This window comes from Triticum urartu, chromosome 2A (genome assembly GCF_056163025.1).
Source record: "Triticum urartu cultivar PI428250 chromosome 2A, HENAU_Tu73, whole genome shotgun sequence".
Taxonomy (NCBI): domain Eukaryota; kingdom Viridiplantae; phylum Streptophyta; class Magnoliopsida; order Poales; family Poaceae; genus Triticum; species Triticum urartu.
In genome coordinates this window covers 221,306,264-221,378,352 of record NC_141874.1, presented here as the reverse complement: position 1 = coordinate 221,378,352, position 72,089 = coordinate 221,306,264, and positions in this window count along the sequence as shown.

Here is a 72,089-nt window from a genome sequence, read left to right as displayed (position 1 = left end):
GAATTCCCAATAGGTTACTGCTCTTCCTCTATGGCAACCATCACCAACTCATCATCTTGCTTTATCTAAGCAGTGGAAGCACCAATTTTACTCTTGAGAAATTTGCGCATATCTCCGTGTTGTGATTGTACCAATTTATGCACGGCCTTATTTATTTTCCTTTTATCTCTACCCGATGCATATGTCTTGTTTCCTTTACGACAATAACACACAATGCTGGAAAAAAATGTTGCATCAATTGATGAACTTTACCGGCTTACGCATCGAGGAACCGCAATATGATATACTACCTGATGGTTGATTCGGTGATGAGCGTCAGTGCATGTGCCAAGTGCCAACATAATATTGCAGATGGGGGTCCGTGGAATTGAAATCAACAACAAACTAGATTAGACGTATTCCTATACTGCCTATATAGAATTACAGATAGGGGCCATAGGAACTGAAATCAACAGCTAATTAGGAAGGAAATTACCACGAGGGAGGAGAGAGGAGGCGGCAATACCAGTACGAACGTCGTCGGGCGGCGGCGGCTTAGGGCTCGAATATCTGCGACTGCCTAAATTACCTTGATGGAATTGGAAAGGCTCGTGTAGATCGCTCCCTTTTTTCACATGAAGGACTCGCTCCCGGTTGAATCGATCGCTGGGGCTATGCCGAGCGGCCTGCTGTACGCGAAAGACTACAACCCAGCGCCCAGCCCTTTCATTTTTTTCCTGACGTAGGCCCATAACCAATATAGGCTTAGTTGTTGCATACCTGGGTGGGGGCCCCTGGATTTTGGAGGCCCGGGGCGGCCGACCCCTCTGCCCCCCCCTCAGGGCCGGCCCTGGGTACGGTCTACCCATCGTAAGGTGCAAACGCTTCTGAAAGACTATGTCTCGGTCATCCGTTTCTCAAACACCATGTAGTGCGAGAAATCCAACGGAGGAGATCGAGTCTTGTGGGGAAAAGTGCGCAAACCTCTGTATAGTGTATAAACTAATCATGATTAGCCGTGTCCCCGGTTATGGACATCTTGAGTATCTGGTTCTTGGATTATCATATTGATCTCATCATGTTACTTAAATAATTTGTTGGGTTGTTAATGAATACTTTTAATTGGGATTGAGAGGGTGTCTACACTCTCAATGTTTAACAACCACCATGATAGTTAATTAAAATGTATTCCTTTGTAGTAGGGAAAATTGGCTTTTCGCAAAAACATATAACCATAGAGCTTTTGCACCAGCCATATATGCATGTAGTGATAGCCATTGTTCATCATTCTCTATTGTGTGAATTTGCCAGTACATTCAATGTACTGACCCTTGTGGCTGCAACGTCTCATGTTGCAGGTGAAGGAAATATGCCCTGGAGGCAATAATAAAGTTATTATTTATTTCCTTATATCATGATAAATGTTTATTATTCATGCTAGAATTGTATTAACCAGAAACGTAATACTTGTGTGAATACATAGACAAACAAAGTGTCACTAATATGCCTCTACTTGACTAGCTCGTTAATCGAAGATGGTTATGTTTCCTAACCATATACATGAGTTGTCATTTGATTAACGGGATCACATCATTAGGAGAATGATGTGATTGACATGACCCATTCCATTAGCTTAGCACCCGATCGTTTAGTATGTTGCTATTGCTTTCTTCATGACTTATACATGTTCCTATGACTATGAGATTATGCAACTCCCGTTTACCGGAGGAACACTTTGTGTGCTACCAAACATCACAACGTAACTGGGTGATTATAAAGGTGCTCTACAGGTGTCTCCAAAGGTACATGTTGGGTTGGCGTATTTCGAGATTAGGATTTGTCGCTCCGATTGTCGGAGAGGTATCTCTGGGCCCTCTCGGTAATACACATCACTGAAGCCTTGCAAGCAATGCAACTAATAAGTTAGCTGCAAGATGATGTATTACGGAACGAGTAAAGAGACTTGCCGGTAACGAGATTGAACTAGGTATTGAGATACCGACGATCGAATCTCGGGCAAGTAACATACCGATGACAAAGGGAACAACGTATGTTGTTATGCGGTCTGACCGATAAAGATCTTCGTAGAATATTTAGGAGCCAATATGAGCATCCAGGTTTCGCTATTGGTTATTGACCGGAGACATGTCTCGATCATGTCTACATTGTTCTCGAACCCGTAGGGTCCGCACGCTTAACGTTACGATGACAGTTTCATTATGAGTTTATATATTTTGATGTACCGAAGGTTGTTCGGAGTCCCGGATGTGATCACGGACTTGACGAGGAGTCTCGAAATGGTCGAGACATAAAGGTCGATATATTGGACGACTATATTTGGACACCGGAAAGGTTCCGGGTAAGATTGGGACAATACCGGATCACCGAGAGGTTATCGGAACCCCCCGGGAGGTATATGGGCCTTATTGGGCCTTAGTGGAAAGGAGGGGAAAGGAGCAAGGGAGGGGGCGCGCCCCCCAAGCCCAATCCGAATTGGGAAGGGGGCCGGCCCCCCTTTCCTTCCTCCCTCCTTCCTCTTCCTTCCCTCTCCCACTCCTAATAGGAAAAAGGGGAGTCCTACTCCCGGTGGGAGTTGGACTCCCCCCTTGGGCGCGCCACCCTCCTTGGCCGGCCCCCTCCTCCACTCCTTTATATACGGGGGCAGGGGGGCACCCCAGATACACAACAATTGATCATTGATCTCTTAGCCGTGTGCGGTGCTCCCCTCCACCATAATCCTCGATAATATTGTAGCGGTGCTTAGGCGAAGCCCTGCGACGGTAGAACGTCAAGATCGTCACCACGCCGTCGTGCTGTCGGAACTCATCCCCGACACTTTGCTGGATCAGAGTCCGGGGATCGTCATCGAGCTGAACGTGTGCAAAAACTCGGAGGTGCCATAGTTTCGGTGCTTGATCGGTCGGGCCGTGAAGACGTACGACTACATCTATCGTGTTGTTATAACGCTTCCGCTTCCGGTCTACGAGGGTACGTAGACAACACTCTCCCCTCTCGTTGCTGTGCATCTCCATGATCTTGCGTGTGCGTAGGAATTTTTTTGAAATTACTACGTTCCCCAACAGTGGCATCCGAGCCTAGGTTTTATGTGTTGATGTTATATGCACGAGTAGAACACAAGTGAGTTGTGGGCGATATAAGTCATACTGCTTACCAGCATGTCATACTTTGGTTCGGCGGTATTGTTGGATGAAGCAGCCCGGACCGACATTACGCGTACGCTTACGCGAGACTGGTTCTACCGACATGCTTTGCACACAGGTGGCTAGCGGGTGTCAGTTTCTCCAACTTTAGTTGAACCGAGTGTGGCTATGCCCGATCCTTGCGAAGGTTAAAACAGCACCAACTTGACAAACTATCGTTCTGGTTTTTGATGCGTAGGTAAGATTGGTTCTTGCTAAACCCGTAGCAGCCACGTAAAACTTGCAACAAACAAAGTAGAGGACGTCTAACTTGTTTTTGCAGGGCATGTTGTGATGTGATATGGTCAAGGCATGATGCTAAATTTTATTGTATGAGATGATCATGTTTTGTAACCAAGTTATCGGCAACTGGCAGGAGCCATATGGTTGTCGCTTTATTGTATGCAATGCAATCGCCCTGTAATGCTTTACTTTATCACTAAGCGGTAGCGATAGTCGTAGAAGCATAAGATTGGCGAGACGACAACGATGCTACGATGGATATCAAGGTGTCGCGCCGGTGACGATGGTGATCATGACGATGCTTCGGAGATGGAGATCACAAGCACAAGATGATGATGGCCATATCATATCACTTATATTGATTGCATGTGATGTTTATCTTTTATGCATCTTATCTTGCTTTGATTGACGGTAGCATTATAAGATGATCTCTCACTAAATTTCAAGATAAAAGTGTTCTCCCTGAGTATGCACCGTTGCCAAAGTTTGTCGTGCCCAGACACCACGTGATGATCAGGTGTGATAAGCTCTACGTCCATCTACAATGGGTGCAAGCCAGTTTTGCACATGCAGAATACTCAGGTTAAACTTGACGAGCCTAGCATATGCAGATATGGCCTCGGAACACTGAGACCGAAAGGTCGAGCGTGAATCATATAGTAGATATGATCAACATGGTGATGTTCACCATTGAAAACTACTCCATTTCACGTGATGATCGGTTATGGTTTAGTTGATTTGGATCACGTGATCACTTAGAATATTAGAGAGATGTCTTTCTAAGTGGGAGTTCTTAAGTAATATGATTAATTGAACTTAAATTTATCATGAACTTAGTACCTGATAGTATCTTGCTTGTTTATGTTTGATTGTAGATAGATGGCCCGTGCTGTTGTTCCGTTGAATTTTAATGCGTTCCTTGAGAAAGCAAAGTTGAAAGATGATGGTAGCAATTATACGGACTGGGTCCGTAACTTGAGGATTATCCTCATTGCTGCATAGAAGAATTACGTCCTAGAAGCACCGCTAGGTGCCAGGCCTGCTGCTGATGCAACTGACGACGTTAAGAACGTCTGGCAGAGCAAAGCTGATGACTACTCGATAGTTCAATGTGCCATACTTTACGGCTTAGAACCGGGTCTTCAACGACGTTTTGAACGTCATGGAGCATATGAGATGTTCCAGGAGTTGAAGCTAATATTTCAAGAAAATGCCCTGATTGAGAGATATGAAGTCTCCAATAATTTCTATAGCTGCAAGATGGAGGAGAACAATTCTGTCAGTGAGCATATACTCAAAATGTCTGGGTATAATAATCACTTGATTCAACTGGGAGTTAATCTTCCGGATGATTGCGTCATTGACAGAATTCTCCAATCACTTCCACCTAGCTACAAGAGCTTTGTGATGAACTATAATATGCAAGGGATGGATAAGACAATTCCCGAGCTCTTCACAATGCTAAAAGCTGCGGAGGTAGAAATCAAGATGGAGCATCAAGTATTGATGGTCAACAAGACCACTAGTTTCAAGAAAAAGGGCAAGGGGAAGAAGAAGGGGAACTTCAAGAAGAACATCAAGCAAGTTGCTGCTCAGGAGAAGAAACCCAAGTCTGGACCTAAGCCTGAAACTGAGTGCTTCTACTGCAAGCAGACTGGTCACTGGAAGCGGAATTGCCCCAAGTATTTGGCGGATAAGAAGGATGGCAAGGTGAACAAAGGTATATGTGATATACATGTTATTGATGTGTACCTTACTAGAGCTCGCAGTAGCACCTGGGTATTTGATACTGGTTCTATTGCTAATATTTGCAACTCGAAACAGGGACTACGGATTAAGTGAACACTGGCAAAGGACGAGGTGACGATGCGCGTCGGAAATGGTTCCAAAGTCGATGTGATCGCGGTCGGCACACTACCTCTACATCTACCATCGGGATTAGTATTAGACCTAAATAATTGTTATTTGGTGCCAGCGTTGAGCATGAACATTATATCTGGATCTTGTTTGATGCGAGACGATTATTCATTTAAATCAGAGAATAATGGTTGTTCTATTTATACGAGTAATATCTTTTATGGTCATGCACCCTTGAAGAGTGGTCTATTTTTGATGAATCTCGATAGTAGTGATACACATATTCATAATGTTGAAGCCAAAATATGCAGAGTTGATAATGATAGTGCAACTTATTTGTGGCACTGCTGTTTAGGTCATATCGGTGTAAAGCGCATGAAGAAACTCCATACTGATGGACTTTTGGAACCACTTGATTATGAATCACTTGGTACTTGTGAACCGTGCCTCATGGGCAAGATGACTAAAATGCCGTTCTCCGGTACTATGGAGAGAGCAACAGATTTGTTGGAAATCATACATATAGATGTATGTGGTCTAATGAATGTTGAAGCTCGTGGTGGATATCGTTATTTTCTCACCTTTACAGATGATTTAAGCAGATATGGGTATATCTACTTAATGAAACATAAGTCTGAAACATTTGAAAAGTTCAAAGAATTTCAGAGTGAAGTTGAAAATCATCGTAACAAGAACATAAAGTTTCTACGATCTAATCATGGAGGAGAATATTTGAGTTACGAGTTTGGTTTACATTTGAAACAATGCGGAATAGTTTCGCAACTCACACCACCCAGAACACCACATCGTAATGGTGTGTCCGAACGTCGTAATCGTACTTTACTTGATATGGTGCGATCAATGATGTCTCTTACATATTTACCGCTATCGTTTTGGGGTTATGCTTTAGAGACGGCCGCATTCACGTTAAATAGGGCACCATCAAAATCCGTTGAGATGACGCCTTATGAACTATGGTTTGGCAAGAAACCAAAGTTGTTGTTTCTGAAAGTTTGGGGCTGCGATGCTTATGTGAAAAAGCTTCAACCTGATAAGCTCGAACCCAAATCGGAGAAATGTGTCTTCATAGGATACCCGAAGGAGACTGTTGGGTACACCTTCTATCACAAATCCGAAGGCAAGACATTTGTTGCTAAGAATGGATACTTTCTAGAGAAGGTGTTTCTCTTGAAAGAAGTGAGTGGGAGGAAAGTAGAACTTGATGAGGTAACTGTACCTGCTCCCTTATTGGAAAGTAGTACATCACAAAAACCGGTTTCTGTGACACCTACACCAATTAGTGAGGAAGCTAATGATGATGATCATGAAACTTCAGAACAAGTTACTACCGAACCTCATAGATCAACCAGAGTAAGATCCGCACCAGAGTGGTACGGTAATCCTGTTCTGGAAGTCATGCTACTAGATCATGATGAACCTACGAACTATGAAGAAGCAATGGTGAGCGCAGATTCCGCAAAATGGCTTGAAGCCATGAAATCTGAGATGGGATCCATGTATGAGAACAAATTGTGGACTTTGGTTGACTTGCCCAATGATTGGCAAGCAACTGAAAATAAATGGATCTTCAAGAAGAAGACTGACGCTGACGGTAATTTTACTGTCTACAAAGCTCGACTTGTCGCAAAAGGTTTTCGACAAGTTCAAGGAATTGACTACGATGAGACCTTCTCACCCGTAGCGATGCTTAAGTCTGTCCGAATCATGTTAGCAGTTGCCGCATTTTATGATTATGAAATTTGGCAGATGGATGTCAAAACTGCATTCCTGAATGGATTTCTGGAAGAAGAGTTGTATATGATGCAGCCGGAAGGTTTTGTCGATCCAAAAGGAGCTAACAAAGCGTGCAAGCTCCAGCGATCCATTTATGGACTGGTGCAAGCATCTCGGAGTTGGAATAAACGCTTTGATAGTGTGATCAAAGCATTTGGTTTTGTACAGACTTTTGGAGAAGCCTGTATTTACAAGAAAGTGAGTGGGAGCTCTGTAGCATTTCTGATATTATATGTGGATGACATATTGCTAATCATAAATGATATAGAATTTCTGGATAGCATAAAGGGATACTTGAATAAGAGTTTTTCAATGAAAGACCTTGGTGAAGCTGCTTACATATTGGGCATTAAGATCTATAGAGATAGATCAAGACGCTTAATTGGACTTTCACAAAGCACATACCTTGACAAAGTTTTGAAGAAGTTCAAAATGGATCAAGCAAAAAAAGGATTCTTGCCTGTGTTACAAGGTGTGAAGTTGAGTAAGACTCAATGCCCGACCACTGCAGAAGATAGAGAGAAAATGAAAGATGTTCCCTATGCTTCAGCCATAGGCTCTATCATGTATGCAATGCTGTGTACCAGACCTGATGTGTGCCTTGCTATAAGTCTAGCAGGGAGGTACCAAAGTAATCCAGGAGTGGATCACTGGACAGCGGTCAAGAACATCCTGAAATACCTGAAAAGGACTAAGGATATGTTTCTCGTATATGGAGGTGACAAAGAGCTCATCATAAATGGTTACGTTGATGCAAGCTTTGACACTGATCCGGATGATTCTAAATCGCAAACCGGATACGTATTTACATTAAACGGTGGAGCTGTTAGTTGGTGTAGTTCTAAAAAAAGCATCATGGCGGGATCTACATGTGAAGCGGAGTACATAGCTGCTTCGAAAGCAGCAAACGAAGGAGTCTGGATGAAGGAGTTCATATCCGATCTAGGTGTCATACCTAGTGCATTGGGTCCAATGAAAATCTTTTGTGACAATACTGGTGCAATTGCCTTGGCAAAGGAATCCAGATTTCACAAGAGAACCAAGCACATCAAGAGATGCTTCAATTCCATCCAGGATCTAGTCCATGTGGGAGACATAGAGATTTGCAAGATACATATGGATATGAATGTAGCAGACCCATTGACTAAGCCTCTTCCATGAGCAAAACATGATCAAAACCAAGGCTCCATGGGTGTTAGAATCATTACTGTGTAATCTAGATTATTGACTCTAGTGCAAGTGGGAGACTGAAGGAAATATGCCCTAGAGGCAATAATAAAGGTATTATTGATTTCCTTATATCATGATAATTTTTTATTATTCATGCTCGAATTGTATCAACCGGAAACGTAATACTTGTGTGAATACATAGACAAACAAAGTGTCACTAGTATGCCTCTACTTGACTAGCTCGTTAATCGAAGATGGTTATGTTTCCTAACCATAGATGTAACGCCCTCGATGCGGCTATAGCTCCCACGTGTCGAGGCACGACTTAGAGACATAACCGCATTGAAAGCAATGTTGCAAGTTAGGCAATCATTACAACATCCCATGTAATAGATAATAAAAGGGGGAGAACATAGTTGTCTTACACTCGCCACGTCACATCAAAGTACATAAATAACATCCATCATCCAAAACACTCATGGCCCGACTACGGTGCCAAAATAGAAGAGAACCCAACATGTGACACGGTCCCGATCAAACCCCAACTAGGCACCACTACTGATCATCGGGAAAGGAAACATAGTAACGCTGAGAGTCTTCGTGAAACTCCCACTTGAGCTCGTAATCGTCACCTGGAGCGGAATCACCTAGACCTGCATCTGGAGTTATAGTATCTGTGAGCCACAGGGACTCAGCAATCTCGCACCCTCCCGATCAAGACTATTTAAGCTTATAGGAAGGGTAAGGCAAATATATGTGGAGCTGCAGCAAGCGACTAGCATATATGGTGGCTAGCTTATTCGCAAAAGAGAGCGAGAAGAGGAGGCAAAGCTCGAGCGAGAAACTAGGGAGCAACCTGCGCAAACATTACTCCAACACCGTGTCCACTTCCCGGACTCCGCCGAGAAGAGGCCATCACGGCAACACACTCTGTTGATTCATTTTAATTAATTAAGGTTTAAGTTATCTACAACCGGACATTAACAAATTCCCATCTGCCCATAACCGAGGGCACGGCTTTCGAAAGTTCAATCCCTGCAGGGGAGTCCCAACTTAGCCCATGACAAGCTCTCACGGTCACCGAAGGAATAGACCTCCTCCCAAGACGTTCCGATCAGACTCGGTATCTCGGTAACTCAAGACACTTCGACAGGTTAAAACAAGACCAGCAACACCGCCCGAATGTGCCGACAAATCCCGATAGGAGCTGCACATATCTCTTTCTCAGGGCACACTCAGATTGTCTTAGGTACGGGTAGGCCAGCCCAGAGTTGCCCCTGGTGGCCACCGGCAGCTGACAGGTGGACCAACACTCAGAGGAGCACTGGCCCGGGGGGGGGGGGTAAAATAAGATGACCCTTGAGTCTGCAGAACCCAAGGGAAAGAAAAGGCTAGGTGGCAAATGGTAAAACCAAGGTTGGGCATTGCTGGAAAAGCTTTAATCAAGGCGAAATATCAAGGGGTTCCCATTATAACCCAACTGCGTAAGGAACGCAAAAATCCAGGAACATAACACCGATATGACGGAAACTAGGGCGGCAAGAGTGGAACAAAACACTAGGCGAGAGGCCAAGCCTTCCACCCTTTACCAAGTATATAGATGCATTAAGGTAACATGGCAATATAATGATATCCCAACAAGTAAAAAAAATGTTCCAACAAGGAACGGCCTACGATCTTCACCTGCAACTAGCAACGCTATAAGAGGGGCTGAGCAAAGCGGTAACATAGCCAATCAATGGTTTGCTAGGACATGGTGGGTTATAGGTTGACATGGCAATTGGGGGGGGGGCTGACAAGCAAAAGGTAGGCATCGTAGCATTGGCATAGCAAGAGCGAGCAAACTAGCATAGCAAAGATAGTAGTGATTTTGAGGGTATGATCATCTTGCCTGCACAGTTGTCAGAGTTGACTGGATCCTCACAAGCAAACTCAATGGGCTCCTCGGTAGCGAACTCGTCTCCCAGCTCTACCCAACAAGACAAACAAGCAACAAGGATACAATCAACCACGTGCAAGACCAAGCAATATGATGAAATGATGATATGCTATGCGGGATGCGATGCGGGATGCAAAATGCAAGATATGATAGGAAATGCGTGAACCTGGCCTCAACTTGGAATTCCAAGGGTGCCACTGGAAAGCGGGGATGAAATCGCTTGAAAACGATATAAAGATCATTGGAATCGGAGTTACGGTTTGGAAATGGCAAGCGTTTTAAGAATGACACCGGTCTGCGATTTACAGCAAGTAGGCATCTAAATGCAACGAAATGAACATGCTACAGCCACCAAACATGACAACAAAATACATGTCAGGGATGCACACAAGATTCTTAACAAAAGACTAGCACTGAGCCACGGCCAATTCATCCATTATGAGGTTCAAACAAGCATGGCAAAAACGCAAATGCAAAACAGATTCCAGACTTAGTGAAATTAACACTTGTCTGAAATTTCAGATCACGAAGCCCTCTTCGGAGCAGCAAAACAACATGATACATGACCTGATTAAGACAAGTAACAAAATGGCATGGAGCTACTCAACAAGCTTAACAAAAGACCCAAAGTGACCTGGGGCCAAAAGGGTTCACAAAATATACTAACGGGCACACGAACATAGCTAAAACACAATCAGTTTTCAGACTTAGTGAAAACTGAGACATGCTGAAATATAACTCACGAAGGCATGTAAACGAGCTCTTCCAGGAGCTCCTCAGCCCATGCTGGGGGGACAAGGTGCCAGAAGCTAAGCTCTTCTAGGAGCCCCGGGACGGTCCCGCTGGCCATGCTGGAGGCAACGATTATCGGGTACCGCTAATTCCTCAGGAGCAGGCATACGCTAATCATGGATCGTAGGAGGTGCAGGTCGCCACGGCGAGCAGCTTCCCCGCTCCCACAGTCTCCTACCCCTCGGGAGGAGGGCGCAGGGGGCTGCAGGAGAGGGGCCAAGATCCGACATCACCACCACGGCATTCGGAGCAAGGTGTTCTCAGGAGGTAGGCCCTCTGCTGGGGAGGTGCCTCAGGGCCTGCCCCTGGCAGAGGACCCGTGGTCGTCGGGGGAACCGCTGGCGACCGCTCTACCCCATCGGCGGCGTCCTGGTTTCCGGTCGTCGTTGATGGCACTAGAGTGTGGCGCAAGGCGGGGCCCTCGTCTGGCGATATGAAGCAAGGCCGGTACCTGTGAAGAAGGCCCAGTGCCTGTGAAGCTCGCCGCCCTGTGACACTCTCACGTAATAATGAGTGGGGCTGTACACGCCCCGGAGTCTCAGGGGTGCCGGCCTCAGGCCCTGGGGCTCCCTCCCACGCCCAGTGGCAGCACTTAGCTCCGCGCTGGTGAGAAGACGTCCAAGACTAGATTAGGTGTCGGACGCGGCCTTTTGTCTGCTTTCATTGCTTTTCCCTTTGGTTGTCACTTCCCCAGCTGGATTTAAGTTGGATTCGAATTTGAGATTTGCGTGTGTTCGGGGAAGGGGTGCTTAGTCTCATTCGAGCAATTTCTCGCGTTTTGATTACCACTCCGCCTCAGCTGCCTCCCCTCGTGAGCCCCTCGCGAGCCGGGTCAGGCCTAGCTTGCGCGCAGCCCAGACTGCCACCACCGCGTCCACTCAGGAGGTTTTTTTTACTGCAGATCCTATGGATTCGATCAGGGAACACTCGGGACACCACAACCTCCCACAGGCTACCTCAGGGCCCGCACGGAACAAAGGTAAAACTAGCCAACCAGCACGTCGCTTAGCCAACCACTTGGCGCGGGCGCATGGGCAATGTAAACATCTACTAATACAATGAACACAAGTTTTACATGAGGGGCTCCCCCTCCCAAAATGCTCTCACGGCCATCAGGCCAAGACCTGAGTTCTATTCATGCAGGGTAAGGAAACAGGAATGATGCATAATCAGTCGGATAAATCCCCCAATGCGTCCTCAGGAGCGCCTCCCGAACCGTTGCTGGCGTCGCTGGACTCGCCATCGCTGTCTGCGTTGCCGCCAGCGGCGTCAGGGCCATTCACCACGCCGCCCTCGTCGGCGGCCACGATCACGCCGTTGTTGTCCGAAGCGAAGGCCCTGATGAGAGCATCCACATTGTCTTCAACCCAGTGTGCCAGGTCGTCTCGGACGGCCTGGGGGACTGGGGAGATGGCGGCGTCGAAATCGAAGTGGGGATCCATGTTCGGGAGATGGCTGAAGACGCGAGAAAAGGCGCGCCTGAGCAGGGCGCGGCTCCTCTCCTCCACCAACCTGTCGGCCCTGACCGACCGCGCCTCCAGCTGCGTCACCACGTCGGTGAAGAACTGAAGGTTGCCGACGTAGTTGACTGCGTGCGGCTCGCCAACAGCCGCCTCGCAGATGTTGCCCAAGGCTGTGTTGGCTCTCTCCCGGAGCGTGGTGAGCATGGGGCCGTGCTCATGCTCCAGGATCCGCCGCTGGCGTATCTCGTCCGCATTCTGGCGCGCGACGGCCTCAGCCTCCTCCACCCGATGGCGAAGAAGGAGCACCTCGGCCTGGGAGGTGGTTGACTCCCCTTGCGCTACCTCAAGGGCGGCCCGAAAAGCATCGGCCCGCCGCGTCGCTTCCTCCAGCTTGGCCCTCAAGGCAGCAGTCCTACCTTCAGCCTCGGCCCAGATCAACCCCAGCCTCTCCTCGAACTCGCGCTCGAGGTTCAAGCGCGCCATCGCCACCCGACGTCCTACCTCCTTCAGGACACGGGCTTCCCGTGCAGCGACATCATCCTCCGCCTGCGTCACCAAGCGCTCCCTCGTCTCCAGACGCTCGTACTCGCGTGCATGTTCGGCGGCTTCCAGCGTCAGCGCCTCCTCATGCTTCTGGAGCTCCGCTAGGTCGCCAGAGGCCACCTTCATCAACGCGAGGGCTGCCTTGCGCAGCTCCACTTGCTCCTCCAGTGAGTGGCACCAGGCCAGGAGCTCCCGAGCCCGCTCCTTCGCCGCCTCTCGCCGCCGGTCAGCTTCCCGGGCCTCCTCAGCGGCCAGAGATCGGGCCTCCCGAGAGGCCACCAGCGACGCCTTGGCCTCTTCGTCGACAAGATCGCGCTGATGGCGCGCAAGGGCGATGGCACTCTCCAGCTCGCGCCTCTCTGCAGCCAGGCGCAGGCCCTCGGCCTCAAGGCGCGCGTCTTCATCAGCAAGCTCCTCACCGAGCAGGTTCACTGCGTCAGCCGCCCTTCGAAGGAATCCTTGGCGAAGAGCGCGATGCTCCCGGGCGCGCTCGAGCACGTCTTCCACACCATCATCTGCCCCAAGCAAGCACCGGGGGCCACGAATCAGCACGCCCCCTCTGGGCAGGGGGCTGGGGGCTGGCACCCTCGTGACGGCCGGGCACGCCACGCCAGAAGCCCGGCCTGGAGCCAGCCCGTCCCCAGATGAAGAGCGCAGGGAGCGCCTCAGCCAATTGCAGTCCACGACCAGGCGAGAAGCCCACGGCAGGCTGGCTATGCCACGAGAAGGCCCGCGAGGGAGGATCGCGAGGTGCGCAGGGCCTCGATGCGCCTCGGGACGGTTCGCCTCTCCGATCGCCCTCACCACAAGGGCTCTACTGCTCGGAGCGCTTGAGGACGGTAGAGGGGGCGAAGCCAAGGGGGGCGGCACCTCAGCCATCTCCGCGAGCTCGGCTCGAAGGGGCCCGCGGAGTAAGGATCAGTAAAAGCAACAGAAGGATCGGGAGCTGGAAAAGGAGAAGGCTTACTCATCAGTGGTGAAGTACTTCCTACGCTTCAGCAGGTGACAAGGGTAATCATCGCCCAGGGCCTCCCTTCTCTTCCGGAGGGCCTCAAAGTCCACGCGGAAGCGGCCCAAGAGTTGAGCGCAGGGATCAACCTGCGACGAGGACGAAGCGTGAAGGCGATCCGCGTCAGGGGCGCCTACCTGATGCGCACTACCAGTCGCCTCGCCAAGAGAAGCGGCTGGAGCCTCAGGGGCCTCAACCTCTAGCGCTGAGGGCAGCTGCTTGCCGCCCTCAGCCTCAGCGGCACGGGCCCCAAGAGCTGCTCCCTCATGAGCGTTGCCCGGCGCCGTCACCCCGCCGGGAGCCCCCTCAGCCTCTGGCGCCTCATGCCTCCCTGCTCCGCCACTTGAGGAAGAGTCGCCTTGGCCGACTGGAAGGGCAGTCACCGTCACTGGGTTCTCGCGAGGCCCCTGGAGGCCGGCGGGTAGGGCTGGACCAAAAGCTTGTAGCTCGTGAGCTTAATGAGCGCTCGATAGTTCGGCTCGTTAAGCTCATAGCTCGCTTCGTAATGAACAGAGCCAATCATTGATTATAGCTCGTTAAGCTTAACGAGCTTAACGAGTGAGCTAACGAGTTTCACGAGTAGCTCGTTAAGCTCGTTAGCAACAACACAACACATATTTTTATCTTATGTGACAAACTTTTTGTAGCATCTCAGCCCATCTATTTAATCTAATCGACATATGAGGCAACAAACTACTTCATTTCTTTTTGTAGTCACCATATTTCATCTTGAAAACCATACCTACACATTCATCATGTATATCATAACATATTATAATCTGTTAACGAGCGCTCACGAGTTTAACGAGCTTCAAATGAGCCGAGCCGAGCAGGGTTTTTTGCTCGTTAATCTTAACGAGCTTAACGAGCCGAGCCTTAACGAGCATGAGCTTAACGAGTACGAGCTTAACGAACCGAGATGATCATTAGTCCACCCCTACCGGCGGGGCGTGGCCCCCACTCATCAAAGATAGGCATCTGATTCACAAAATCGCCCCAGTTCTGGCAGAGGTACAACAAGGCCCCTCCTTGCTGGACGCTACCAGGGTTGGGGGCCCCAGTCAGGATCAAGAGCATTGTCCTCAGCACTTCAGGCGTCAGGTCCTCTTCCTGGAGCCTCATACGATCATCACGCCCGCTGAAGGCCCACATCCAGCGGGAGTGGCATTGGAGAGGAGCAATGCGGCGTAGCAGGAACTGCTTCACCACCTTGGGTGCTGTCACGCCAAGCGACCTCAAGAACGCGAAGCAGTGCCAGACGAAGACGAGCTGGGGGCTCTCGAGCGTCTCCTAGCCCCAGCCCGAATTGGGGACAGCAGGCGAAGTTGGCTCCAATAGCAGGGGGCTGGGCACCCCTACATCCACATACAGCCACCGCTCACGGAACCCAGCCGCAGGCGGAGGGAGCCTAAAGTCAATCACTGAGGCCGCTGTCTCAGACGCGGCAGCAAAGCTCACGCACGCCGAGCATTGGGTAGGGTCGACAAGGCGCAGAGAGAAGAAGTGGCACAGCAAGGCAACCGAAGGAAGGATGCCCATCATTGCCTCGCAAACAAAGGCGAAGACCAAAAGAAGGGTGATGGATTCAGGACCCAGATGCATCATGTGGATCTGATAGTGGGAAAGCACGACATTGAAGAAATCAGAAAAGGGGGGAACCAGACCCGCCCACAGGGCGTCGGCAAAATACTGGACCTCGGTGACTATCCTGTCGATGGAGAAGTGAGACGCGGGCCAGGCCGTCGTCCTCCCGCATTCGTTGAAGATAGTGGCCAGAGCCGAGCTGACCTCTCCCAAGCCCTCTCGATTGATTATGATCGACCGGTCGACGGCGGGGGCCGCCAACAGCGGCGAGCGAGGCGGAGGCATGGGTTTCTTCCCTCTTCCCTTCTTCGTCGGAGCCATAGCAATGGGAAGGGGGGGGAAGGTTCGAGATTGGGTTGAAAACATAAGCTGGAGTTCGAGAGGAGGAAGGACAGAGGGCGCTCAAGCAACAGAAAGGGGAGCGGCTGTGTACGACTACGAGTCCGCCTAGCATGGCGCAAAATAAGGGGGGCGTGGGGGAACAGTGCAGCCCACGCCCAACCAACCACCACGCAGCGCCCAAGGCCGCAGGCTGTTAGGGCCCGCGGCGCTTCGCCCTTGCCCTTTCGCTTCCCTGCGCGGCCAAGTCCGGGTGCACCTTGGGTCCGGGGGCTACTGTCGGCGTTCTGGGAACGGGGGTCCCCAGACTTGCCTGCCTGCGGCCAGCGTGGCCCATCTTCATCAACACAGACCCAAGACCCTCACGAGGGGCCAAGCCTCGCGGGGCGGACGACACGGAGCTTCCTCAGGCACGGCCTCATCAGGCTGGCTCGCGAGGAGGCGGAGAGATCAAGGCGGGGTACCTCACGAGGTGCCCGTGACGCAAGCCATGATGACCAAGGGCGCCAGGCGGGCGCCAGCCCACGCAGTGTCCTCCTTTCCTCTTTGGTGCAAAGGGAGCAAGCGCAGGCGAGAGCATCAAGCAAAGGCACCCGTTTCGGTGCAACGAGACCAAGACCAGCCCAACGGCAGGGAGGAAGTCATTGTGGAGCCCAAGCCGGCGTCACCACCCGAGCCTTTGGCAGGCGAGGACCAACTTTAGTCAGGATAAGTGTACCAAATGTTCCCCTTCAAAATGGCCAATTGTTGGCGCCCTTCCCGCTCAATATTTGGGAAGAGGCCTAGGGCCTTTGCCTATAAATAGGACTAGCCACCCCCAGGGTAGAGGGGATCGGCCAACCCAGAAACAAGATGGGATCAGATCAGAGAGAGAGAGAAGGGTGACTGAACTCCTCCTAGCAGTTCATCCCGCAGCCAAGAAGAGACCCTCGCGAGGCTGTTCTTCCTTGTATTGCTCATCATCATCAGCCCAAGAGGCAATCCACCACACCACAAACTAGAGTAGGGTATTACACCACAATGGTGACCCGAACTAGTATAAACCCTGTGTCTCTTGTGCTGTTCTTTCCATAGCCTAGATCTTAGCGAGGTGGTGGGGTGCAGGTAGGTAGAAGGCAAAATCTCCGTGCGCACCCCAGTGTTCGAACCTCAAGGGTCTAGCGGAACCCGAAATCCGACAAGCACCTATCAGCAAGATGAAGTTTTAACCTTAGCCGGTGTATCACCAGGATCTGGAGTAGTACATCAAGAAGTTTAAGGTGGAGCTCCATGAAGCCGTATTAGACAAGGAAGCATTTCGTGAAGAACTCAGGAACCAAAAGCTGAAAGTAGCCAAGCTGGAGGAGCTACAACCTCGAGATACCGGAGATTGCCAGGAACTGAAGGACAGCAGGACCATGGTTCATGCCAAGGAGATTGAAATCCAGAAGTTTGGAACGCAACTCTTAAAGGACGTCATGAGAGACTTCGCATTAACAGGGATGATCTGACAAAAGAAACTTGAGAAGGACAAGCATGATCGGAAGAAGCCGTAGGAGACATGAATAAGACTTGAAGAGTTTGGTGACTTTGAAGATTTTATTGACCTTTAGGAGACCAAACCCCGGTTATATACCTACGTTAGATGCGACGTTTGTGAGCTGTCATTTGTTTGATGTTTTTCCCAACAGCCACAAATAAAATCTGTCTTTTCAAAACTTTTGTTTGGATTGTGTGCATCCCCCTTTGTCTCTCTCATCTCACCCCAAACCCATGGACCCAATAGAGGACGAATGGAGATAAACTCATGTTTCCCTGGACCGATAAGTCCATTGGAGACGGACCGATGGATTCAGAACATGGAGGATCACATGAAGAATAACCCTATAGTCGGAAAGGATATGACCCAGCATGCTCTTCAGTGCTTTGAAAGAGGTGCTGCTACTTGGTGGAGGATGTACCAAAACATCAATGGATGGCAAGGAGTAACCACTTGGAAAGAATTTAAGTTGACTCTGCCAAAGTCTCGGCTTGTGTCCCAGAAGTTGAAGCCTTATGGAAAGGATATGAAGAAACCTTGTGCATGCAAGATTTGTGGAGAAATAGGACACACCCATAAAGAACACAAGGATGAATGCCCTAATTGTGAAGGAAGTCACCCAATTGAAGAATGCCCAACTAGGCAGATTACTTGTTTCTTGTGTGAAGGGACTACCCACTATCCTACTCAGTGTCACATTTACCCCATGGTACAACGAACCATCCAGCAGAAGAAAGAAGTAATGAAAGGAGCCCTCATGGAAATTTTAGAAGAAGATGTGATGAAGGGATGGAGGACACACCTAAAGAAGACCCGAGTAAACCCTGCACTAAGTCTTGCTATTCATGTGGAGAAGAAGGACACATCTCCCAAAATTGTTTGAATGGGGATCTAGTAGAATTCTCGACAGAGGAAGTAGAATATGACCCACAGGAAATAGAAGCCCTGAGTGGAATGGAAAAGTCCAGGAAGAGAAACCGATTGGAGCCCAGGAGGGACCTGAGTCATATCACCTGTTACAGGTGCAAGGAGTCAGGGCACTACCTCAACAGTTGCCTAAAAAGGAAACCTCGATACTTGTTAGAAGTAATATGTTTTAGTTGTAATGGAGCAGGGCACTTTGCCAGAGAATGCCCCAAGGAGAAGGAAACTTGTGCTAGATAGTTGAGTTTGCAACAAAAGAAATGGAGTAGTAGAAGTGAGAACATTTTCTTTTATATTGAGGTGTTGAGTTGAGACATGTAATGGAAAAGCGAGAGATTGTAATCACTTGAGAATGAATAAAGTTAGCATCGTTGGTACTGATATTGATTTTATGAGTTGTTACTCTATGAAAAAGAATTTTGGCCATTCTGAGGATATGAGAAATATGGTCTATGGAAGATTTGTGCATTTTAAGGGTGGTAGTACCCTGTAAGAACCGTTGACCCCTGTGAAAGATAAGGATACTCCACTGAGTGGATTTTGGACAAAATGAATACGAATTTTGTCTTGATATGTGTGATACCCCAAGAGTGTGTGGGATGAAGTTGGAGACCGTCAGTTGTTTGGACCAAATATGATCAAGGAGTCAGAAGATAATGTTAATTTTATTCGAGATAGACTGAAGGTAGCTCAGTCTAGGCAGAAGAGTTATGTAGACTCAAAAACTCAAGGAGGTAGTCTATGAAATTGGAGACAGAGCATGTCTTCGTGTGTCCCCTCTGCGAGGAGTTAAACGATTTGGAGTTAAGGGACAGTTAGCCCCGAGATTTGTAGTACCATACCGAGTTTTGGAGCGTATGGGAGAAGTGGCCAACAAGTTGGAGTCATCCGAAGGACTGTCAGGAGTTCATGATGTGTTTCACGTTTCCCAGTTGAAGAAGTGCCATCCAGAGATGGCCAATATTCCCCTGTAAGGATGCTTGACCCTGGAAAGGATAATGATGTTCCACAAAGTGGAATATGGACTTCATAAGTATAAGTTTTTATCTCGGTATGAGGGATATCCCACGAGGATGAATAGATAAATTGCTATTGGATATAAAGGAGGTATGATGTTGGAAATATGGATCAATGGAAACTCCATGATGAGTCTGAGTAATCATGTCCTAGTTTGGTGCCAATAGAAGGAAGGAAGACAGTACAATTGGATGCATTTAAGAATACTAGGAAGTTGGAAGTTGGAATAATGATCAGTTGCTCGATGATAAGTTCAAGGACTACAAGTGATGAGATGGGCCATAACCCACATGCCCCAGGACCTGCCAAGAAGCAAGCACGTTCTTGCTGAAGGAAAAACCCTGGAGGAAGATACGATGTTTATCGGCAGACAATTTTATAGGAGTAACGCAAAACCTGAGAGTTGTGAAGGAATGATAGATGTTTGTTTGGCTTGCAGAATCAATGGATTATTCCCAACGCAGTTCATGGACAAGAGAAATTATGCAATGCTTGTAAGGATGACCGAGTGTTAGAATGCGAGATTCGCTAAACCGTATACAAGGTAATGATTTGGGTGCAGGATGGATTGATCACCATACCGACTTACTCTTATTGTTTGCCTTGATATATGGGATGGTAAATCTGAGTGACTTACCTATAGTAGATCACCGACGATCAAAACCTTGTTTAAGCCTTAGAATGGTATAGGTATTTTTCCCTTGTACAAGGCAGCTTTGCCAACCGTAGGTTATACAGTGAGGATCAACCCAGACCCATTTCCTGCAGGAGAAACCCTAAATTGTTGACCACCATGAGATATCGATAGTTGTTTAGTATTGGCGCCAGACCCGTCAGCTAAGAAGACCCAGTCATGGAAGAACCTTACCAAGATGAAAGGACTGAAGAATTGTGGTAAAGGTTATGCCACTACCGGAAGAGCCCGGATAAGGAATTATCCCGAAGATCCAAGAAGACCGACACTGTTAACAATAAAAATGGAGTATATGAGTTTTGATGGAACCGTAACCATGCTTCTAAGGGTGGTAGCACCCCAGACCCCGGAGACGATTGATGAAATTTTGAAGAGACCCCGAACCTAACCTATTTATTTCTAGCCTCTCCGAATCTCGAGGACGAGATTCCTTTTAAGGGTGGTAGGTTTGTAACATCCCAAAATTCTAAATTTTGGAATGTTATAATAAATAGATAGATTTGATTGATTGATTGATTGTGTGAAATTGAGTGAAATTTGAAACCTTTTTGAAAGTTAAATGAGAGGGAATAAAAGGACTTTCCCAAACTTTCATTTTGCATTCGTGATCTCCGTGAATTCAAATTCTTTTCACCACGAAACCCTGGAGAGAAGATGACATGACTTCTTCCATTTATTTAAATGACAAGGGGTATTGAAAATATTTGAATTTCATTTGGAAAATATTTCCAGTTCTGAAACTTTATGCAACTCAATGATTTTCAAGAGAGGAGATAAAATGACTTCTTCAAATTATATGAAATATGAGTTGGGAGTTTCAAAGGATCAAATTCAAAGTCTTTTTGAAATTATTTTTTCAATTTGGAGTTATTTGGATTTTATTCAAATTATTTTTCTCCAAAAATAAAATACATGAAAAATAGGGTAACATGATTCCCTACAACAGAAAATTGGAGAGAAATAAATTTGATTTCATTTTGGTATTTTTAAAATGATTTTGTTGGATCTTATTAGAGCAGGAGCACTGTTGGAATTATTAGAATTTGTGTGTATTTTATTTAATGCTAGAAAAATGTTCATGTCGTAGAAAATCTTTTACTGAAATTTTTGATATATAATATGCCTATATAAAAATTTTATTAAAAAAACTGTACGTGCGGCCCATATGTATTTATCGCCTACATGCACAGTATAGTAGCTTCTGGCGCCCCATTGTTTTTTTCTCTCTTAAATAGGCCAGGCCCAGCCAGCCTTTTCTTTTTCAGATTTTATTTTCCTTTGGCAAAAAAAAATGTAGCACGTACGCGCGGCCGGCCGATGGGCTTTAGGTCGTGCGAGGCGCTTAGCTCTTCTCCTCTGTTTCGTTTATTTTGGTCTTACATTTAGTCCCACATTGCCTAGCCTTTGACCTCTAAGCCTCTTTTCCACCAATAAATATAGATCCATAGAGCCTCCAAAAATCATCCATTCGGGTTAAATCAATATTTTGGTTTGACTAGACTAGATTTATTTAAGAAAAATATATTTCTCCTCTCCGGCGCGACTTCTCGAAATTGTCTCTTCTCTCCAAAGTCGTCTTTTCTCTGCCTTATAAAGGTATCTTTTTTTTCTTATACTTCCGTAGTTTATTATTTGTAGACTAATACGATAGTAATTAGATTATCAATTAGTCTATGTATTTATATGTTAGACCTTAACCGTAGCTATTTTTTTTCGTAAAACAGCTTAGCCCTGATTTTTAAAATAGCCACAACTTCTCACTCGTTTATCCAAATTAGATGAAACCAACGCCTATAGCTTCGTCTTGTTTCCACCTATCCAGTGAACCTGTCACATCAACTTTTTGAAATTTTCAATTTTCGAATTTTGTTCAGATTTATATTCAAACTTCTTTTGAACATAACTTGAGTTTCGTAACTCCGATTTAGTTGATTCTTTTTGCAAATCGAAGCTCTTGACCTAAACTTTTTGATAGGGCCAAATTCACTTAATTTTGGTACTGTTAGAAATTGTTTTATGTTGCAAGAGTTATTTGCTTGGTTTTGACGTTTTCCAAATTGTTTTCTTTGTTCTCTCCGATCTTTGAGTGATTGCTTATGTGTGGTTACTATTGCTTGCTTACGATAGATTGACCGAAGTGTGACGAGTAGAACTATCAAGAGTTATGAGTGCGAATCATCTTCATCAACATTGCAGGCAAGTTCACACTTTGATCATATTCCTTTCATACCCAGTTTTTATGCATTAGTTTCATCCTCAAACATTGCATGAGTAGGTTTGATAACATGTGGGTATTGGGAAGTAGTTGATGAGGTAGGAACCTATTGCCCTGCATTCAAACCTTGGGAGTTACTATTACGTTATGTTTATACTACTATGCTATGCTCATAGACGTGGATTGGGTTTGAGAGTATTCATGACAGATATGAGATTGTTAATTAATGGTTTACTTAAGATGGCAACTTTAACACACATCTGGGTGGATTGAGGCACCTGGATACTCCAGCGATTGCCTGTTTAGGCACCTGGGTATTCTAGCGATTGCCTGTTTTTTATGGACCGCCACCCAGGCTCAAAGGGATCATGAGATTATTCATACTAGAAACTTCCGTGTGCAGCCACAAGCTATTATGCGCTCTAGCATAGTTGATTAAGTCGTGTGAACTCGTACAGTGGTAGACTAGCAGATGTAGGGGTAGTAGGTGGTACGGTCTGGGCCGGTCCTGAGATTTTGGGGGCCCGGGGTGAAACTAAAACTCGGGGCCCTTAATATAGACATCTTAATAATAACAATGAAATATTATCAATAGCAATTAAATGAATTCAAAATCAGTATGCGAATCAAAGAAATTATACATATTACCTTAAAATTTTCTTCAACATTACTCGATGCAAAGCCACTTATGATAGGGTCGATGTCAATCTGATCCAGTAATTTCTTCTCGATGCAAAATGCAGCAAAGCCATTAACCTCTCCTAAGTTATTGTTGACCTCAAATAATTCTTCAATAATTTCAACTTCGAAAAGCTTCTTTCAGCCAATGCGACCGTGATGAGCACAGTAAATAAGATGCGATAAGCAGTGGAGATATTAGAATAACAATCAACTTCTCTGAAATGTTTGAAAATCTCTATAGCAGACACTATAATAGAAGGTCTTACAACATAAGCAAAAAACTTTGTCAAAATCTTTTGAATAAAAAAGCCACTTTCTATCATGTTTTCCCCATTGCTTAATTTCCTATATGAGCATATGAAAAATGTCTTCCTGCTTCATTGACATGGTATTCCGTTTTTTCGTCTCTCACAACCCCTTTTAAATTAAAATATCTCTTGCTTTAGTATCAATATTGTCCCAATTGCTTGGATCATAAATATTAGGAGTATGAACATGTTGCTCATCAAGATTAGCAGACTATGCGTGTTCATCTGATGAATTACTTACATTCTCAAAGCCGCTTACATTGTTACCACCGATGTTGGTGTCGACATTTTCTTCTCCCTGATCATATTCGGAATTCCCAATAGGTTACTGCTCTTCCTCTATGGCAACCATCACCAACTCATCATCTTGCTTTATCTAAGCAGTGGAAGCACCAATTTTACTCTTGAGAAATTTGCGCATATCTCCGTGTTGTGATTGTACCAATTTATGCACGGCCTTATTTATTTTCCTTTTATCTCTACCCGATGCATATGTCTTGTTTCCTTTACGACAATAACACACAATGCTGGAAAAAATGTTGCATCAATTGATGAACTTTACCGGCTTACGCATCGAGGAACGGCAATATGATATACTACCTGATGGTTGATTCGGTGATGAGCGTCAGTGCATGTGCCAAGTGCCAACATAATATTGCAGATGGGGGTCCGTGGAATTGAAATCAACAACAAACTAGATTAGACGTATTCCTATACTGCCTATATAGAATTACAGATAGGGGCCATAGGAACTGAAATCAACAGCTAATTAGGAAGGAAATTACCACGAGGGAGGAGAGAGGAGGCGGCAATACCAGTACGAACGTCGTCGGGCGGCGGCGGCTTAGGGCTCGAATATCTGCGACTGCCTAAATTACCTTGATGGAATTGGAAAGGCTCGTGTAGATCGCTCCCTTTTTTCACATGAAGGACTCGCTCCCGGTTGAATCGATCGCTGGGGCTGTGCCGAGCAGCCTGCTGTACGCGAAAGACTACAACCCAGCGCCCAGCCCTTTCATTTTTTTCCTGACGTAGGCCCATAACCAGTATAGGCTTAGTTGTTGCATACCTGGGTGGCGGCCCTTGGATTTTGGAGGCCCGGGGCGGCAGCCCCCGCTGCCCCCCCCCTCAGGGCCGGCCCTGGGTACGGTCTACCCATCGTAAGGTGCAAACGCTTCTGAAAGACTATGTCTCGGTCATCGGTTTCTCAAACACCATGTAGTGCGAGAAATCCAACGGAGGAGATCGAGTCTTGTGGGGAAAAGTGCGCAAACCTCTGTAGAGTGTATAAACTAATCATGATTAGCCGTGTCCCCGGTTATGGACATCTTGAGTATCTGGTTCTTGGATTATCATATTGATCTCATCACGTTACTTAAATAATTTGTTGGGTTGTTAATGAATACTTTTAATTGGGATTGAGAGGGTGTCTACACTCTCAATGTTTAACAACCACCATGATAGTTAATTAAAATGTATTCCTTTGTAGTAGGGAAAAATTGGCTTTTCACAAAAACATATAACCATAGAGCTTTTCCACCAGCCATATATGCATGTAGTGATAACCATTGTTCATCATTCTCTATGGTGTGAATTTGCCAGTACATTCAATGTACTGACCCTTGTGGCTGCAACGTCTCATGTTGCAGGTGAAGGAAATATGCCCTGGAGGCAATAATAAAGTTATTATTTATTTCCTTATATCATGATAAATGTTTATTATTCATGCTAGAATTGTATTAACCAAAAACGTAATACTTGTGTGAATACATAGACAAACAAAGTGTCACTAGTATGCCTCTACTTGACTAGCTCGTTAATCGAAGATGGTTATGTTTCCTAACCATAGACATGAGTTGTCATTTGATTAACGGGATCACATCATTAGGAGAATGATGTGATTGACATGACCCATTCCATTAGCTTAGCACCCGATCGTTTAGTATGTTGCTATTGCTTTCTTCATGACTTATACATGTTCCTATGACTATGAGATTATGCAACTCCCGTTTACCGGAGGAACACTTTGTGTGCTACCAAACGTCACAACGTAACTGGGTGATTATAAAGGTGCTCAACAGGTGTCTCCAAAGGTACATGTTGGGTTGGCGTATTTCGAGATTAGGATTTGTCGCTCCGATTGTCGGAGAGGTATCTCTGGGCCCTCTCGGTAATACACATCACTTAAGCCTTGCAAGAAATGCAACTAATAAGTTAGCTGCAAGATGATGTATTATGGAACGAGTAAAGAGACTTGCCGGTAACGAGATTGAACTAGGTATTGAGATACCGACGATCGAATCTCGGGCAAGTAACATACCGATGACAAAGGGAACAACGTATGTTGTTATGCGGTCTGACCGATAAAGATCTTCGTAGAATATTTAGGAGCCAATATGAGCATCCAGGTTTCGCTATTGGTTATTGACCGGAGACATGTCTCGGTCATGTCTACATTGTTCTCGAACCCGTAGGGTCCGCACGCTTAACGTTACGATGACAGTTTCATTATGAGTTTATATATTTTGATGTACCGAAGGTTGTTCGGAGTCCCGGATGTGATCACGGACTTGACGAGGAGTCTCGAAATGGTCGAGACATAAAGGTCGATATATTGGACGACTATATTTGGACACCGGAAAGGTTCCGGGTAAGATTGGGACAATACCGGATCACCGAGAGGTTATCGGAACCCCCCGGGAGGTATATGGGCCTTATTGGGCCTTAGTGGAAAGGAGGGGAAAGGAGCAAGGGAGGGGGCGCGCCCCCCAAGCCCAATCCGAATTGGGAAGGTGGCCGGCCCCCCTTTCCTTCCTCCCTCCTTCCTCTTCCTTCCCTCTCCCACTCCTAATAGGAAAAAGGGGAGTCCTACTCCCGGTGGGAGTTGGACTCCCCCCTTGGGCGCGCCACCCTCCTTGGCCGGCCCCCTCCTCCACTCCTTTATATACGGGGGCAGGGGGGCACCCCAGATACACAACAATTGATCATTGATCTCTTAGCCGTGTGCGGTGCTCCCCTCCACCATAATCCTCGATAATATTGTAGCGGTGCTTAGGCGAAGCCCTGCGACGGTAGAACGTCAAGATCGTCACCACGCCGTCGTGCTGTCGGAACTCATCCCCGACACTTTGCTGGATCAGAGTCCGGGGATCGTCATCGAGCTGAACATGTGCAAAAACTCGGAGGTGCCATAGTTTCGGTGCTTGATCGGTCGGGCCATGAAGACGTACGACTACATCTACCGTGTTGTTATAACGCTTCCGCTTCCGGTCTACGAGGGTACGTAGACAACACTCTCCCCTCTCGTTGCTGTGCATCTCCATGATCTTGCGTGTGCGTAGGATTTTTTTTGAAATTACTACGTTCCCCAACAGTGGCATCCGAGCCTAGGTTTTATGTGTTGATGTTATATGCACGAGTAGAACACAAGTGAGTTGTGGGCGATATAAGTCATACTGCTTACCAGCATGTCATACTTTGGTTCGGCGGTATTGTTGGATGAAGCAGCCCGGACCGACATTACGCGTATGCTTACGCGAGACTGGTTCTACCGACGTGCTTTGCACACAGGTGGCTAGCGGGTGTCAGTTTCTCCAACTTTAGTTGAACCGAGTGTGGCTATGCCCGATCCTTGCGAAGGTTAAAACAGCACCAACTTGACAAACTATCGTTCTGGTTTTTGATGCGTAGGTAAGATTGGTTCTTGCTAAACCCGTAGCAGCCACGTAAAACTTGCAACAAACAAAGTAGAGGACGTCTAACTTGTTTTTGCAGGGCATGTTGTGATGTGATATGGTCAAGGCATGATGCTAAATTTTATTGTATGAGATGATCATGTTTTGTAACCAAGTTATCGGCAACTGGCAGGAGCCATATGGTTGTCGCTTTATTGTATGCAATGCAATCGCCCTGTAATGCTTTACTTTATCACTAAGCGGTAGCGATAGTCGTAGAAGCATAAGATTGGCGAGACGACAACGATGCTACGATGGATATCAAGGTGTCGCGCCGGTGACGATGGTGATCATGACGATGCTTCGGAGATGGAGATCACAAGCACAAGATGATGATGGCCATATCATATCACTTATATTGATTGCATGTGATGTTTATCTTTTATGCATCTTATCTTGCTTTGATTGACGGTAGCATTATAAGATGATCTCTCACTAAATTTCAAGATAAAAGTGTTCTCCCTGAGTATGCACCGTTGCCAAAGTTTGTCGTGCCCAGACACCACGTGATGATCAGGTGTGATAAGCTCTACGTCCATCTACAATGGGTGCAAGCCAGTTTTGCACATGCAGAATACTCAGGTTAAACTTGACGAGCCTAGCATATGCAGATATGGCCTCGGAACACTGAGACCGAAAGGTCGAGCGTGAATCATATAGTAGATATGATCAACATGGTGATGTTCACCATTGAAAACTACTCCATTTCACGTGATGATCGGTTATGGTTTAGTTGATTTGGATCACGTGATCACTTAGAATATTAGAGAGATGTCTTTCTAAGTGGGAGTTCTTAAGTAATATGATTAATTGAACTTAAATTTATCATGAACTTAGTACCTGATAGTATCTTGCTTGTTTATGTTTGACTGTGGATAGATGGCCCGTGCTGTTGTTCCGTTGAATTTTAATGCGTTCCTTGAGAAAGCAAAGTTGAAAGATGATGGTAGCAATTATACGGACTGGGTCCGTAACTTGAGGATTATCCTCATTGCTGCATAGAAGAATTACGTCCTAGAAGCACCGCTAGGTGCCAGGCCTGCTGCTGATGCAACTGACGACGTTAAGAACGTCTGGCAGAGCAAAGCTGATGACTACTCGATAGTTCAATGTGCCATACTTTACGGCTTAGAACCGGGTCTTCAACGACGTTTTGAACGTCATGGAGCATATGAGATGTTCCAGGAGTTGAAGCTAATATTTCAAGCAAATGCCCGGATTGAGAGATATGAAGTCTCCAATAAGTTCTATAGCTGCAAGATGGAGGAGAACAATTCTGTCAGTGAGCATATACTCAAAATGTCTGGGTATAATAATCACTTGATTCAACTGGGAGTTAATCTTCTGGATTATTGCGTCATTGACAGAATTCTCCAATCACTTCCACCTAGCTACAAGAGCTTTGTGATGAACTATAATATGCAAGGGATGGATAAGACAATTCCCGAGCTCTTCGCAATGCTAAAAGCTGCGGAGGTAGAAATCAAGAAGGAGCATCAAGTGTTGATGGTCAACAAGACCACTAGTTTCAAGAAAAAGGGCAAGGGGAAGAAGAAGGGGAACTTCAAGAAGAACATCAAGCAAGTTGCTGCTCAGGAGAAGAAACCCAAGTCTGGACCTAAGCCTGAAACTGAGTGCTTCTACTGCAAGCAGACTGGTCACTGGAAGCGGAATTGCCCCAAGTATTTGGCGGATAAGAAGGATGGCAAGGTGAACAAAGGTATATGTGATATACATGTTATTGATGTGTACCTTACTAGAGCTCGCAGTAGCACCTGGGTATTTGATACTGGTTCTATTGCTAATATTTGCAACTCGAAACAGGGACTACGGATTAAGTGAACACTGGCAAAGGACGAGGTGATGATGCGCGTCGGAAATGGTTCCAAAGTCGATGTGATCGCGGTCGGCACACTACCTCTACATCTACCATCGGGATTAGTATTAGACCTAAATAATTGTTATTTGGTGCCAGTGTTGAGCATGAACATTATATCTGGATCTTGTTTGATGCGAGACGATTATTCATTTAAATCAGAGAATAATGGTTGTTCTATTTATACGAGTAATATCTTTTATGGTCATGCACCCTTGAAGAGTGGTCTATTTTTGATGAATCTCAATAGTAGTGATACACATATTCATAATGTTGAAGCCAAAAGATGCAGAGTTGATAATGATAGTGCAACTTATTTGTGGCACTGCCGTTTAGGTCATATCGGTGTAAAGCGCATGAAGAAACTCCATACTGATGGACTTTTGGAACCACTTGATTATGAATCACTTGGTACTTGTGAACCGTGCCTCATGGGCAAGATGACTAAAATGCCGTTCTCCGGTACTATGGAGAGAGCAACAGATTTGTTGGAAATCATACATATAGATGTATGTGGTCTAATGAATGTTGAAGCTCGTGGCGGATATCGTTATTTTCTCACCTTTACAGATGATTTAAGCAGATATGGGTATATCTACTTAATGAAACATAAGTCTGAAACATTTGAAAAGTTCAAAGAATTTCAGAGTGAAGTTGAAAATCATCGTAACAAGAAAATAAAGTTTCTACGATCTAATCATGGAGGAGAATATTTGACTTACGAGTTTGGTTTACATTTGAAACAATGCGGAATAGTTTCGCAACTCACACCACCCGGAACACCACATCGTAATGGTGTGTCCGAACGTCGTAATCGTACTTTACTTGATATGGTGCGATCAATGATGTCTCTTACAGATTTACCGCTATCGTTTTGGGGTTATGCTTTAGAGACGGCCGCATTCACGTTAAATAGGGCACCATCAAAATCCGTTGAGATGACGCCTTATGAACTATGGTTTGGCAAGAAACCAAAGTTGTTGTTTCTGAAAGTTTGGGGCTGCGATGCTTATGTGAAAAAGCTTCAACCTGATAAGCTCGAACCCAAATCGGAGAAATGTGTCTTCATAGGATACCCGAAGGAGACTGTTGGGTACACCTTCTATCACAAATCCGAAGGCAAGACATTTGTTGCTAAGAATGGATACTTTCTAGAGAAGGTGTTTCTCTTGAAAGAAGTGAGTGGGAGGAAAGTAGAACTTGATGAGGTAACTGTACCTGCTCCCTTATTGGAAAGTAGTACATCACAAAAACCGGTTTCTGTGACACCTACACCAATTAGTGAGGAAGCTAATGATGATGATCATGAAACTTCAGAACAAGTTACTACCGAACCTCATAGATCAACCAGAGTAAGATCCGCACCAGAGTGGTACGGTAATCCTGTTCTGGAAGTCATGCTACTAGATCATGATGAACCTACGAACTATGAAGAAGCAATGGTGAGCGCAGATTCCGCAAAATGGCTTGAAGCCATGAAATCTGAGATGGGATCCATGTATGAGAACAAATTGTGGACTTTGGTTGACTTGCCCAATGATTGGCAAGCAACTGAAAATAAATGGATCTTCAAGAAGAAGACTGACGCTGACGGTAATTTTACTGTCTACAAAGCTCGACTTGTCGCAAAAGGTTTTCGACAAGTTCAAGGAATTGACTACGATGAGACCTTCTCACCCGTAGCGATGCTTAAGTCTGTCCGAATCATGTTAGCAGTTGCCGCATTTTATGATTATGAAATTTGGCAGATGGATGTCAAAACTGCATTCCTGAATGGATTTCTGGAAGAAGAGTTGTATATGATGCAGCCGGAAGGTTTTGTCGATCCAAAAGGAGCTAACAAAGCGTGCAAGCTCCAGCGATCCATTTATGGACTGGTGCAAGCATCTCGGAGTTGGAATAAACGCTTTGATAGTGTGATCAAAGCATTTGGTTTTGTACAGACTTTTGGAGAAGCCTGTATTTACAAGAAAGTGAGTGGGAGCTCTGTAGCATTTCTGATATTATATGTGGATGACATATTGCTAATCATAAATGATATAGAATTTCTGGATAGCATAAAGGGATACTTGAATAAGAGTTTTTCAATGAAAGACCTTGGTGAAGCTGCTTACATATTGGGCATTAAGATCTATAGAGATAGATCAAGACGCTTAATTGGACTTTCACAAAGCACATACCTTGACAAAGTTTTGAAGAAGTTCAAAATGGATCAAGCAAAAAAAGGATTCTTGCCTGTGTTACAAGGTGTGAAGTTGAGTAAGACTCAATGCCCGACCACTGCAGAAGATAGAGAGAAAATGAAAGATGTTCCCTATGCTTCAGCCATAGGCTCTATCATGTATGCAATGCTGTGTACCAGACCTGATGTGTGCCTTGCTATAAGTCTAGCAGGGAGGTACCAAAGTAATCCAGGAGTGGATCACTGGACAGCGGTCAAGAACATCCTAAAATACCTGAAAAGGACTAAGGATATGTTTCTCGTATATGGAGGTGACAAAGAGCTCATCATAAATGGTTACGTTGATGCAAGCTTTGACACTGATCCGGATGATTCTAAATCGCAAACCGGATACGTATTTACATTAAACGGTGGAGCTGTCAGTTGGTGTAGTTCTAAACAAAGCATCATGGCGGGATCTACATGTGAAGCGGAGTACATAGCTGCTTCGAAAGCAGCAAACGAAGGAGTCTGGATGAAGGAGTTCATATCCGATCTAGGTGTCATACCTAGTGCATTGGGTCCAATGAAAATCTTTTGTGACAATACTGGTGCAATTGCCTTGGCAAAGGAATCCAGATTTCACAAGAGAACCAAGCACATCAATAGATGCTTCAATTCCATCCAGGATCTAGTCCATGTGGGAGACATAGAGATTTGCAAGATACATACGGATATGAATGTAGCAGACCCATTGACTAAGCCTCTTCCATGAGCAAAACATGATCAACACCAAGGCTCCATGGGTGTTAGAATCATTACTGTGTAATCTAGATTATTGACTCTAGTGCAAGTGGGAGACTGAAGGAAATATGCCCTAGAGGCAATAATAAAGGTATTATTGATTTCCTTATATCATGATAAATTTTTATTATTCATGCTCGAATTGTATTAACCGGAAACGTAATACTTGTGTGAATACATAGACAAACAAAGTGTCACTAGTATGCCTCTACTTGACTAGATCATTAATCGAATATGGTTATGTTTCCTAACCATAGATGTAACGCCCTCGATGCGGCTATAGCTCCCACGTGTCGAGGCACGACTTAGAGACATAACCGCATTGAAAGCAATGTTGCAAGTTAGGCAATCATTACAACATCCCATGTAATAGATAATAAAAGGGGGAGAACATAGTTGGCTTACACTCGCCACGTCACATCAAAGTACATAAATAACATCCATCATCCAAAACACTCATGGCCCGACTACGGTGCCAAAATAGAAGAGAACCCAACATGTGACACGGTCCCGATCAAACCCCAACTAGGCACCACTACTGATCATCGGGAAAGGAAACATAGTAACGCTGAGAGTCTTCGTCAAACTCCCACTTGAGCTCGTAATCGTCACCTGGAGCGGAATCACCTGGACCTGCATCTGGAGTTATAGTATCTGTGAGCCACAGGGACTCAGCAATCTCGCACCCTCGCGATCAAGACTATTTAAGCTTATAGGAAGGGTAAGGCAAATATATGTGGAGCTGCAGCAAGCGACTAGCATATATGGTGGCTATCTTATTCGCAAAAGAGAGCGAGAAGAGGAGGCAAAGCTCGAGCGAGAAACTAGGGAGTAACCTGCGCAAACATTACTCCAACACCGTGTCCACTTCCCGGACTCCGCCGAGAAGAGGCCATCACGGCAACACACTCTGTTGATTCATTTTAATTAATTAAGGTTTAAGTTATCTACAACCGGACATTAACAAATTCCCATCTGCCCATAACCGCGGGCACGGCTTTCGAAAGTTCAATCCCTGCAGGGGAGTCCCAACTTAGCCCATGACAAGCTCTCACGGTCACCGAAGGAATAGACCTCCTCCCAAGACGTTCCGATTAGACTCGGTATCTCGGTAACTCAAGACACTTCGACAGGTTAAAACAAGACCAGCAACACCGCCCGAATGTGCCGACAAATCCCGATAGGAGCTGCACATATCTCTTTCTCAGGGCACACTCAGATTGTCTTAGGTACGGGTAGGCCAGCCCAGAGTTGCCCCTGGTGGCCACCGGCAGCTGACAGGTGGACCAACACTCAGAGGAGCACTGGCCCGGGGGGGGGGGGGGGGTAAAATAAGATGACCCTTGAGTCTGCAGAACCCAAGGGAAAGAAAAGGCTAGGTGGCAAATGGTAAAACCAAGGTTGGGCATTGCAGGAAAAGCTCTAATCAAGGCAAAATATCAAGGGGTTCCCATTATAACCCAACCGCGTAAGGAACGCAAAAATCCGGGAACATAACACCGATATGACGGAAACTAGGGCGGCAAGAGTGGAACAAAACACTAGGCGAGAGGCCAAGCCTTCCACCCTTTACCAAGTATATAGATGCATTAAGGTAACATGGCAATATAATGATATCCCAACAAGTAAAAAAAATGTTCCAACAAGGAACGGCCTCCGATCTTCACCTGCAACTAGCAACGCTATAAGAGGGGCTGAGCAAAGCGGTAACATAGCCAATCAATGGTTTGCTAGGACATGGTGGGTTAGAGGTTGACATGGCAATTGGGGGGGCTGACAAGCAAAAGGTAGGCATCGTAGCATTGGCATAGCAAGAGCGAGCAAACTAGCATAGCAAAGATAGTAGTGATTTCGAGGGTATGATCATCTTACCTGCACAGTTGTCAGAGTTGACTGGATCCTCACAAGCAAACTCAACGGGCTCCTCGGTAGCGAACTCGTCTCCCAGCTCTACCCAACAAGACAAACAAGCAACAAGGATACAATCAACCACGTGCAAGACCAAGCAATATGATGAAATGATGATATGCTATGCGGGATGCGATGCGGGATGCAAAATGCAAGATATGACAGGAAATGCGTGAACCTGGCCTCAACTTGGAATTCCAAGGGTGCCACTGGAAAGAGGGGATGAAATCGCTTGAAAACGATATAAAGATCATTGGAATCGGAGTTACGGTTTGGAAATGGCAAGCGTTTTAAGAATGACACCGGTCTGCGATTTACAGCAAGTAGGCATCTAAATGCAACGAAATGAACATGCTACAGCCACCAAACATGACAACAAAATACATGTCAGGGATGCACACAAGATTCTTAACAAAAGACTAGCACTGAGCCACGGCCAATTCATCCATTATGAGGTTCAAACAAGCATGGCAAAAACGCAAATGCAAAACAGATTCCAGACTTAGTGAAATTAACACTTGTCTGAAATTTCAGATCACGAAGCCCTCTTCGGAGCAGCAAAACAACATGATACATGACCTGATTAAGACAAGTAACAAAATGGCATGGAGCTACTCAACAAGCTTAACAAAAGACCCAAAGTGACCTGGGGCCAAAAGGGTTCACAAAATATACTAACGGGCACACGAACATAGCTAAAACACAATCAGTTTTCAGACTTAGTGAAAACTGAGACATGCTGAAATATAACTCACGAAGGCATGTAAACGAGCTCGATGCACTCACCAGGGTGCAAGTCATGGCAAGGCAGGCGTACACCCATTAATAAGGCACAAAATACTAGCTAGACATGGGAAGAACAATGGCATAGCATGCACGGATCAATTACAATAACATCGGCAAAATCGCAAACGAGTTGACGATCTGCCCAGATTCACCACGAAGCTAAAGTAGAGCTCGATTGACTCAAGCTAGGGTGCTTCATAATTGCAAAAAAAAGACATGGATGGATATAGCATAACATGATTAACAAAACTCCTTCACTGATCATCCTCAAAAGAGGCACGTATCACTAGGAAAGAAGCTGAACATATGGCATCATGAACTAAATAATCCCAGACAGTGAAAACTACTAAGTCTCTGAAAACAGATTTCCCGGGTGCCTCACTCTGCAAGTTTGCACAAGTCACCACACACATCCTAAAAATGCATGGGTTGCACCTCTGGAAAGAAGACAAAATCCTTAACAAAACATATGAAGGACTCACAGGCATAGCATGCACACAATAATGATGGCAAAAATGACAAAAGTCTAAGATGAACTAGAAGATCTGACAATTAACTCACGAAGCCTCCTTCTAACAGCATTTTGGGCATCAAGATGAACTCAAATGAAAATGATGCAATGGAATGAAATGATGTACTCGTCGAGATGAACATTCTTATATACTATATGTCCAAAACGGAGCTACGGATGCAAAGTTGCGGCAGGTCAAAGTAGGCATAAAAATTAAGGTTAGGGATGAAAAAGTCAACCGAAAATATCTCCAGATTCAGATCGTGCACGCGGATCGAGGTCGCCGGATCACTGTAGCTGGCCGGAACTTGGTCGCCGGAGTTCGTCGTTGCCAGGGAAGGAGAGGAAGAAGCCGGCTTTGGCGCGGCTTCCGAGGACGGCGGCGGGCTTGGACGGGGCGGCGAGGGGCAGCCGGGCGCGGGCCGCGTGGCGGCGAGGCGGCGCCGGCAGCAGTAGGCGGCGGCGGGCGGTGAGGTGGCGGCCGGCGTGGCGGGCCGAGTCGCCGGCCTCGGGGAAGGAGGCGAGGAGCGGGCGCCTGGCGCGCGGAGGCGGCGATGGGCCGGGCGGGCCTGCTGCGGGCTCGCCGGGCCGCGGTGGCGGCTGGCGGCGGAGTGGAGGCGGAGGTGCCACGTGGCGAGTGGACGGCGGGGCGGACAATGTCCGGCTGCAGAATTTTGTCCGGCGCGGCGCGGTGGAGAAGAACTAGGGTTTCGGAGAGGGAGAGAGATCCGAATTTTGGGGGGCCTTTATATAGGCATTGAGGGAGCTAGGAGAGTCCAAATGAGGTGCGGTTTTCGGCCACGCGATCGTGATCGAACGCTCTAGGACATGGAGCAGAGTTTGGTGGGTTTTGGGCCAAATTGGAGGGGTGTTGGGCTGCAACACACACGAGGCCTTTTCGGTCCCTCGGTTAACCGTTGGAGTATCAAACGAAGTCCAAATGATACGAAACTTGACAGGCGGTCTACCGGTAGTAAACCAAGGCCGCTTGGCAAGTCTCGGTCCAATCTGGAAATGTTTAATCCCACACACGAAAGAAAGCTAGAAATGACCACCGGAGGAGAAGGAAGTGCCGGAATGCAAAACGGAAAACGGGGAAAATGCTCGAATGCATGAGATGAACACGTATGCAAAAGCAATGCACATGATGACATGATATGAGATGCAAGACAAAGACAACAACACACGGAGACAAAGACCCGAACCCGAGAAATAAATATAACTTAACGCCGGAAACGCCAAGAGTTGGAGTACAAATAGGGAAAGTTACATCCGGGGTGTTACAATAGACATGAGTTGTCATTTGATTAACGGGATCACATCATTAGGAGAATGATGTGATTGCATGACCCATTCCATTAGCTTAGCACCCGATCGTTTAGTATGTTGCTATTGCTTTCTTCATGACTTATACATGTTCCTATGACTATGAGATTATGCAACTCCCGTTTACCGGAGGAACACTTTGTGTGCTACCAAACGTCACAACGTAACTGGGTGATTATAAAGGTGCTCTACAGGTGTCTCCAAAGGTACGTGTTGGGTTGGCGTATTTCGAGATTAGGATTTGTCGCCCTGATTGTCGGAGAGGTATCTCTGGGCCCTCTCGGTAATACACATCACTTAAGCCTTGCAAGCAATGCAACTAATAAGTTAGCTGCAAGATGATGTATTACGGAACGAGTAAAGAGACTTGCCGGTAACGATATTGAACTAGGTATTGAGATATCGACGATCGAATCTCGGGCAAGTAACATACCGATGACAAAGGGAACAACGTATGTTGTTATGTGGCCTGACCGATAAAGATCTTCGTAGAATATGTAGGAGCCAATATGAACTAGGTATTGAGTCCCGGATGTGATCACGGACTTGACGAGGAGTCTCAAAATGGTCGAGACATAAAGATCGATATATTGGACGACTATATTTGGACACCGGAAAGGTTCCGGGTAAGATTGGGACAATACCGGATCACCGGGAGGTTATCGAAACCCCCCGGGAGGTATATGGGCCTTATTGGGCCTTAGTGGAAAGGAGGGTAAAGGATCAAGGGAGGGGGCGCCCCCCCAAGCCCAATCAAAATTGGGAAGGGGGCCGGCCCCCCTTTCCTTCCTCCCTCCTTCCTCTTCCTTCCCTCTCCTACTCCTAATAGGAAAAAGGGGAGTCCTACTCCCGGTGGGAGTTTGACTCCCCCCTTGGGCGCGCCACCCTCCTTGGCCGGCCCCTCCTCCACTCCTTTATATACGGGGCAGGGGGGCACCCCAGAGACACAACAATTGATCATTGATCTCTTAGCCGTGTGTGGTGCCCCCCTCCACCATAATCCTCGATAATATTGTAGCGGTGCTTAGGCGAAGCCCTGCAATGGTAGAACATCAAGATCGTCACCACGCCGTCATGCTGACAGAACTCATCCCCGACACTTTGCTGGATTGAAGTCTGGGGATCGTCATCGAGCTGAACGTGTGCAAAAACTCGGAGGTGCCATAGTTTCGGTGCTTGATCGGTCGGGCCGTGAAGACATACGACTACATCAACCGCGTTGTTATAACGCTTCCGCTTCCGGTCTACGAGGGTACGTAGACAATACTCTCCCTCTCGTTGCTGTGCATCACCATGATCTTGCGTGTGCGTAGGAATTTTTTTGAAATTACTACCTTCCCCAACAGCAGGATTTTCTTACAACGAGTAAGTGATACGTTAAGGTTACGATTTCTACACTCAACTTTGCCGTTGGTGTTGATGGGAATCCACAATCTTGTTACTTCCGCTATTTGGATTGAGGTAATAGTATTTGCGTTACTTTTACATGTGATTTACCTCTGTTATAAATCCTCGATTACTGTGTGTGTCAGCATACCGATCCAGGGATGACACTTAAGCACAGAGACTTGATCCATTCGGGTCGGGTCGCTACAAGATGGTATCAGAGCACATGTTGACTGTAGGACGCGACCCTAGAAATTGGCAAGCCCATAGGAAAGATTTTCTCTACAACTTCATTTTCAAAAGATCTTTTACTTCTCTTCTCTTCTGAGCTTATTCAAAAATTCCTTTTTAGTGAGACTATACCCTTTTCCCCTTTTGACCACTCGAAGATTCCACTAATGAGGCCACTCCAAGAAGTACAAGATATCAGACAACTGAGACCATTCGGAATGAAGAGGATTTTACCATACATTATAATAATGGAAACTACAATGGTTGAAGACTCCGAAGACTAGGAGAATTGGAAGGCTCTGAAGAATTTCCAGATTTGTATGACCTAGGGAGGCTACCCTTACGGAACTTGGCAGACTATTGAAAGTGCAACTATCCCTAGGTGGTTTTGGTAATTCATAACAACATATAGCTCATTGACCTAATGCTATTCCAAGATAATTATTTCAGGAAAGCTCAATGATTGGCATGGCATGGATGTGAAAGTGGAACCCTCAAAATGCTAAGGACAAAGGATTGGCTCAATCTCAAAAGCTCAAGACTCTTCATTTTACATTTTAGTGATCCAAGATCACATTGAGTCTTTAGGAAAAGCCAATACTATCAAGGAGGGATGAGGTGTCGCTTAATGAGCCTCTTGCTTCATGTGCTTAATGATATGCTCCAAAACCCTCAACTACTTTCCCATATCCACATATGACCAAAACCCTAAGCCAAACTCGGTCCTACCAATTCTTCCTATCCGGCGCCACCGAGTTTCACTTGTCATAAGCCACTGCCAAACCCTAGCAATTCGGTTCTACCGATAGGGATCTCGGTCTCACCGAGATGGGATTGCAAACTCTCTGTTTCCCTTTCGTAACTTTTCGGTCTCACCGAAAGAGCGAATCGGTCCCACCGAGATTGCAATGTAAATTCAGTGTTTCCTTTTTGTAACTTTTCGGTCTCACCGAAAGAGCAAATCGGTCCCACCGAGTTTGCCTGACCAACTCTCTGGTTAGCTAATTACCAAATTCGGTCCCACCGAGTTTGTGTAATCGGTCTCACCGAGATTACGTTATGCCCAAACCCTAACCATATCGGTCCTATCGAGTTGCATGTCAGTCCCACCGAAATCTCTAACGGTCACTAGGTTTACCTTTCGGTCCGACCGAGTTTGTTGATTCGGTCCCACCGAGATTGGAAAACTGTGTGTAACGGTTGGATTTTGTGTGGAGGCTATATATACCCCTCCACCTCCTCTTCATTCATGGAGAGAGCCATCAGAACACATACACAATTCCAACTCATATGTTCTGAGAGAGAACCACCTACTCATGTGTTGAGATCAAGACATTCCATTCCTACCATATGAATCTTGATCTCTAGCCTTCCCAAGTTGCTTTCCACTCAAATCTTCTTTCCACAAAATCCAAATCCTATGAGAGAGAGTTGAGTGTTGGGGAGACTATCATTTGAAGCACAAGAGCAAGGAGTTCATCACCTACACACCATTTGTTACTTCTTGGAGAGTGGTGTCTCCTAGATTGGCTAGGTGTCACTTGGGAGCCTCCGACAAGATTGTGGAGTTGAACCAAGGAGTTTGTAAGGGCAAGGAGATCGCCTACTTCATGAAGATCTACCGCTAGTGAGGCAAGTCCTTCGTGGGCGATGGCCATGGTGGGATAGACAAGGTTGCTTCTTCGTGGACCCTTTGTGGGTGGTTGCTTCTTCGTGGACCCTTTGTGGGTGGAGCCCTCCGTGGACTCACGCAACCGTTACCCTTCGTGGGTGGAGCCCTTCGTGGACTCGCGCAACCGTTACCCTTTGTGGGTTGAAGTCTCCATCAACATGGATGTAGGATAGCACCACCTATCCGAACCACGGGAAAAACATCCGTGTCTCCAATTGCGTTTGAATTCTCCAAACCCTTCCCTTTATATTCTTGCAAGTTGCATGCTTTACTTTCCGCTGCCAATATACTCTTTGCATGCTTGCTTGAATTGTGTGATGATTGCTTGACTTGTCCTACAATAGCTAAAATCTGCCAAGAACTAAAATTGGGAAAAGGTTAAGTTTTTATTTGGTCAAGTAGTCTAATCACCCCCTCTAGACATACTTTCGATCCTATAAGTGGTATCAGAGCTTTGGTCTCCATTTGCTTTGATCTCCATAGCTTTTGGTGGTCATAGCCTTGGTTTCACAACCTAGGAGAGTATGGCGTCTAGCGAGGGAAATTATCACCGTAGAGGTCCTTACTTTGATGGTACTAATTTTGCTAGTTGGAAGCATAAAATGAAAATGCATATTCTTGGACATAACCCCGCCGTTTGGGCTATTGTGTGTGTTGGTTTGCAAGGTGACTTCTTTGATGGGAAAGAACCAAACCGTGAAGCTACCGCGGATGAGTTGAAGTTGTTGCAATACAATGCTCAAGCTTGTGATATTCTCTTCAACGGATTGTGCCCCGAAGAATTCAACAAAATCAGCCGTCTTGAGAATGCAAAGGAAATTTGGGACACTTTGATTGATATGCACGAAGGTACCGACTCCGTCAAGGAATCCAAGTTGGATGTGCTTCAAAGTCAACTTGACAAGTTCAAAATGAAGGATGGTGAAGGTGTCGCTGAAATGTACTCTAGGCTTGCTCTCATCACAAATGAGATTGCCTACTTAGGAAGTGAAGAGATGACCAATAGATTCATCATCAAGAAGATTCTAAGAGCCTTGGATGGAAAATATGATACCGTGTGCACATTGATCCAAATGATGCCCAATTACAAAGATCTCAAGCCAACGGAGGTGATTGGCAGAATTGTTGCTCATGAGATGTCACTCAAGGATAAAGAGGAACTTCACAACAAATCAAGTGGTGCCTACAAAGCCTCATGTGAAGCCCCTACATCATCCAGTGAGAAACAAAACTTCAATGAAGAATTGAGCTTAATGGTGAAGAACTTCAACAAGTTCTACAAGAGTAGAAGCAAAGATAGAAGCTTCAAGTCAAGGTCCTACAATGACAAAAGATCTTCTAGTCGAGAGCGAAACTGCTACAGTTGTGGAAGACCCGGACACTATTCCAATGAGTGTACGGCTCCCTACAAGAGAAGAGAAGATTCTCCAAAAAGAAGAAGCAAAGAATCACCACCAAGAGAGAGAAGGAGTAGAGATGATCGTTATGAACGAAGATACTCACGGAGAAGCAAGGATTCGGAAAGGAAGGAAAATCATCAAGGAGCTACACAAAACGAAGACATCAAGCTCATGTTGGTGAATGGGTATCCGGCTCCGACTCCGACAGCCACTCCGAGAGAAGTTATCACTCCGACTCCGAAGATACTCAAGATGAAGGTGTTGCCGGTCTAGCACTTGTGTCAACCAACTCCTACGACATATTTGACTCACCAAATGAAGGAATTGGAAGATGCTTCATGGCCAAAGGTCCTAAGGTAACACACCCCGAGTATGTTGATTTCAATAGTGATGAAGATGACTTGTTAGGTGATGATTTGCTTGTTGACAACTCTAGTGATGAATACTATGATGAAACGTTAATTAATCATGCTAATCAAGATAAAACGAATGAAAATGATAAGGAGAAGATTGAGGCTCTAACTAAAGAACTAAACACTCTTAAGTTAGCTCATGAAACTATCTTCGAAGATCATCGAGAACTTTTAAGAGCTCATGAGAAATTACGCTTTGAAAAGCTCAATCTTGAGCAAGAGCATGAGTTCTTAAAAGCAATCAATGATGATCTCCGCAAGAAAAGTTCTTCTCACATTGCCAAGCGTTTACTCTTATCCACTTACATGCCTCAAGTCAAGTCTAGTAACAAGAACAAGAAAGATTCTTCCTCTAGCAGTAACAATGATCATGCTAAATCCAATATTGTTGCTTCTAGTAGTTCTCTTGATTCCACTAATGATTCTCTTAGCCAAGTTACACTTGAGAAAGAAAATAGCTTATTGAAGGGAATTATAGAGAAAGGAGTGTACACAAGCCTTGCCGGGAGTAAGCAATTCGAGGAAATTGTGCGCAAGCAAGGAATGCACCGGAAGAATCAAGGTGTTGGTTTTGAACAAAAGTTCAATTCCAATGGAGTTGAGCGGGAAGAGGATCAATACCCCAAGACTAAGTTTGTTCCTCAACAAGAGAAGTATGATACTTCTTTCAAGGGGACACAAGCTCAAGATGATCTTCCACCACAAGACTACAAGCAAAAAGGCAAGGACAAGCTTCAAGAGGAAGTTGATGCATTTGAAGAAGCTCCTAAGACCTTAGTCAAGTGGATTCCCAAGACTACTTCAAGTTCCACTTCATCAAGTACGACTACAACTCCAAGGATTCCCATCAAGATGGTGTGGATCCAAAAGAAGAAGAACTAGAGAGTTCTTGAGGGTGACTCCGCCAACATACTTCACTCTTATCATTTTGGCAAGAACAAGTGCAATCAACTTCCACATCATGCACTAGTTCAAGGAGTCACAAACCCTCTTGTTGGTAAGACAAGGGACAAGGTAACCTAAAAGTTTCCATGGACATCATCTTGTGTGTGCATCACTCTATGTCTATGGATATCCTTGTTTGTTCCTTGCGGGACTAACCCATGTAGGTATTGAAAGTGCAATTCTTTCAAAGGGATAGCTCCAAGTGATCTACATCAACATTGAGCATCCACATCTTCAACATCTACATGAAGTCATCATCGACAAAACCCGAGGTTAGTTCATCCCTCTAAGGGGGGATATCACATCTAGGGGGAGCTTTACTCTAAGACTTGAGCTAAAGCAACTCTAAAGATGTGAACACAACAATGCTTTATGTAAAAGTGGTAACCCCACTTGAGCTTAAACAATGAGTATGACCTATGATCAAGTGTTCTCACTTGACTCCTAAGTCAATATACTCATATACAGATGACCTTGTCATCGCAAATTGCTTGATAGATGCTAGAATTGGTTGTGCATGCCTTGCCACATATTCCATTTGCCATCTTATTGTGTGAGCATGCTGGTTGCATATTTTACTCATTCAAGGACATCCACTTGTTGTTTTGATTGTTTGGTCTTATTTCCTTTTACCAAGTGGATGGACAAGAATGCCTAAGAACCTCCTCTAGCTATCTATGCTTTTCTCGTCTCAAACTCTATTCATGCTACATCACAAAATTTGATCAAGTCAGATTCGAACCACTCTGTGTGAGGAGCGCTCGGAGTCCCCGATTCGTCATAGACTTAAACTTCCAAAACCTCTTTATGATTCTCGGTCTGACCGATACCCCACTTTCGGTCCTACCGAGATCATTAAGTTGATCTAGGTTTTCGATCTCGGTGCAACCGATTTGAAACTTTCGGTCACACCGAGTTTCAGTAACTGCTTGCAGTTATGAATCTCGGTGCCACCGAGGTGTTCCACTCGGTCACACTGACAGGGTCGGGCTATATATAGTCACGGGCAAAAATTTGGAAATTTCTCCGAACCCCTTCGCCCGCGCGATAGCCTGCTCTGCCAACGTGGTCTCCGGATCGTCTCCTCGCCGCCAGCCGCCTCCAGTCGCTGGTCTCCATCGCCGTCAACGGAATTCAACCCCGCCGTTGCCGCCGTAGCGAGTCTCCGCCGAACTAGGGTATGGACTCGATCTTTGTGCTATTCCCCAATCCGATTCTTAGCACATTGTGATCATCATGATTCTTGCCACGATTGAAACACTCCTATCCAGTCAATGCGTTCGTAAATTAGGTTTGATTCGAAAAATTTAGGGTTAGGTTTCCGCCGAAACCATCTCGGACCCACCGAGTTGAAAAACTCGGTCCCACCGATTTGGCTCATGCCATTGCACAAGTGAGACTCGGTCTGACCGAGAATTACTTATCGGTGTGACCGATTTTGGAACTTTGTGAAACCCTAGCAGTCTCGGTGCCACCGAACTGTGACTCGGTCTGACCGAGTTCACTAGTTTAGGTTCCAAAAACTGCTTCGGTATCACCGAGTTTGAAAATCGGTAGATCCGAGATGATTTCAGTGGGAAACTAAAACTAAGTTTTTGGATCATTCTTTTGCAAAAATCTCTGCATTTTGTGATGCTCATCTATTCTACCTCATCTATAAACTGTTCACAGGGTCAGCAGTCAGCTTGTTCATCATGTCAGACCAGAGTGACAGCCAGAATGTGTCAGAACAGCAAGTGCACATGAGTGAGGGCACTAGTCCCTCCAGCTCTTCAGATGATGGCAGCAGGAGTACACCAAGCAATCTGCCTAAAGCTGCCACCAGATAGAGGAAGAAGAGAACTTCAGATTCTGAGGATGAAGATTATGTGGGAGAAGAGGAAGCCACATCAAAGAGAGTTGAGCCAGCACAGGGCACAAAGCCAGGCCTGAAAATCAAAAGGCCAGCAGGCAGGCAGCCTATGTCAAAGGCCAGAGCTTCAACTGAGAAGCCCACACCCAAAGAGCCAGTTGCTGCTGAAGGAAAGAAAAGGAAGGAAAGGGTCAAGAAGACCGTAGCCAGAGTGCTTAGAAAGGCTTCCATCATGGAAGAGGAAGAGGAAGAAGAGGTTGCTGCACCAGCACCTAAGGCACCTAAGCTTATGGGTGATGCTATCAGGAAAGGGGCTGCCACATCTAAGCCCAAAGAAGCACCCAAAGCTGCCTCCAAGCCCAAGTCTGCACCGAAGAGAAACACGAGGAGCATACCTGCAACTGAGAAGAACAAGGCCCCAGTGCCTGAAGCTGCAGAAGAAGATGATGAAGAGCAAGTACTCAAAAAACTCAAACCCAAGATCCCAGACCACAACGATGCTCATACTGTGGCTGGGGATATGAAGCTCAGGAGAGACTCAGGGCTGAGGAAGTGGAGAGAAGCAGATCCGTATGCTTCAAGGAGAAGAACTGCTGTGGATTATAGATTTCACACCAAGGAACAACAAGATTTTTTATGAGACAGTGCTGCTAGAAAAGAAGCCAATTGTTTGTGATATGAGATGGGTCGATTGGCAGTACATCAAGGACAATGAAGAACACTACCCTGGAGTGTATGACAGCTTTAGTGCTTGTGGAGTTGCAGACTTTGTTGGGCAGAAGCTCACAAAGTGGAACGAGGAGCTCATTATGCAATTCTACTCCACATCACACTTCTATCCAGATGGTAGGATCACATGGATGTCTGAAGGTACGAGGTACCAATCAACTGTTGAGGAATGGGCAAAGTTGATCAATGCCCCAGAGGAGCAAGCAAATGACTTGGACATTTATGCCAAGAAGAAGATGGACCACAACTCTATGTCCAATATGTACAAGGAAATTCCAAACGAGGCACTTGATACTTTCAAATTTGGCTCAGTGCATTATCTTCTGTCAGGATTGCCAACCATCAATTGGATTTTGAGGCACACCTTATTGCCCAAGTCAGGTGATCACAAGATGATCAGAGGCCATGCAATCAATTTGCTTCACGTATTTGATGTGCCTCAGAAGTTCAAAGTGATGAGCCTCATAGTGGAAACTATCAAAAGGACTGCAGCAGATCAGAAGAGGAGTTGCGGATATGCCCCACAGATTCAGGACCTCATCAACTCTAAGATGGGCACGGGCATATACTTATTGGACAAGGAACAACAGCCCATCCGTCCAGATTTTGAGGACAATCAAGTTGTGATGACTGAGAATGAACCATCGTCTGCACAAGCACAAGCAAAGAAGGAGAAGGCAAGGAAGGAGAAAGCTGCCAAGATGCCAACTCAAGAGGAGGCATCTGAGTACTTCTTGAAAACCAAATAAGAGCAGCTTGGTTACCTAATTGCATCCACCCTGCAGATTGAGAAAGGACTAGCCACCCTGACTCAGAACCAGGCAAGCCTAGAGAGAATCATGGAACAAAAGTTCTATGACTTGGATGTCAAGGTGACAGAGATTCAGACTGCAGTGGAGCAGCTCCAGGATGACATGCAGGAGAGGAGAGGCAGGACTACAACTGATGCCTTTGCCAGAGTGCCACGAGGTCCGAGGTCGTCTGCAGTGCCAGTTGCTGACACCAGAGCCACCACTTCTGCACTAGCTACAGCCTCAGTTCCACCAGCTCTAGCATCTACTTCAGCTCCAACTCCAGCGTCTACTTCAGCGTCTACAGAAGCCTTCGTCCTTGGAGTGATCCGGACTCCACCACCACCTGAAGATCAAGCCTGAGAGTCAATCTAGCACTATGCATTTTCTCGGAACTTTTTGGTAACTTGTTGCCAAAGGGAGAGAAAATGTATAGATCATAGGCTTCGAGAGAGAGAGTGTTGCTTTTTTCTCTCTTGCTTTATTTGGTGGTTTTTCAAACTTTGTTTGCTTTTGAGTGCTTGAGATACTACGTCATTATCTGTGAGACATTGATGATCATGTGTTTGATCATAAGCTACACCTATACATGCTTGATATATCTTATCTATCTTATGTGATCATTCACTATTCTTGGTGATGAGTGCATGTATTTCATTCTTATCATTTTAAGCGCTCCACCAAGATGTATCTGACATGGAAGAGTAACCCATGACTCTAACTCTTTGTGCATTTGCAGTCCAAAGCAAATTTTAAATATGCACAAATTTAGGGGGAGCTCTTACTTATCACATACTTCTCAAAGCGACGATATATTTCATGCTTATTATCATTTGTCGAAGCTTTGATCTATATGTTGTCATCAATTACCAAAAAGGGGGAGATTGAAAGTGCAACTATCCCTAGGTGGTTTTGGTAATTCATAACAACATATAGCTCATTGATCTAATGCTATTCCAAGATAATTATTTTAGGAAAGCTCAATGATTGGCATGGCATGGATGTGAAAGTGGAACCCTCAAAATGCTAAGGACAAAGGATTGGCTCAAGCTCAAAAGCTCAAGACTCTTCATTTTACATTTTAGTGATCCAAGATCACATTGAGTCTTTAGGAAAAGCCAATACTATCAAGGAGGGATGAGGTGTTGCTTAATGAGCCTCTTGCTTCATGTGCTTAATGATATGCTCCAAAACCCTCAACTACTTTCCCATATCCACATATGACCAAAACCCTAAGCCAAACTCGGTCCTACCGATTCTTCCTATCCGGCGCCACCGAGTTTCACTTGTCATAAGCCACTGCCAAACCCTAGCAATTCGGTTCTACCGATAGGGATCCCGGTCTCACCGAGATGGGATTGCAAACTCTCTGTTTCCCTTTCGTAACTTTTCAGTCTCACCGAAAGAGCGAATCGGTCCCACCGAGATTGCAATGTAAATTCAGTGTTTCCTTTTTATAACTTTTCGGTCTCACCGAAAGAGCAAATCGGTCCCACCGAGTTTGCCTGACCAACTCTCTGGTTAGCTAATTACCAAATTCGGTCCCACCGAGTTTGTGTAATCGGTCTCACCGAGATTACGTTATGCCCAAACCCTAACCATATCGGTCCTACCGAGTTGCATGTCAGTCCCACCGAAATCTCTAACGGTCACTAGGTTTACCTTTCGGTCCGACCGAGTTTGTTGATTCGGTCCCACCGAGATTGGAAAACTGTGTGTAACGGTTGGATTTTGTGTGGAGGCTATATATACCCCTCCACCTCCTCTTCATTCGTGGAGAGAGCCATCAGAACACATACACAATTCCAACTCATATGTTCTGAGAGAGAACCACCTACTCATGTGTTGAGATCAAGACATTCCATTCCTACCATATGAATCTTGATCTCTAGCCTTCCCAAGTTGCTTTCCACTCAAATCTTCTTTCCACAAAATCCAAATCCTATGAGAGAGAGTTGAGTGTTGGGGAGACTATCATTTGAAGCACAAGAGCAAGGAGTTCATCACCTACACACCATTTGTTACTTCTTGGAGAGTGGTGTCTCCTAGATTGGCTAGGTGTCACTTGGGAGCCTCCGACAAGATTGTGGAGTTGAACCAAGGAGTTTGTAAGGGCAAGGAGATCGCCTACTTCGTGAAGATCTACCGCTAGTGAGGCAAGTCCTTCGTGGGCGATGGCCATGGTGGGATAGACAAGGTTGCTTCTTCGTGGACCCTTCGTGGGTGGTTGCTTCTTCGTGGACCCTTCGTGGGTGGAGCCCTCCGTGGACTCGCGCAACCGTTACCCTTCATGGGTGGAGCCCTCCGTGGACTCACGCAACCGTTACCCTTTGTGGGTTGAAGTCTCCATCAACGTGGATGTAGGATAGCACCACCTATCCGAACCACGGGAAAAACATCCGTGTCTCCAATTGCGTTTGAATTCTCCAAACCCTTCCCTTTATATTCTTGCAAGTTGCATGCTTTACTTTCCGCTGCCAATATACTCTTTGCATGCTTGCTTGAATTGTGTGATGATTGCTTGACTTGTCCTACAATAGCTAAAATCTGCCAAGAACTAAAATTGGGAAAAGGTTAAGTTTTTATTTGGTCAAGTAGTCTAATCACCCCCCTCTAGACATACTTTCGATCCTACAACTATGGAAGTTGTCAATACCCGAGATCAAGGAGTATCGGAGAAAGACCAGAACATGGAGCATTAGAACTCAAAGTTTTGTCAAGAAAACCCTAAGGCAGGAGATATCAACTATGGAATGATAGCTCATGGAAATGACAAGAGCAGAAACACGACTATCTATGGTGTTATCGCCTGTTTATGCTATTGTCACCGTGCTGAGTTAAGCATGCATATGTCTGGAAGAATTGGATGGTAGAAGGCTGAAGGAGCACCTATCAGCAAGATGAAGTTTTAACCTTAGCCGGTGTATCACCAGGATCTGGAGTAGTACATCAAGAAGTTTAAGGTGGAGCTCCATGAAGCTGTATTAGACAAGGAAGCATTTCGTGAGGAACTCAGGAACCAAAAGCTGAAAGTAGCCAAGTTGGAGGAGCTACAACCTCGAGATACCGGAGATTGCTAGGAACTGAAGGACAGTAGGACCATGGTTCATTCCAAGGAGATTGAAATCCAGAAGTTTGGAACGCAACTCTTAAAGGACGTCATGAGAGACTTCGCGTTAACAGGGATGATCTGACAAAAGAAACTTGAGAAGGACAAGCATGATCGGAAGAAGCCGTAGGAGACATGAATAAGACTTGAAGAGTTTGGTGACTTTGAAGATTTTATTGACCTTTAGGAGACCAAACCCCGGTTATATACCTACGTTAGATGCGACGTTTGTGAGCTGTCATTTTTTTGATGTTTTTCCCGATAGCCACAAATAAAATCTGTCTTTTCAAAACTTTTGTTTGGATTGTGTGCATCCCCCTTTGTCTCTCTCATCTCACCCCAAACCCATGGACCCAATAGAGGACGAATGGAGATAAACTCATGTTTCCCTGGACCGATAAGTCCATTGGAGACGGACCGATGGATTCAGAACATGGAGGATCACATGAAGAATAACCCTATAGTCGGAAAGGATATGACCCAACATGCTCTTCAGTGCTTTGAAAGAGGTGCTGCTACTTGGTGGAGGATGTACCAAAACATCAATGGATGGCAAGGAGTAACCACTTGGAAAGAATTTAAGTTGACTCTGCCAAAGTCTCGGCTTATGTCCTAGAAGTTGAAGCCTTATGGAAAGGATATGAAGAAACCTTGTGCATGCAAGATTTGTGGAGAAATAGGACACACCCATAAAGAACACAAGGATGAATGCCCTAATTGTGAAGGAAGTCACCCAGTTGAAGAATGCCCAACTAGGCAGATTACTTGTTTCTTGTGTGAAGGGACTACCCGGTATCCTGCTCAGTGTCACATTTACCCCATGGTACAATGAACCATCCAGCAGAAGAAAGAAGTAATGAAAGGAGCCCTCATGGAAATTTTAGAAGAAGATGTGATGAAGGAAGGGATGGAGGACACACCTAAAGAAGACCCGAGTAAACCCTGTACTAAGTCTTGCTATTCATGTGGAGAAGGACACATCTCCCAAAATTGTTTAAATGGGGATCTAGTAGAATTCCCGACAGAGGAAGTAGAATATGACCCATAGGAAATAGAAGCCCTGAGTGGAATGGAAAAGTCCAGGAAGAGAAACCGATTGGAGTCCAGGAGGGACCTGAGTCATATCACCTGTTACAGGTGCAAGGAGTCAGGGCACTACCTCAACAGTTGCCCAAAAAGGAAACCTTGATACTTGTCAGAAGTAATATGTTTTACTTGTAATGGAGCAGGGCACTTTGCCAGAGAATGCCCCAAGGAGAAGGAAACTTGTGCTAGATAGTTGAGTTTGCAACAAAAGAAATGGAGTAGTAGAAGTGAGAACATTTTATTTTATATTGAGGTGTTGAGTTGAGACATGTAATGGAAAAGCGAGAGATTGTAATCACTTGAGAATGAATAAAGTTAGCATCATTGGTACCGATATGGATTTTATGAGTTGTTACTCTATGAAAAAGAATTTTGACCATTCTGAGGATATGAGAAATACGGTCTATGGAAGATTTGTGCATTTTAAGGGTGGTCATACCCTGTAAGAACCGTTGACCCCTGTGAAAGATAAGGTTACTCCACCGAGTGGATTTCGGACAAAATGAATACGAGTTTTGTCTCGATATGTGTGATACCCCAAGAGTGTGTGGGATGAAGTTGGAGACCGTCAGTTGTTTGGACCAAATGTGATCAAGGAGTCAGAAGAGAATGTTAAGTTTATTCGAGATAGACTGAAGTAGCTCAGTCCAGGCAGAAGAGTTATGTAGACTCAGAAAGGGGCGGGCGCAGCCTCTCCCCACACCAGGCAGCACCCGACGAACGAAACAGACCCACCACCACGTCGAAGACACGCGTCCTAAGCGGGCCACTCGGGGCCGACGTCATACAAACTCCAGACCAGCGGGTGAAAGCCACCCGCGCAAGAGAGGGGCGCGCAGGATCAGCGCACGCGACGCAGAGGCGGGGTCCACGGCGCGGGGATCACACGTCCTGCTGGTCGAGCCGTGCATCAGCCACACCGCACGAGGCACAGAGGCGAGGTCCACGGTGCGGCGCTCATCAGCCAGACCGAGCTGGGGCAAACACACGCAACACACAACCGTTCCACAGACAACTGGGACCGTCTATCCACACGGGCCCATAAGCCAAGCACTCCCTCCAAATCCGGACTGAAATGCTGGACACGGGACGAATGAACACCACCCGCCGACGCGTAGGACCAGAGAGCATGGTGCCCCACACATCATCCCGCATAAAGAACTGGCGGGTATATCCTCAGTAGCAAACCACTGCCTCCACACCATGGCCCATCCACCCCACGACGCGTGACGAGGCACGACTGTCCGCGCGCAGCCCATCCTGTGTGGGTCCCTGCGCAAGAACCCACGATCGCCTGCGCCACCCCATCCTATGAGGAGCCGAACCGAGCCAGCACAACTGACGAGCGGGGCCAGCCGAAGCACCGACCCACCCACCAGTGAGACGAGGGCGCGCTAGTTGAGTGCGCATGTGTCGGCCAACCCCGTCGTCCGCGCTGGGCGCGATCAGCGCCGAAACAGCCACGCGACGAGGCAGGAGTGGCCACCCGAGAAATTCGAACCCCGCCAACCAGAGTGTTAGAAGAGAATCGCAAGAATGAATCAACCGCATCAATTCCATTGATAGTTACATCTTATATACAAGGGGAGAGGACGCATTGCAAGAGACGCATCCGATAGTGGGGTGTGTGTGAAACGCCGTGACTGCTGCCAAATCGGTAACCGCCCATGCGCTGTGTACAAGCGAGGATTATAACCTCAATTACATAAATAATTTAATCCTAACACTCCTCCTAATCCTTGCTTGTCCATGTGACTGATCATCCTTGGAATCATCCCCTTCAAAAACCCTGCGGGAAAAATTAAGGAGAAATATACAATATGCCATGAAAAACTCCTTCCAAAAACCCAGTGGGAAAATAAGGAGAAAATGACACATTAGAATGTTTATATTACTATTGCCTTATTAAAAACCTTCTGTGAGAAACCGTATAGGAAAAACTCATAAAGGAAAAGGGTGCAATATCAAAGATCCAGAGATCTCGAATAGGTCATTGTTCAGGAGTACACTCCCCCTAAACCTTGCAAATAACAAAGTCATCTTATACCAATTCCAACAACATATTTCTGGAATGAAGAACTTGGTAAAGACTTTGTGAATAAATCATCAAAATTATAGCATGACTTAATTTGCAAGTTATTTATATTCCACCTATTTCCAGCTTATGTGGAATAGAATACTTTTGGAGCCATACATATTCTCATGTTGCTCTTTATAACCTGTCTACATCAGTGTAATACAAACAACATTATCTTCATAGATAATGGTGGGTGATTCCTACCAATCAACCGTACTTGAACTTTCAACAAAGTTAATCATTCTGAGAAGTCACATACATCTATGTGATGCTTCATATAAATCAATGATTTCAGAATGACTAGTGGATGCAACCACTAAAGTTCGTCTTCTCGACTTCCAAGAGAAGGTCACACCTTCATGCGAGGAGACAAAAACCAGTCTGTGATATAGGATTATGGGGATGAAATATATACCCAGCATCACAATATCCAACCATGGTCCTATCTTGATTTTTATCATAAAATAAACCAAGATGTTGGTGTCCAGAAGATATGCAAAAATATTCTTCACACCAACCCAATGCCTTCTAATCAGTGATGCATTGTATCTAGCCAATAAAGTCACTGCTATATGACATACCAGGCCTGGTGTAGTTTGCTAGATACACTGGTGCTCTCACTGCACCGCGATATGGAAACTCACGTCCAATTATCTCTTCATCACTATCGCTAGGACTTAATGAGTCCTTAGCTCTAGTAATCCAAAGATCTCAAAACCATAGTTTTTTTATGGATATGACTTATCCATGTTGAACTTTCAACAATCTTTGGGATAAATGTGGACTGATGAACAAGTATTCCCGAAGGAATATGCTCAAGTTCCAAACTCAAGCAATGTTTGGTCTCAACCAAATCTTGCATCTTACACTCCGTCTTAAGAGATATGATTGTATCATGTATCTCTTGCGTAGTGATGACCCACAAGTATAGGGGATCTATCGTAGTCCTTTCGATAAGTAAGAGTGTCGAACCCAACGAGGAGCAGAAGGAAATGATAAGCGGTTTTCAACAAGGTATTCTCTACAAGTACTGAAATAAGTGGTAACAGATAGTTTTGTGACAAGATAAATGGTAACGAGCAACAAGTAACAAAAGTAAATAAAGTGCAGCAAGATGGACCAATCCTTTTGTAGCAAAGGACAAGCCAGAACAAACTCTTATAATAGGAAAAGCGCTCCCCAGGACACATGGGAATATCGTCAAGCTAGTTTTCATCACGTTCATATGATTCGCGTTCGGTACTTTGATAATTTGATATGTGGGTGGACCGGTGCTTGGGTGCTGTTCTTACTTGAACAAGCATCCCACTTATGATTAACCTCTATTGCAAGCATCTGCAACTACAACAAAAGTATTAAGGTAAACCTAACCATAGCATGAAACATGTGGATCCAAATCAGCCCCTTACGAAGCAACACATAAACTAGGGTTTAAGCTTCTGTCACTCTAGCAACCCATCATATAATTATTACTTCCCAATGCCTTCCTCTAGGCCCAAATAATGGTGAAGTGTTATGTAGTCGACGTCCACATAACACCACTAGAGGCTAGACAACATACATCTTATCAAAATATCAAACGAATACCAAATTCACATGACTACTAATAGCAAGACTTCTCCCTTGTCCTCAGAACAAACGTAATTACTCACAAAGCATATTCATGTTCATAATCAGAGGGGTAATAATATGCATATAGGATCTGAACATATTATCTTCCACCAAATAAACCAACTAGCATCAACTACAAGGAGTAATCAACACTACTAGCAACCTACTAGCACCAATCCCGGGCTTTGAGACAAGAATTGGATACAAGAGATGAACTAGGGTTTGGAGATGAGATGGTGCCGGTGAAGATGTTGATGGGGATTGCCCTCTCCCGATGAGAGGAGCGTTGGTGATGACGATGGTGATGATTTCCCCCTCCCGGAGGGAAGTATCCCCGACAGAACAGCTCTGCCGGAGCTCTAGATTGGTTCCGCCTCATGGCGGCGGAGTCTCGTCCCGAAAGGTTTCTCTTGTTTTTTTATCATCGAAAGACTTCATATAGGAGAAGATGGACGTCGGAGAGCCACCAGGGCGCCCATGAGGTAGGGGGGCGCCCCCCCACCCTCGTGAGCAGGGTGTGGCCCCCCTGGCCTTCATCTTTGGCGAGGATTTTTCTTTATTTATTTTAAGATGTTCCGTGGAGTTTGAGGACTTTTGGAGTTGCGCAGAATAGGTCTCTAATATTTGCTCCTTTTCCAGCCCAGAATTCCAGCTGCCGGCATTCTCCCTCTTCATGTAAACCTTGTAAAATAAGAGAGAATAGCCATAAGTATTGTGACATAAAGCGAAATAACAGCCCATAATGCAATAAATATCGATATAAAAGCATGATGCAAAATGGACGTATCAACTCCCCCAAGCTTAGACCTCGCTTGTCCTCAAGCGAAAGCCGATAACAATAAATATGTCCCCATGTTTAGAGGTAGAGGCGTCGATAAATATAAAATACGGACATGAAGGCATCATGATTGTTCTCATAACAGCAACATATATAGATTTTGTCATATGATTACTTATGTTCAAGTGATGATCTATTCACAATGCAAGAGTATAAATCATAAACCTTATTGGGCTCCAACAAACTATAATCTCAGTCATTGAAGCAATTGCAATTTATCATAACATCGGAAAGAGTCTATGTCAGAGCTTAAAAGCAAGTCCACATACTCAACTATCATTTAGTCCTTCATAATTGCTAACACTGACGCAATACTTGTGGTTACGGAGTTTTAATCGGACACAGAGAAAGATAGGGGCTTATAGTTTTGCCCCACAACCTTTTACCTCAAGGGTAATGTCAACAATAATGGTTCATGCTCCCCTACATTCAATTATATATATATATATATATCATGTTCTTTCCAACATGCTGAGCTTGCCAAAGGATAAAATGAAAAAGAAAAGGTGAAGATCACCATGACTCTTGCATAAGGTAGAAGATAATAATAAAAGATAGGCCCTTCGTAGAGGGAAGCAGAGGTTGCCTTGCGCTTTTATGGTTGGATGCACAAAATCTCAATGCGAAAGAACGTCACTTTATATTGCCCCTTGTGATATGAACCTTTATTATGCAGTCCGTCGCTTTTATTACTTCCACATCACAAGATCGTATAAAGCTTATTTCTCCCACACCAATCAATCATACATATTTAGAGCAATTTTTATTGCTTTGCATCGATGACAACTTACTTGAAGGATCTTACTCAATCCATAGGTAGATATGGTGGACTCTCATGGCAAAACTGGTTTAAGGGTATTTGGAAGCACAAGTAGTATTTCTACTTGGTGCTGAGAATTTGGCTAGCATGAGAGGGAAAGGCAAGCTCAACAAGTTAGAGGATCCATGACAACATACTTTATCTCAGATATAAGAAAGACATAACTCATTACGTTGTCTTCCTTGTCCAACATCAACTCTTTAGCATGGCGTATTTTAATGAGTGCTCCCAATCATAAAAGATGTCAATGATAATATATCTATATGTGAAACCTCTCTTTCCTTATTATTTCCTATTAATTGCAACGATGACCAAGGCTATGTCTACCAACTTCCAACAACTTTTAATTATCATACTCTTTCTATGTGAAGTCATTATTCTCAATAAGATCAATATGAACTCTTTGTTTCTTTTTATTCTTTTTCTCTTTTCTTTTATTCACCCAAGATCATGGCAAAATAATCAAGCCCTTGACTCAACACTAATCTTTATTATATATAGCTCACGGACTCGATTACAAAGAGAGATCATAAAGCAAAACTCAAAACTAGATCATGCCATAAACTTTATTCTACTAGATCAAGATACTACTAATAGGATCGAACTAAGAAAAACGGTAAATATAGGAGTTGTGATTGTGATACGATACCGGGGCACCTCCCCCAAGCTTGGCAGTTGCCAAGGGGAGTGCCCATACCCAAGTGATTTTGTCTCCTTTGTTGTTGGGGTAATATTCTTGGCGATTATTCCCCTCAGGATGCGGTTCTCCTCCTCGAGCTTATTGGCTTGTTGCTTGAGGTCCATTATTTCCTTACGAAGCTTTCCTATGACAGCTAAAGCTCCTTGCACCCAAGGGTGTTGCATAGCTGCGGGAGAACAAGTGACACTCCTCTTCATATTTTCATAAGAAAGAAATCTAACATTGAAAGGGATAACCGAGTTTGGAATGACTGAGCTCTGTAGTTCCCCCATTGTGAATCCAGCTCGGAAGCGAGAGGTGACCTCTTGATCCTCCACGGCATCTACCCTCATCAAGTCGGTCTCCATCTCCTCCTCCGTTGCTAGCCCAAAGTGGTCAGCGTCGCTGTTTGCCCTTGGTTCCGATGCCGGATTAGATACCCGGCTCTCCTCGGTTGACTCTTGAGAAGACATCTTGCTCTAATCTGCAGCAGCAACATCTCGAAACGAAAACAGAGGATATTTGCGTGATACATGAGTCAAAACCTTCAGGAGGTTATATAATGAATTTTTACCGACCAATATGCGTATCGTGCAAGAAAACGGAGTCCGGAAGGCACACGAGGTGCTCACGAGGTAGGGGGGCGCGCCCAGAGGGGTAGGGCGCACCCACCACCCTCGTGGGGCCCTCGTGTCCTTCTCGGACTGCTACTTAATTTTCTATTTTTCTAAATATTCCAAAACGGAGAAATATTGCCTTAAAAATTGTTTTGGAGTCGGTTTACTTACCGTACCACATACCTATTCCTTTTCGGAGTCTGAAACGTTCCGGAAAGTGTCCCTTATCTATTCCTCCGGGGTTACGGTTTCAATAATATTGGTTTCAACATTTATGGGATTACCTGAGATATAATGTTTAATTCTTTGACCGTTTACCACCTTCGGATTTGTGCCTTCAAAGTTGTTGATTTTTATGGCACCAGAACGATAGACCTCCTCGATAACGTAGGGGCCTTCCCATTTAGAGAGAAGTTTTCCTGCAAAAAATCTTAAACGAGAGTTGTATAGCAATACATAATCACCTACATTATACTCACGCTTTTGTATCCTTTTGTCATGCCATCTTTTAACTTTTTCTTTAAACAACTTGGCATTTTCATAAGCTTGGGTTCTCCATTCATCAAGTGAGCTAATATCAAATAACCTCTTCTCACCAGCAAGTTTAAAATCATAGTTGAGCTCTTTAATAGCCCAATACGCCTTATGTTCTAGTTCGAGAGGTAAGTGACATGCTTTTCCATAAACCATTTTATACGGAGACATACCCATAGGATTTTTATATGCAGTTCTATAGGCCCATAATGCATCATCAAGTTTCTTGGACCAATTCTTTCTAGACCTATTAACAGTTTTTTGCAAAATTAATTTGAGCTCTCTATTGCTCAACTATACTTGACCACTAGACTGAGGGTGATAAGGAGATGCAATCTATGATTAACACCATATTTAGCAAGCATTTTACGGAAAGCACCATGAATAAAGTGTGAACCACCATCAGTCATTAAATATCTAGGGACTCCAAACCTCGGGAAAATAACTTCCTTAAGCATTTTAATAGAAGTGTTATGATCAGCACTACTAGTTGGAATAGCTTCTATCCACTTAGTAACGTAATCAATAGCAACTAAAATATGTGTATATCCATTACAGGAAGGAAAAGGTCCCATATAATCAAAGCCCCGAACATCAAATGGTTCAATAACAAGTGAATAATTCATAGGCATTTCTTGACGTCTACTAATATTACCAATTCTTTGACATTCATCACAAGACAAGACAAACTTACGGGCATCCTTGAAGAGAGTAGGCCAATAAAAACCAGATTGCAATACCTTATGTGCAGTTCTATCTCCATCGTGGTGTCCTCCATAAGCCTCGGAGTGACACTTGCGTAGGATCTGTTCCTGTTCATGCTCACGTACACAACGTCTAATAATACCATCTACTCCTTCTTTATAAAGATGTGGATCATCCCAAAAGTAATGTCTTAAATCATAGAAAAACTTTTTCTTTTGCTGGTATGTGAAGCTAGGTGGTATAAACTTAGCAACAATATAATTAGCATAATCAGCATACCATGGAGTACTACGAGAAGTACTTATAACATTTAATTGTTCATCAGGAAAGCTATCATTAATAGGTAGTGGGTCATCAAGAACATTCTCTAACCTAGACAAGTTGTCTGCAACGGGGTTCTCATCTCCCTTTCTATCAACAATATGCAAATCAAATTCTTGTAGCAGGAGAACCCATCTGATGAGTCTAGGTTTGGCATCTTTCTTTTCCATAAGATATTTAATAGCAGCATGATCAGTGTGAATAGTTACTTTAGAATCAACAATATAAGGTCTGAACTTATCACAAGCGAATACAACTGCTAAGAGTTCTTTTTCAGTAGTAGCATAATTTCTTTGAGCATTGTCTAGAGTCTTACTAGCATAGTGAATACCATTTAATTTCTTATCAACTCTTTGCCCTAGGACAGCACCTACAACATAATCATTAGCATCACACATAATTTCAAAGGGTAGGTTCCAATCAGGTGGCTGAACAACAGGTGCAGAGACTAATGCTTTCTTAAGTATTTCAAATGCTACTACACAATCATCATCAAAGACAAATGTTATATCTTTTTGTAATAAATTAGTCAGAGGCCGAGAAATTTTTGAGAAGTCCTTAATGAACCTCCTATAAAATCCAGCGTGACCAAGGAAACTTCTTATACCTTTGATGTCCTTGGGACATGGTGTCTTTTCAATAGCATCAACCTTGGCTTTATCAACTTCAATAACTCTTTCAGAAACTTTGTGCCCCAAGACAATACCTTCATTAACCATAAAGTGGCACTTTTCCCAATTCAAGACAAGATTAGTTTCTTCACATCTCTGCAAAACTCGATCAAGATTGCTCAAGCAATCATCAAAAGAGGAACCATAGACGGAAAAGTCGTCCATGAAAACCTCACAAATCTTTTCACAAAAATCAGAGAATATATCCATCATGCATCTTTGAAAGGTAGCTGGTGCATTACATAAACCAAAAGGAATACGTCTATAAGCAAAAGTACCAAAAGGGCATGTAAAAGTAGTCTTTGATTGATCTCTAGCCGACACAGGTATTTGAGAGAAACCAGAATAACCATCTAGAAAGCAGTAATGTGTATGTTTGCATAATCTTTCTAGCATTTGATCAATAAAAGGTAAGGGGTAATGATCTTTCTTAGTAGCCTTATTTAATTTGCGGAAATCAATTACCATCCTATAACCTGTGATAATTCTTTGTGGAATCAATTCATCTCTATCATTAGGAACAATAGTAATACCTCCCTTCTTAGGGACACAATGGACAAGACTTACCCACTGACTATCAGCAACGGGATAGATTATACCTGCCTCCAGAAGCTTGAGTATTTCTTTTCTTACCTCTTCTTTCATTTTAGGATTCAGACGTCGTTGAGGATCACGAACTGGTTTGGCGTCCGCCTCCAAATTTATTTTATGTTGACATAGAGTGGGACTAATGCCCTTAAGATCATCAAGAGTATATCCAATAGCATCACGGTGCTTCTTCAGAGTTTTCAACAATCTTTCTTCTTCATGCTCTGAAAGGTTAGCACTAATAATAACAGGATATATCTTCTTTTCATCAAGATAAACATATTTAAGATTATCAGGCAACGGTTTAAGCTCAAACACGGGATCACCCTTGGGTGGAGGAGGATCCCCTAAAATTTCAACAGGCAAATTGTGTTGCAGAATAGGTTCCTGTTTAAAGAATACTTCATCTATTTCCCTTCTTTCATTCATGAACATATCATTTTCATGGTCTAGCAAATAGTGTTCTAAAGGATCACTAGGAGGTACAGCAATAGAAGCAAGACCAATAATTTCATCCTTACTAGGTAATTCTTCCTCACGATGTTGTTTACTAAATTTAGAGAAATTAAACTCATGAACCATATCATCCAAGCCATAGTAACAACATTCTTTTCGCAATCTATCCGAGCATTAACAATGTTCAAGAAGGGTCTACCAAATATAATGGGACAAAATATATCTTGCGGAGAAGTAAGAACAAGAAAATCAGCAGGATATTTAGTTTTCCCACACAAGACTTCAACATCTCTAACAATTCCCATCGCTGAAATAGTATCTCTATTGGCAAGTTTAATTGTGACATCAATATCTTCGAACTCAGCAGGTGCAATTTCATGCTTGATTTCTTTATACAAGTCATAAGGTATAACACTAGCACTAGCACCCATATCACATAAGCCAGGATAACAATGATCTCCTATTTTAACAGAAATAACAGGCACACCTAGCACAGGTCTATGTTTATCTTTATGACAAGGCTTAGCAATTCTAGCAGTTTCACCATCGAACTGAATAACGTGCCCATCAATATTATCAGACAAGAGATCTTTAACAATAGCAGTATTAGGTTCTACTTTAACTTGCTCAGGAGGTGTATAAGTTCTAATATTGCTTTTACGAACAACAGTTGAAGCTTTAGCATGATCCTTTACTCTAACAGGGAAAGGTGGTTTCTCAACATAAGAAGTAGGAACAATAGGATCATTATAAGTGACAGTATTTTCTTCAACTTTAATAGGTGCAACTAATTTTACTTCTATGGGAGGATGATATTTAAACCAGTCCTTAGGGAGATCAACATAAGTAGCAAAAGATTCATAGAAAGAAGCTACTATCTCAGAGTCAAGTCCATATTTAGTGCTAAACTTACGGAAAATATCAGTGTCCATAAAAGATTTAACACAATCAAACTTAGGTGTCATACCTGACTCCTTACCTTCGTCGAGGTCCCAATCTTCAGAGTTGCGTTTAATTCTATCCAATAAATTCCATTTAAATTCAATAGTCTTCATCATAAAAGAGCCAGCACAAGAAGTATCGAGCATGGTGCAATTGTTTTCAGAAAGCCGAGCATAAAAACTTTGCATAATTATTTCTCTCGAGAGCTCATGATTGGGGCATGAATATAACATTGATTTAAGCCTCCCCCAAGCTTGAGCGATGCTTTCTCCTTCGCGAGGCCAGAAATTATATATATAATTGCGATCACGATGAACAAGATGCATAGGGTAATACTTTTGATGAAATTCCAACTTCAATCTTTTATAGTTCCATGATCTCATATCATCACATAGCCTATACCATATCAATGCGTCTCCCTTCAAAGATAAAGGGAAGACCTTCTTATTAGCAACATCATCGGGTATACCTGCAAGCTTAAATAATCCACAAACTTCATCCACATATATTAAGTGCTCATCAGGATGCTTTGTTCCATCTCCTGTAAAAGGGTTAGCTAGCAGTTTTTCCATCATACCCGAAGGAAATTCAAAAGGAGTTTCATTTTCAATAGGTTCAGTAGGCTGAGGAGCAATTCTTTGCTCTACTGGACGGGGTGAAGATACCCCGAACAAGCCCCTCAGAGAATTACTTTCCATAGTAACAAGTGACAGTAAATTTCAGCACACTATATAAATTTTTCCTTACCAAATTCCACCTACCAAAGGCGCTACACTCCCCGGCAATGGCGCCAGAAAAGAGTCTTGATGACCCACAAGTACAGGGGATCTATCGTAGTCCTTTCAATAAGTAAGAGTGTCGAACCCAACGAGGAGCAGAAGGAAATGATAAGCGGTTTTCAGCAAGGTATTCTCTGCAAGTACTGAAATAAATGGTAACAGATAGTTTTGTGACAAGATAAATGGTAACGAGCAACAAGTAACAAAAGTAAATAAAGTGCAGCAAGATGGCCCAATCCTTTTGTAGCAAAGGACAAGCCGGAACAAACTCTTATAATAGGAAAAGAGCTCCCGAGGACACATGGGAATATCGTCAAGCTAGTTTTCATCACGTTCATATGATTCGCGTTCGGTACTTTGATAATTTGATATGTGGGTGGACCGGTGCTTGGGTGCTGTTCTTACTTGAACAAGCATCCCACTTATGATTAACCTCTATTGCAAGCATCCGCAACTACAGCAAAAGTATTAAGGTAAACCTAACCATAGCATGAAACATGTGGATCCAAATCAGCCCCTTACGAAGCAACGCATAAACTAGGGTTTAAGCTTCTGTCACTCTAGCAACCCATCATCTAATTATTACTTCCCAATGCCTTCCTCTAGGCCCAAATAATGGTGAAGTGTTATGTAGTCGACGTTCACATAACAACACTAGAGGCTAGACAACATACATCTTATCAAAATATCAAACAAATACCAAATTCACATGACTACTAATAGCAAGACTTCTCCCTTGTCCTCAGGAACAAACGTAATTACTCACAAAGCATATTCATGTTCATAATCAGAGGGGTAATAATATGCATATAGGATCTGAACATATGATCTTCCACCAAATAAACCAACTAGCATCAACTACAAGGAGTAATCAACACTACTAGCAACCTACTAGCACCAATCCCGAGCTTTGAGACAAGAATTGGATACAAGAGATGAACTAGGGTTTGGAGATGAGATGGTGCTGGTGAAGATGTTGATGGAGATTGCCCTCCCCTGATGAGAGGAGCGTTGGTGATGACGATGGCGATGATTTCCCCCTCCCAGAGGGAAGTATCCCCGGCAGAACAGCTCTGCCGGAGCTCTAGATTGGTTCCGCCAAGGTTCCGCCTCGTGGCGGCGGAGTCTCGTCCTGAAAGGTTTCTCTTGTCTTTTTCTCATCGAAAGACTTCATATAGGAGAAGATGGACGTCAGAGAGCCACGAGGGGGCCCACGAGATAGGGGGGGCGCGCCCTAGGAGGGGGGGGGGGCGCCCCCCACCCTCGTGAGCAAGGTGTGGCCCCCCTGGCCTTCATCTTTGGCGAGGATTTTTCTTTATTTATTTTAAGATGTTCCGTGGAGTTTCAGGACTTTTGGAGTTGCACAGAATAGGTCTCTAATATTTGCTCCTTTTCCAGCCCAGAATTCCAGCTGCCGGCATTCTCCCTCTTCATGTAAACCTTGTAAAATAAGAGAGAATAGCCATAAGTATTGTGACATAAAGTGAAATAACAGCCCATAATGCAATAAATATCGATATAAAAGGATGATGCAAAATGGACGTATCATGTAGCTCCAATGATACTCAGATCATGAACATACACAGAAATTGGACAAAATCCCTCTTTGGATTTCTTGATGAACATACATGAACAATCATCAATGTTTGAGTAACCTTCTAATAAAGGAACTCACTCAGTCGGTTCTACCACATCATTGCCGACTACTTCAAGTCATAATGACTTTTGAAGCTTTACACAACATATGTTGCGATTAAATTCAGAATTTACATTCCTTCGGAATTATCATAGAGATATCTGAATCAAGTGACTCATACAATTATTCAGTCACAACATCCGTTAGTTGGATATACAAATTCATTATTCACTGTCAGTGATATGAAATATCGGAACATTAATCCACCCATAACAGGAGAACATGTTTCATCTTAAACGATGAAGGGTCTCTGCGTGAACCCATGTGCTACAAGCCTCGCTTCATGTCTCACCACCTCATTGTTTTCATTCCTGTCAGGAACAAAAACTCACTATGATCCCCCAGGGAACACATTCAGAGGAGTAGGTACTACTGATCAGGTCAATACCCCTCTTCTTGAGAGCGAGCACATCCTCAATTGATGCCTTCATTTGGATCAACTAGAGCGTTTTAGACACTCAACCATGCATGGACTTAGGTTCTAGATCCAATCCAAGGTCTTTTGCAATTCATGAGGATAAATAAATGTCGACATAATGTAGTCTTTATTATATGTCTCCCGAATCTATATCCATGGTGGAGATTTCATCATTACCTTTTGACTCTTTGTGATTTCCCACAACAGTTGAGTCAAGGTCTTCCGATGTCCCAGCACTAAAATTTGTGTGCACACTCGTGCAGGGTCCTGGATGTGTTCAACATCCTTCAGGTGTCTTTCAACCCTTGGTTGAATATCAACATGATGTTGACCTGCATTTACTATTTGAGGATTCCTCATTCCCCTTGAACGCTTCCATGAAGCCTTGTCCTCTTGTGTCCAGATTCCTCCCCCTCATCGATGGCCGAGTGGACCTATGAGTCAGATCCACTCTCTCTGACACATTCACTATGGGAACATTTTACTTTGTGACACCTTTTTTATACTCAGTAAATGCAACTAGCAGGTTATTTGCGATACTTTGCAAATTGATAATCTTTTGAACCTCCAGTTCAGATTCATTCGTACGTGGATCTAAGGACTAGATGTCTCTTCACATCTCATTCTATTTCCCAGCATTCAATGTGGTCCTTATCTCCCCCTAATGCTGGAAAAATGTCCTTACCAAAATACAACCAGCGTACAAGGCCATAAACAAGTCTCCTTTTAGACACTTCAGGTACTTTAAGATTGACGGAGAATCGTACCTCACATAGATCCCCATTTCTCTATGAGGGCCCATATACGTACGCTGCGGTGGTGAAATCGGTATGTATTCAACACAATCGAATTATCGCATATGGGAAATACTTGCTGATTTTCCACGTACTAACTGCAATGGGGAGACTATATAATATGCAGTTCATCAAATTTGTATATGCAGTACGTAAAACTGCAATGTCCCCAACTAGATGTTGGGGGATTTCAATTCTATAGGAGCAATTTTTCTATCAACTTATCCTCTTGACAAATGATTCCGCAAAATCAATCTGGGTATGTACACAAAGTACCAATATGCTCCACAATTATGCCTCAGTCTAGGCAACAATCATCAAATGCTCACGAACTAAATTTCGCAGCATTATCCATTCTGATGGATTTTATCCTGTGCTCAGGATGATTTGCTCTCAAATTAATGATTTGAGCAATAAGCTTTGTAAAAGCATGGTTCCTTATGGAAGTAAGACACACATTGGACCATCTCACTGATGCATCCAAAAGCACTTATGAAATATGTGAATATTCCATATAATGGTTGAATTGGATCACATATATATCTCCTATCCAAGGAAATCTAATGGCTCATCCTCTTTCATGAGATAAGATGGCCTTGCGATCAGTTTCCTAGTTTGCACACATCATGCATACATAATTCAATGAATTTGGAAAATTCACACCGTTAGATTGTGTCCAATTGAACCATCAATAATTTTATCATCCTCCCAATACCAAGATGACCAAGGCAATCATGCCATATCTTGAACTTGTCAAGATTCTAGAAAATTGTCTTATACGCCAATGCGTATCCAATTTACTGTATGTATAATACAATCCATAATATAGAGAAGCATTTACTCTACGATTTCATTCAAATCCTTTTTGTTGAGTCATGAGTAGGCTTCCAACCTCACTCATTATATGAGTTTCAACATAGAAACCATTGTGGATATTCTTAAAACTCAACAAGGCACGAGTAGAATCTTGACGCATGAATGCATCCAGGATTATCATATAGTACCTATAGGGAGTGTAATTCTGGCTTTGACCAAAACCAACAATTACCATATCACGATCATAACTTGTCATGACACTTACATTACTCTTCTCAAGAGTATGATAATACTTTATCTCCCTTAATATTGTGTTAGTAGACCCAGTTTCCACTTAACACATTTCCTTCTCAGTTGGGTTATTTCATAGGTTTTTATAGAGTTCAATATACATATAAACTCATATAGATATACATGCATTATATGTCACTAGGGGCGAAATCCACTAGTATGTCATGGACACTAAGTAGTGGTCCTTCCTTTTGGCAAGCATGCTCCTGGTTACCTGCATTCTGAGGAACATCTCGAAAACTTTCAACCATAGGGAAATAACCATTATGTCCAGTAAGCTTAATACTGGTGCCCATTAGCCTTTTGCCCTTGGCAATTGTTGCATGTACTGATCCACCAAATGGTTGGAATATCACGTTTCATTGTAGTGTGAATCATACAACCACGCCTATAGCAATCTTCAGAGTTGCTAGCCTTGTCATTGTTCTTGAAATGACTTTTACTCTTTTTAGATGCATTCTCACTCTGCTTCTCATCACATCTCCACTTCCTTTCACAATTGACAAAATTCTTTGGTCAAGATCCTCATACAACAATTGGAAGTGGAGATCATTTCCTCGATGAGATTGGCATCTAAAACTACGCAATTGCAGAATCTCAAACTTTGAGTAGATTTGATGCCCATCAGAGTTGTATGTTACCATGGACTCAAAGTCGTGGAATCGGACGAGCGTCCATTTCTTGTGCAATTCAAACATCATTATCACCCTATATTGATCATACTACTCCTCAAAAGAGCTCCAGAGTATCAAATACTCTATTTTATAGATCATGGTGTAGTGACGTGCAATGCAACATACTTTGCTATAGCGACTATAGCCGGAGCCCCTGAGCAGGTGTGGTCATGTGGGAATTGAGATCCCGGGCAACCAAGTTAATCTTTACATCAACCGGATTTGATGATTGATAGCATCAACGACAAACTTAGCAAAATATCTCTCTTGGATATGTCCAACATATCCTGCATGAAATCATCATGCACAATTAATTTACCTTTTAGTAAATTAATTTTCAAGTATCATCAACATATAGCAACCATCAAATTGCCTAATCAGATATGCTGATATACAAATTTGCTTTACAACACAGTAATATACCATAAATTACTGCAAACACATCGGAAAAATAATGTATAGCTAAAAGCTAAAATAAAAAAGAAACCACAGAGAAAATGGTCCTAGGCCGATACCACTCAGCCCAAGTTTTTTTCTCCTTATCTTTTGTTTCCAATGAAACCTTACCCAATCACCAATTCGATTAGTCATAACAACCACAACCAAATGGTTAAAGTGCTCAAAATAGTAAGCCCGGTTGCTAAACAGCAAAGTCCATGAGCCAATCATGGCTTGGCTGCAAACATCGTGGACTTTCATGGGATTATATCATATAATGAGAGCACTACTTATAAAATGTGTACAAGTACATCATGTACATGTATACAATCGCTGGTTGCATGCTGTCATATGAATTAGATCATGTATGTGGTTAAGGAACCTAAGTAGCACCTGCTAATTAGCCGAACGGTTGAGCGGATGGATGCATGCATGCATATTTGCACTTACGGACGCATCCGGCGGGCGTGTCGTCGGCTTACTGTGCGTCCCACTTGGCCGCCTCGCCGCTTTGCTTCACAGCTAGTGACCAGTGCCTTAGCATTGCCTTGTACCAACACAGCATGCTACGTCACCTCACCTCACCGGGTAGAAACCACCATTACTTCATTTGATGCCGTTGGCAGCCGCCGCCGATGTGACCTGGAGATCCAGGCCAGAAGGTCATGCCCGCCGCCTCGCCTTGTGCATGGACGGGCTGAGCATCGGCCAGATGGGCCTCGGCCGTACACCAGTCATCTTTGCCGACTCCATGCTCTGATTGAATCGATTTGCGTGAGTGCACATACATATGTACAAGAGAAACAATCAGTCATTAGATTGATGATCGTAATCACAAGAAGACAACTGAATTAGCAATTTTCCTTTTATACTGACGGACACATGCTCGTCCTCGCCGTGGATAGCGCTCTTGCCTTTGAGCGCCGAGAAAACCATCCAGAACCAGTTCCTTTTTTCCATGTCGCCTCCTTTTTCTCTTGAACGACCGCGTTAGTCATGCCGCCGTTGCGCCGCGACAGCTGATAACCCACAAGTATAGGGGATCGCAATAGTTTTCGAGGGTAAAGTATTCAACCCAAATTTATTGATTCAACACAAGGGGAGCCAAAGAATATCCTCAAGTATTAGTAGCTGAGTTGTCAATTCAACCACACCTGGAAACTTAGTATCTACAGCAAAATGTTTAGTAGCAAAGTAATATGATAGTAGTGGTAACAGTAGCAAAAGGTAACAATAGTAAAAGTAATGTTTTTGGTATTTTGTAATGATGATAGCAATAGCAACGGAAAAGTAAATAAGCGAATAACAATATATGGAAAGCTCATAGGCAATGGAGCAGTGATGGAAAAATTTATGCCGGATGCGGTTCATCATGTAACAGTCATAACCTACGGTGACACAGAACTAGCTCCAGTTCATTGATATAATGTAGGCATGTATTCCGCATATAGTAATACGTGCTTATGGAAAAGAACCTGCATGACATATTTTGTCCTACCCTCCCATGGCAGCGGGGTCCTTACGGAAACTAAGGGATATTAATGCCTCCTTTTAATAGAGTACCGGAACAAAGCATTAACACATAGTGAACACATGAACTCCTCAAACTACGGTCATCACCGGTAAGTATCCCAATTATTGTCACTTCGGGGTTAACGGATCATAACACATAATAGGTGACTATAGACTTGCAAGATAGGATCAAGAACTCCCTATATTGATGAAAACATAATAGGTTCAGATCTGAAATCATGGCACTTGGGCCCTAGTGACAAGCATTAAGCATAGCAAAGTCATAGCAACATCAATCTCAGAACATAGTGGATACTAGGGATCAAACCCTAACAAAACTAACTCGATTACATGATAGATCCCATCCAACCCATCACCGTCCAGCAAGCCTACGATGGAATTACTCACGCACGACGGTGAGCATCATGAAATTGGTGATGGAGGATGGTTGATGATGACGATGGTGATGGATTCCCCTCTCCGGAGCCCCGAACGGACTCCAGATCAGCCCTCCCGAGAGGTTTTAGGGCTTGGCGGCAGCTCCATATCGTAAAACACGATGAATTCTTCTCTCTGATTTTTTCTCCCTGAAACCAAATATATAGAGTGGTGGGTCCCTAGCCTTCATATTTTGCAGGAGCTCCAGGGGGCCCATGAGGTAGGGGGCGCGCCCTGGGGGGGGGGGGCAGGCGCGCCTCCACCCTCGTGGATAGGTGGTGGGTCCCTAGCCTTCATCTTTTGCAGGTATTTTTTATATTTTCCAAAAAGTTGCTCCGTGAAGTTTCAGGTCATTCTGAGAACTTTTGTTTCTGCACATAAATAACACCATGGTAATTCTGCTGAAAACAGCGTCAGTCCGGGTTAGTTCCATTCAAATCATGCAAGTTATAGTCCAAAACAATGGCAAAAGTGTTTGGAAAAGCAGATACGACGGAGACGTATCAACTCCCCCAAGCTTAAACCTTTTCTTGTCCTCAAGAAATTCAGTTGACAAACTGAAAGTGATAAAGAAAAACTTTTACAAACTCTGTTTGCTCTTGTTGTTGTAAATATGTAAAGCCAGCATTCAAGTTTTCAGCAAAGATTATAACTAACCACATTCACAATAACGCTTAGGTCTCAAGTTTACTCATATCAATGGCATAATCAACTAGCGAGCAATAATAATAAATCTCGGATGACAACACTTTCTCGAAACAATCATAATATCATATAACAAGATGGTATCTCGCTAGCCCTTTTTGAGACCGCAAAACATAAATGCAGATCACCTTTAAAGATCAAGGACTGACTAGACATTGTAATTAATGGTAAAAGAGATCCAGTCAAGTCATACTCAATGTAAACTAACGGTAATGAATACAAATGACAGCGGTGCTCTCCATCTGGTGCTTTTTGATAAGAGGATGATGACTCAACATAAAAGTAAATAGATAGGCCTTTCGTAGAGGGAAGCATGGATTTGTAGAGGTGCCAGAGCTCGGTTTTGAAATAGATGTGAATAATATTTTGAGCGGTATTGTGATGCCCGGATAATCATGCTACAGTAATATCACGTTAACGGTGCCATGTCACCCCGGTTACTGTTGCTAATCTCGCTTTGGATCAAAAACTTTTCAAATTCAAAAGTTTAAATAAATGTCAGACGTCAAAACTTTTCAAAAGCTAAAACAAAATGTTCGGGAGGTGCCATATTTTGCATAAGTAAATATGGTGTAATAAACACATTTTTATAAAATGCCTAAGTATTTTAAAATGATTTAAAACAAAAAAGAAAATACAAAAAAAAGAAAACAAAAGTGAAACAACAGAACCCCCCCCCCCCCCCCGCTGGGCCAAGTGGCCCAGCTAGCCTTTGCCGGCCAGGCCGGCCCGCTCCCGCACGCCCGCTGGCCTATTTGGCTAACCCCCGAAACCCTAACTGCTACCCCCACTCCCTCGACCCCCACTCTGCTCGATCCCCTTCCCCCATCTGGATCGGGCCACGTCCCGACCCCTGGCGCTCGCCCCTCCCGACCCCGCGCTCCCCGACACCGGCGCCCGTTCCCAGCGCCGCCCCGCTGCAGCTGTGGCTCACGGCCTCGACGTGCCGTCGCCGACACCCGTCGCCTCCCCGACCCCGAACCAGCGCACCGCCACCTCGACATCGTCGCTCTGGGCCTCGTCCCCGACCGCGCCGTCATCGGACTCCCTCGTCACCGTCGCCGTCGTCTGCCTCGTCCCCGCTGTCGTCGGACCACCTCGACCCTCCCTGAGCCCACTGCCGTCTCCCTACAACCCCGCCGTGAGCCTCGTCCGCCCCTCTTCTCTCCCCGTTACCAGATCCGGCCCGCGCTCGCACCCACGACACCTGCGCGTGCCCTGCTGCTCGCATCCCGCGCCATCGCCGCCGTTCACGCTCACTGCCCGGTGGCCATGCCCGCACCTCGCCCACGCGCCCCGCTCACCTGCCGCAGCTCCCGCGGCTGGCCGCGCCCCTGGCCGCGCGCCAGGCCCTAGGCCGCGCCACGCCGGTGCCTCTGATGCGTCATCGAGGCCATGGCCTGCCCCCCGCACCCGGGTTCGCCCCTCCTCGGGCACGGACGCCCACGTCCACAGCACCCTGCGCTCGTCGACCCGCCACCACCGCCACCTTGGGCCGCCGCTCACCGCTGCTGACCGCTGCTGGCGCCTCGCCGCGCCCAGACGGGCTCCGGCCTCAACGGGCGCCCACGCCCACGCCCCGCGCCCGTTAACCCTGTTGGCCCGCTGGCCCTATGACAAGTGGGGCCTCAAGCCCCCAGAACGTTAAGAAAGGGGAAACAAAAATAATAAAAATATAATAAATAAATAATAAAATTAATTAATTAATTAATTAACTAATTAATCAACTTAATTAATTCTAATTAAATTAACTAATTAAGATTAATTAATCTAATGACTAATCAACATGATTAACTACTGTTAATTAACTAACAGAGTATGACAGTGCCCCCCCTAATTAAATCCTGATTAGGTTAATTAGAATTGGTTAACTAAAATGTGTCAATAACCAGTGGGACCCACTGGTCAGGTTGACCAGTCAACCCATGTTGACTGCTGACATCAGCATGACATCATGCTGATGTCATAAATCCAATTTCGAATTAAAATAATTAGATAAATGCTAAAAATGATTTAAATCTTTTAAAATCAATATAAAATAACCTGTAGCTCGGATGGAAAAACTTTGTACATGGAAGTTGCTCAGAACGACGAGATGAATCCGGATACGTAGCTCGTTCGTCTGCCACGCATCCCTAGCATAGCAAACACACAACTTTCCCCCTCCGGTTCATTTGTCCGAAAACGCGAAACACTGGGAATACTTTCCCGGATGTTTTCCCCCTTCACCAGTACCACCTCGTACCGTGTTAGGGCACACCTAGCATCACACTTTGTCATATCATGCATTTGTTTGCATTATATTTATTGTTTCTTCCCCCTCTTCTCTCGCTAGACACCGAGACCGACGCCGCTGCTACCCAGTACGACTATGGTGTTGACGACCCCTCTCTCTTGCCAAAGCAACTAGGCAAGCCCCCCCTTGATCACCAGATTCGCCTACTCCTCTCTATACTGCTTGCATTAGAGTAGTGTAGCATGTTACTGCTTTCCGTTAATCCTATCCTGATGCATAGCTTGTCCTTGCTACTACTGTTGTTACCTTTACCTGCAATCCTAATGCTTAGTATAGGATGCTAGTTTATCATCAGTGGCCCTACACTCTTGTACGTCTGCCATGCTATACTACTGGGCCGTGATCACTTCGGGAGGTGATCACGGGCATATACTATATACTTT